The sequence below is a fragment of the Rattus norvegicus genome, chromosome 19 (genome assembly GCF_036323735.1).
Source record: "Rattus norvegicus strain BN/NHsdMcwi chromosome 19, GRCr8, whole genome shotgun sequence".
Classification (NCBI taxonomy): Eukaryota; Metazoa; Chordata; class Mammalia; order Rodentia; family Muridae; genus Rattus; species Rattus norvegicus.
The window spans coordinates 66129309-66201397 of NC_086037.1; the positions used below are offsets into that span (position 1 = coordinate 66129309).

Consider the following 72089-nt stretch of genomic DNA (forward strand, 5'->3'; position numbering starts at 1 on the left):
TGTGTGTGTGTGTGTGTGTCTGTATCTCTGTGTCTGTGTATGTGTCTGTGTATGTTTGTGTGTGTGTATCTGTGTCTGTGTGTTTGTGTATGTGTGTGTCTGTCTCTGTATGTATATCTGTGTGTCTCTGTTGTGTATGTGTATGTGTGTGTGTCTGTATGGGTGTATGTGTGTATGTATCTGTATCTGTGTGAGTGTGTGTGCGTCTGTGTTTCTGCGTGCATGCACCTACATATCAAGGCCAGAGGACAACCTTGGATGTTATTCCTCATGAGTCATCAACCCTTTTTTTATGAGACAGACTCTCTCTGGCCAAGGAGCCACAGATTCAGCTAGGCTGGCTTGCTCATGTGCCTCGGAGCTCTGGCTAGCCGGTCTGGGATTGCAGACCCGTGCCACGTTACCTGGCTTTTTGTGCGACTTTGGAGGATTAACTCTGGTTCCCACAATTGGGTTAGCGTATCCCTGGGCCCCGCTTCTCAGCTTTGATGTCCTCACAATCATGTTTACTCTATAAAAAAGCAGGAAAGGATATACAGCCTTACATCCCCGCGCTCCCTCCCAATCACCACCTGGATAGGATGTGTTCCACTCTGTGAGCCCACAGAGAGGAAGGAGCTGTGTCACCTGGGCAGCCTGTGTCACTCTAGTCTTCTGTCGCAGGCTGGTTTCCTTTGCACACTGCATTAACTCTTTCTTAGGGTTAGGGTTAGGGTTAGGGTTAGGGTTAGCATTGTCTTTTCCTTAATGCTGTGGCTGTGAGCCTCGGTCACAGGGGGATGCAGAAAAGACTCGTTCCCTCTTCAGGACTGAGTGCTACTCCTCTGTAAGGTTACTCTCCCAGCGTACAGTCAATTGATAGACGTCTGGGTTCCTGCTGTGAGCGAGACTGAAGACACCTTCTCGTAGGGCAGAATTAACTTTTTTCTCCTTTTCTTTTTACTTATTTGAAACCTGGTGCTCTGGAGCTCAATATGTAGCCAAGACTGGCCTTAAAATTGGGCAATCACCCTCCCTCAGCATTCGGAGTTCTGGGGTCATGGATGGGAATCCCATCATTCCTGACTTTCTTTCTTTTCCTCCTTCGGTTTTCTTTGTTTAAAACAGAGTCGCAGTCTGAAGCCCAGGCTATCTCAGAGAGCAACTCTCCTCCTCCAGCCTTTGGAGTTCTGGGACACAAATCCCTCTTCCCAGCCTGTAGTCAGCATGACTGACACCAGGAACCTTTTACCGGCATAGATGACAGTGTTTCCTCAAACTCTCCTCAGAGGACCACAAGGCAGGTGTGAGCAAACCCGGTTCACAGATGGAAGCCAAGGTCGGCGCAGACACCCCCTGCCCACAGATTTGTATGTGATAGAGACGGGACACAGGTTTACCTGGGGTCCATCCTGATCTCATCTACTCCTGCGTCCCTAAAGTGCCTCACATTGCCCTTGGCAATCCCTAATGTTCATTCCCCAACTGTTCCTGCCGCTTGTCTGTCCCACAGCAAAGGAGCATTTCTCCTAGACAATCCTGCGTCCCCCAACTCTCCAGGGGCTCCGTGTGTTTATAAAAGGCCCCGGGCCTTCTCCCTCACTGGCCTCTATTGACAAATAAGTCACTGACTCACCCTGGTAAAAATACACTTCTGGATCTGAGCCGGGCAGAGTTATTAAAAGTTTGTTGTGTCTACTCAGACGGGACAGCCCTGCCTGGGCTGAAGCAGTGACGCCACCGTCGGCTGAACGCTGAGAGCCCTGCATCTCCTCTCCTGACTCGGTAGCTTTCCTTTGTTCCAGCCACTGTGACAGGCTCACAGTGCTCCTGGTGACGGCTCCCCTCTGCTCTCCAGGCAGATTGTAGAGGGCATTTGATTTAGAAATTCAGGAATTAGTGTCCTCTGGAGCTGGGAGGACAATGGGTGTCACAGGGCTGTCCCACATCAGCTGTGTGACCCAGGGTGAATCAGTCCCCTGTCGACCAGAAACTCATCTATAAAATGAGAATCATGACTCTACCTCCAGGGGCTGGGATGCAGTATCCCCATAAGGTATAAATATATGAATGCCTTCTGGTTTAGGAGGTGACTGGGGCATGGTGGTGGTGGGGTAGGAAGAGGAATTTATGTCCCAGCACCTAGGAGGTAGAGGCAAGAGGATTTCTGCAACTTTGAAACCCGAGTTGTCTTGAAATGTCATTGGAGGGCTGGGGGCATATGGGTTGGGGATATTCTGCTACCTGCCCTGCTTGTGTCCCTGCAGACATTGCTAGTGGATCACAGAGCTTCTCCTGCTGTGTCTGGAAATAGAGTCAAGACTTCTTAGGCTATGGCCTAAGAAATAATCTCACCTCTCAGTGAGAATTGATGGGGTTGAAGCCTGTTTTCGGTTCTTGGTGAAGATCAGAATCCCCCAAGTTTTGCTGCTCCATCCCATCAATCGATTCCAAGATGGCTGAGGCAGGGGAGTCTCACCTGAGGCCGAGGGCATTTAGAAATTCAGGAATTGGTTTCCTTTTGACTCGACGATGAGGAACTTCTCAGCGATTGCTGCCCAGATGTGCATGGGACAAGGAGCCTGTCTCCACATGAGACAGAGCTTCCCACCATGACAGTCCATTAGATGCTCGTAAGTGGTAGAATCTGTGTTCAAGGGTTCCACTCATTTCCCGGCATCTGAAGGGGTGTGGGGATGTGAGGTAGAAAGGTTGCCAGGATACAAGAGATGCATCCATGATGGGGCCGCAAGAGGCCTATTGAGATGTGACTGCAGAGGGAGCTGGGCGCAGTCTCCTGGGGTCTCCAAACATGAGCAGGTGCCTCAGCTGTCCCAGACAAGGGACAAGGACTCTTTGGCACTGCTGTACTGATGCTGGCTGGACCTAACTGAGAGCTCTCTTTCTGATGTGCGTCAGGGCTGAGCATCTCTGGGAGAGATGCCCACAGGCAGGTGGGAGACCCTTGTCATGGGCAGGCAACAGAGCACGAGGAAAGGGCTCTAGAGTCTGCACACTAAGAGAGGCTCTCAGAGACCTGCTCAGAGGCTCAAGGCTGGTCTGTGCTCAGTTTGCAGCTCCCTGGATGTCAGGACCTATCTGCTCTCTGCCCCTCTGTGTGAATAAGTGGTACACCAGAAGGGGCTTCCCTGACAGTAAAAGGCAGATGAGCCTCTTTTTGCCAGGAAGGGATCAGCCGTAAAGATACCTGCTGACCCTGGCCCTCTATCTTCCATAGCATAGATGGGGGTCTCCCTCGAGGGTCTTAGTATCCCCAAGGTCACAGTCATCTAGGTGAGCAATTCCAGCCTCCCTCACTCTACTTTTGGGTCTGAAGCTGATGTTGGGCGCTTGTCTGCTTCCTTAAGACAAAGCTGCCTGTGGATAGCCCTTGTCTCCCACAAGAGCCTTTTCCAAGGGTTCTGAGATGGCCCTGCTGACCCATTTGGCCTTGAGGCCGCCCTTTGGTTGTTTAGTCCATGCAATCACCTCTTCCAGACCCAAAGCCAGAGTGGAGCCACAGGCCGAGGGTGATTTTGCCACTGCCGTGTGATGGTTTTTAACATTTAAGGTGCAAAACCAGCCACCAAAAAGGCTAAAGTCATGTCTTTGACCTCTGGAGTGGCACCAAGTTTCCGACAGCCTCAGCATGGGGGAGGAGTTCTGATGTTGAAGGAAAGTACACTACTTTGTCTCCATGCTCGGTTTAGTGTGTTTGCATCTGATATCCAGAGACCTCAGGCACACTGTCCACCACGATCTGCCACTTCCTCTAGGACAGAGAAGAGACCTGTATGGGTCCTGCAGGAGGCACATGGAGAACATGTGGGCTTCTCCAGGGGATGATCACTCCTGCCTCAGGGAAAACACCTTCCAAAGAGATGTTCCTGCCGGAAAGGCCCAACACTGGGAAAACTTGTCCAACAGATGCCAGTACCCAGAAGACAGACATGTCCTCTAACTTTGGATTGTCCCTTTCTGGAACCTACAGAACTCTAAAGGACCCACCATAGTAGAAACCTAAGGCTCTTTGCAATCTAGAATCTCAAGCAGGCAGAGTAAAGTGCTTACCAGTATGCCCTGGGTTCTAAAAGATAAAACACATGTCTGTGTCATTGTCAAGATTTCAGGAAGCCACAGGAAGCTGCGGCTCACAGCTCTCCGGCAGCAACGCTAACGCGCGTGACTGGCAACCGATTCTGGAGGCCACCATACCTTGCACAGCAGCTGAAGCTCATGCCTCCTCCATGTTTGCCAAGACATAGGAGACATCTGCCCTCTAAACCTTTCTTAGGCTGTCTCTCCCAGCCTCTCCCACGATGTCTACCTCATGTCCCCACTGACTTGTGCCTAGTAAACAGAGCCAGCCGGTGACATCAGTTTCTCCTGCTGCCTTGGGAACATAAGTTAAGCTGAAGCCCAAGAGTCTGGAAACACACACCCCCCTCCTCCCAGCTCTGAGATTTGAGGCAGCAGATAGGTTCCGACTGTCCCAAACACATTTAGGAACTAATCAGACAGCAGGGTGGTGCTGCCTCCATGGTCTCTGAGGCTAGAGGGTAAGTATGGTTACCCTTGCGGGAGACAGAATAAAGTTTGGATTCAAGGGGACATGCTTGACCAGACCCAGAGCCTCTTGGTGACATACAGGTGCAAAGTCTGGGGCTTGTGAGAAGGGGATGCCTCAGGCTAGATCTAGGGGAAGCTCTCTTTGCCTATGTAAGTACAGTGGGCTCCATGGTGATTGCTCTCTCCACTGGGAAGTGGGTGAGGACAGGGCTTTCTGCATATCAGGGGAGCCAGAGGACACTTCTACCAGGGGCGGGAATGGGGTGGGGCACTGGGAGGAGCATTAGATTGCATTCCTTACACTGAGCCCAACGGGACACTCCCTGACCATGACCTACTCCCTTCCTGCTGCCTGGTGTCTCTGAGCTCTTGTCCTCTGTGGAAGGTTCTAGAACTGAACTTTCACAGCACGCAGTCCCCACAAGCCACACACAGCTGTTAACAGCCACTTGGAAGAGACGTTTATGCCCGTTGAATGTTAACTGTCTGATGCTTGGGCTCAAAGCTGGCAGACAGGGCTGAGGTAGAGGCCCAGCTAGGGCATCAGCCTTGCTCTGAGATGCAAGCTGGGCAGGTGATAAAACCCCCTGAATGTCAGCCTTGTCCTATTCTCTCTTTGGGACTGACTTCATGGGGCCTGAGGACTGCTGAAACTGTCATCTCCCTGGTAGCTGTACAGCTCTTGCCGGGGCTCTGCTTGGCCTGGTTCCACTCCTCCTCACACTCCCACAGCACTGACAAGGACAGCAGCTCAAAACACCGCACAGCACTGACCAGCATGCCCACACCCTGCTCGGTATCTCCCCCTGCATCTGCTTACCTGTTTTATCCAGTCTGCTATCCAAGTGCTTTTGCTTTCATTTAGCCACCCTGCATCCGTCCGTCCTGTCTCTCATCCATCATCTGCCTTGTCCTCTGTCCATTTATCCGTCCGTTCATCCACCGTCTTCCACCCACCCACCAGGTCATCCATTCACACATCCATATATCCACCCACTCAGTTGTTATCCTCCCACCCACACCCCTACCCACCTACAGGTGCGTTTATCAATCCACCTGCCCATCTAGCTACGCACTGCACACACATGTACTAATCTACCTGTTCACCCAGTCACTCATCCATCCATCCATCTATCCACACACCCACAAGTCTCTCTATCCATACATCCACCCATCATCCACCCATCCATTCATCCATCCACCCATCCATCCACACACCCACAAGTCTCTCTATCCATACATCCACCCATCATCCACCCATCCATTCATCCATCCATCCATCCTCTATCCATCCACACACCCACAAGCCTCTCCATCCATCCACCCACCCACCCATCTATCTATACATCCATCCATACACACACACCTCTCCTTCCTTCCTTCTTTCCTCCTTCCTTCCTTCCATCCACCCATCCACCCATCCACCCACCAGACTCTCCACCCATCCATCCTTCCATCCATCCACACACCCGTCTTTCCCCCACCCTCCTCTATCAGACAGGTGCAAACAGGACTGACAGAGCACATGATGTCATTTAATGATGGCTCCACTCTTCCCTGTTTGGCGTTGTTATCTCTCCTCCTCTGGCCAACAACATGAACAGATTGAGCTCTTTTCCCGAGGCCCAGCTCTCCTCCCATCGCCCACACAGGTTCAGTCAGGAAGGGATGGCTCCTCGGTCCAGGGTGTGGCCAGCTAGCCCCGGGCTGTCTGTCTTCTATCTCTTCATCCACGGCTGAGCATGTGCCTTCCACGTTGGGAACCATGAGCTGGCAGCCACACGATCTGATACTATGCTGGGCTAGGGAGGCTTCTGCATTCTGTCATCCCTGCAGCCCTGGCGCCAATCACTCAGCCTTAGCGCAGGGGAATGGGGCTGTGAGGCCCCGCAGCTGCCTTCTGCATGCTTGTACGTGGCTGGACAGTCTAGACAATCAGAGCACCCAGGAAAACACAACTGGTCTGGCTGCCACTGGAGCCCAGGGTCCCAGATCAAGAGCCTGTTCTGATACCAACTGCTGGAGACTGTCTTCAGGGCGCTACTTGCTGGAGAGCAAAGAGCAGGTGACCTGGGGGTCAGGGGAAAGGGAGCCCTAAGGAGTAGAAGGCGACCTCTACTGAAAGATGTGAAATCAAAACTGTTGAAATTGTGTTAGTTAAAATGTTAACGTGGCTTTTCCTTTTAACTTCCCCATTTTCAGTCTCTGCCCCCAGTGAACACCAGTCCTTCACAGCCGTTCACTAAAGTAAAAATAATTCATACTAGTATTTATCACATCCACATAATACCTCCTTCCATCCTCATGAAACCCTTGGAAGGTCCTTTGTACAGTTCAGAAGGGGCCCAGACAGGTTAAGGCACTGGCCTGAGGCCACAAAGCAGGACTGGATATCGTATATCACCCATGCACCCAACCACCCACATATGTATCCCTCTGTGGTGGTTTGAATATGCTTGGCCCAGGGAGTGCCGCTATTAGGAAGTGTGGCCTTGTTGGAGGAAGTGTGTCACTGTGGGGGGTGGGCTTTGAGACCCATCTCCTAGCCCAAAGGAAGCTTCTGGCTTCCTTCAGATGAAGATGTAGAACTCTCAGCTCCTCCTGCACCAGGCCTGCCTGGATGCTGCCCTGCTCCCACCTTGATGATGATGGACTGAACCTCTGAACCTGTAAGCCAGTCCCAATTAAATGTTGTCCTTTATAAGATTTGCCTTGGTCATGGTGTTTCTTCACAGCCATAGAACTCTAACTAAGACACCATCCACCCACCTGTCCATCCTTTTGTCTGTCTATCATTCATCCATCCATCCATCCATTCATCCATTCAGGGCACTCCTCAGAAGCCACTTAAAGATGAGGATATGAAACACAGTTCCCTGTAATAAGGCATAATTACCATGAATTAATTAATATTTGAACTATTTAGTTTTAAACTTTTGTAATGAAGTCTCTCCATGTATCCAAGGTTGACTTCAAGCCTACAACTCTCCTGCCCCAGCATCCCCAAGTCCTCTAACACATTCTACAACTAGCTCTTTGGTCATTTATTTCCTCATAAATATTTAACATGAATTCATTCAACATGAATTTAGGGGGTGTATTTTGTCAAGTTCTGTGGAAAACTCTTAGCTTACCCTTCTTTTTTTCCCTCCTCCCTCTCCACACTCCCCTCAACTCCTCTCCTCTCCCCTCTCCTCTTCTCCCCATCCTTCTAGTCCCCATTCCTTTCTTGCAGTCCGGACTGGCCTAGAACTTACTAAGTAGTCAAGGGTAACCTTGAACTTCTGACTCTCAAGCTCAGTGATGATAGGCATGCACTGCTATGCCTGGTTTATACGATGCTGGGGATTGAACCCAGAGCCTCATATACGTTAGGTAATCACTCTATCCACTGAGCCACATCTCAGTCCTTGGCTCTGTGAACTACTCTTTTGTCTAGGGCTTTTGTCAAAGGCTTGCAGTGCTGGAGCCAAGATCCACAAGGTGGAGCTGATCTGGGGACCCCTGCCTGACTGTCCACACACCCTCACCCCTCATCCCTACTGGTCACTGTGCTATGCACATTGGTCCCGGGATGCACACTCATGAAGCCACTCAGAGGTAAGTGTGTATGAACAAGCGGTTTGCTTGGGAAGGGCTCTTGGGTTCGTCACTGATTCATAGACAGCCCCCAAGGTTAGTGTCAAGATACAACCATGCCCACAACTTTCCCCTGGGACTCGGGCTGGGGCAGAACTGGTGGCCAAAGTCATTTGCTACCTCTGTGTAGTGTGAAGTGTGAACCCTGAAAGGATGTGATGTCCCACCACAACGTCACTGTGGCCTCTAGGATGGCACTAGGCTAGAGGATGTTCAGCCCCATGGACAGCTCCCTGTGGCATCACCACTTCGGTCCAGCAGACAGCATGAGCTTACCTTTAATGTTACAGAAGGCAAAGCACACCATGGTATCTAGGAGGTTTGAGCTGAACTTTGTAAGAAGGTCTAGTTCTGAGGAAGCAAGGGTGGGGTTGGGGGAGGAACCGAAAGGGGCTGCACTGATGACCCTTGTCTCTTCAAGGATGCCTGTGAAGTTTTCTCTCTGTCGTGAAAGACGCCATAACCAAAAGCAACTTGCAGAGGAAAGGATTTATTTCAGCTTCCAAGTTACCTCACCGGGGAAAGCTGGGGCAGAAACTCAGGCTGGAACCTGGTGGCAGAAACTGAAGCAATGTTTGCTGGCTTGCTCTCAGATGTGGGAGATGTGGAGGTCAACCTCGTGAAGAAAAAGGGGGACGGAGAGTGAGTTGCCACGGGCTTCTGGGACTCCTCAAAGAGTCCTGACCTGCTGTAGGGCATTAGATCTAAGATGGCTCCCGGAATACCAGTGAGACACCGAGCCAGGTCAGTGGCTGCTTCCCCACAGGTGACCATGCTCCATGCTCTTAGGAGTTACCTCATCCAGCAGGGTTTTCATAGGAGCCCGGTGACAGTGTGGTGAGAGATGATTGGCCGAGGACTTAGGGGCTTGGGATTGGCTCTAACACAGTAATATAAACTCATGTGCTCGGCGATAAACTCAGACCTGCACCCTGATGCTGGTCTCCAGAGTCCGATTGCTGGGATTCATCATGTGACCCCATCACCTCTCATACCCATCTTCAGTCCTGTTCACTCAGTCAGACTCATCGTCGGCTACTTCTCTCACACAGCTCAGGCCACCTGCCTAGGAGTGGTGCTGCCCACAGTGGTCTGGACCCTCCGTTATTAATAAAAATGCCTCCAGGCCAATCTGATGAGGCAGTCCCTCACTTGAGTTCCCCTCTTCCCAGAAGTGTCAGGTTGACAGCCATGATGACCCACTACAGGAAGTGACTGTCCACACTCTTGCTTTTTGTTAAATCTGAGTGGTCCAGGGCATGGGTATTTGGTTTGTTATTTTCTCATTTGAATGTACATTTTTTTCTCTGAACATTTCTACCAAAGACACCCAGTAGAAACTCAAAGGCATTTTAGAAGCAGAACCCCCCGGGGTCTCCGAGTCTGCTCAAATTCAAGGGTAGGCTATACTGTGCATTGTGACAGATCAGGAATTATCTTGGTGAACCGGGAGTGTGTGTGTGCAGGAAGCTCAGGGGAAAGGGGACTGTCCCCCGTTGTGTTTGCACAGTATCCTTATAGGAGAGAAGCTGCTGAGTCAGTGTTTCCTTCTATATCAAGCACGTGGCCCCGGCAAACCAAAGGCTACATTGTAGCGGTAATGGGCTAAACTGCTTTAAATCGTTTTGGCTCCCAGAGGGTGGCACTGGCTCCCTGAGGGTTGCATGTGCCCACCTGCCCAGGAGCTATCTGGATTCAAGAATGAAACACACACACACACACACACACACACACACACACACACACACACACACACACAGAGTGTGCCTTGACTAGCTCAAAGGCTGGACATTTCTCATCCTCTCACTGCTAGTAAACACGCCCCTCAGGTACTTCTGAGTAAACATCTTTTAAAATCCATATTTCATCTCTGCTACCCAACACGGGCCACTTTCTCTGATTCTCACATATTGGCAAGCTTTTAGGTCTGGTCTTTCTACTTCCCCTTCATGGCAATCTCTCCCCCAGTTCCTGGCCCCAAATCCACAGGCCCCGCCTCAGTCTACCTGCCCAGCCATTGGCTGTACAGCAATTCTTTATAGCCAATCAAATCCAGCTGGGGGTGGAGACTCTCCGTGTCTGGGAACACCGCCTTTGGGAGAGACCACATTAGAAACAATCCCTAACACTCTATCACCAAGACGCAGCTTGGGAAATGGATCAGGGTCGATTGCCCTTCCAAAAATTCAGGATTTGCAGGGTGTGTGGAGGCTAAAGACTGACCTAGGATATTATTCTTCAGGGGCTGTCTATCTTGTTTTTGACACAGGATCTCTCACTAGGACTAGAAGTTTATGGATTCAACTACACTGATTGACCAATAAGACCCAGGGGTCAACTTGTCCCTCACTCCCTCCCACTGGGATTAAAAGCATGTGCTGCCACACCCAGCTTTTTTACATGAGCTCTGGGGATGGAACACGGGTCCTTCCACTTCTGTGTCAAGCATCTTACCTGCTGAGCCATCTCTCCAGCTCCTCAAAGATCTTGAGAAGGCTGGAGGGATGGCTCATTAGTTAAGAGCACAGGTTGCTCTTACGGAAGACCAGGGTTTGATTCCCAGCAAGCATTGGCTCATCACCATCTGCAGTCATTTCTAGGGGATCCTACACCCTCTTCTGGCCTCTGTGGGTACTGCATGCATATGGTTCACAGACATACAGACACATCAAATCAAATCAAATCAAAATAAACACGTTTTCAAAAAGAGTCTTTAGATCTAGTCCTAGTCTTTAGTCCTCTTCCTAAGACAGAATCATAGGAAGGTTTTCTTTTGCCTTGATAAAAACGACATCATCGAAAGTTACTTGGAGAGGATATGGTTCGTTTCATCTCACAGCTTATAGCCCATCACCCAGGGAAATCGGGGCAGAAAGATAATATAGGAACCTGGAGTCAGGAGCCGAAGCAAAGGCCATGGAGGAGTGTTGCTAACTGGCTTGTTCGGTCTGTTTTCTTTCTTTCTTTTTTTTTTTTTTTTTTGGTTCTTTTTTTTCGGAGCTGGGGACCGAACCCAGGGCCTTGCGCTTCCTAGGCAAGCGCTCTACCACTGAGCTAAATCCCCAACCCCTCGGTCTGTTTTCTTATGATGCCCAGGACCACCAGCCCAGGGATGGCTCTACCCACAATGCACTGGGCCCGTCCACTCAATCACTAATTAAGAAAACGTTCACAGGCTTCTTGACAGGCTAATATCACCTAGGTATTTCCTTAATTGTGGTCCCCTTTTCTCTGATAACTGTAACTTGTGTCAGGCCGGAACAGGCAGGTGACAACAGGGAGTCAGGAAAGCTGCAAGGAGCCAACATCTGATTCTCATAAGTTGCATAGAAAGCAGCTCGTGACCCGCAGCTCTGCCTGGGGAGCAGAGGCAGGTGGGAAGTATGCCGATGGAGGTCTTGGGAGGGCCCATCAGTCTGAGAGAGGATGCTTTGCTTCTTAGGCACAGTTCCACAGCTCGCGCACAGAGCATGATGTTGGCCGAGTCGTTTATCTGAACACTACTAACTCCTGCTCACGGTTTGAACCTCATTCAGCCCCTCCTCCTGCACCCACTTTAGGGGAGTCAGGCTTTTCTAATCAGCCACAAGCCAAGTATCATTTCTCTGGAGCTGCAACTGCAAGACTCAAAGGCACAAGGACCCAGAGCTTTAGTGGAGTTCCCCGGTGCCCATTAATCTGAAAAACAGCCATCACAGTTGCAAGTTACTACCCTTCATGTTTCTGGTGTGCATGCATGCATGCGTGCATGCATGCGTGCATACAAGTGTGTATGAGCTGTCAGTCTAGTTTGACCTCCAGCTTCATAGCTTGCTAACTAACCCCACGAGCTTTGGAAAATTGCTCAAAATCTCAGAGCCTCCTCTGAAAGACGGGACGGAGGATATAAGTACAGAGGTTGATCTGCCACGACAGACTAGAGTTCTTTCTCTCCTGTCTGGATGGTGTTTGGGTCTTCAGTGAAGACTATTGGGAACCATGATAACATCATTGGAACCCCACACCTGCTCCTCTGAGCTGGAGAGCTGGTCACCCTGATGGCCGTTCTTCCAATTTGAGTTCCTCTCACAGCCTACCCTGTCACTGGAGCACTTTCTGTGATAGATTGAGCTGGTCCTTTGGTGGTAGGGCTGGGAGTCACGTGGCACAGAGGGTGAGGGCACCCCGGCCTTTGTGTGCCTGCAGAGTACATATTCACACGCACAAACAACTCAGGTCCAGAAGGTGACAATTCTGGGTTTGTTCAAAGGGGAGCGAGTGTCAGGCAGCGTCATTAACCAGGGCTCCATCATTCAATGCCAGGCTCTGTGCCCATCTGATAAGACGTCCAGAGGTTCAACAGCAACAGTAGGAACTGCTGCCAGGCCCCCAGTGGAGTTGGCTGAGCCTGGGGCGGGCGGAGACGATGCAGACAGGAGGGAGGGCGGCAAGCACAGGGATAAACTTTCAGCAACACAGAGTCCATTCACAGCCTGGGCTGGGCTAGGGTGCCCCAGGGGTGCACTTTGTCCTCTGTGAACCACGTTGAAGGTGATGGAGACGTTGTTCTCGGGGAATGGTCTTGGCTTTCTGTCTCCGAGTCGCATGGAGAGAGGCAGGGCTTGTGGCTGATGGGACACAAAGCTGGAGGGAGGCTTCCGGGAGGCTGGGGCTCCTTGGCTGTCTTTCTCTACTGATGTGGCCAGGCTTCCCCACCTGAGTGGAGAGAGAGTGAAACCTGTTTTTTTTCTTTAAATAGATATTTTTAAAATTAATTTATTTTTATATGTACGAGCATTTTGCTTGTATGTATGTCTGTGTGTTACATGTCTGTAGTGCCTGAGTTGGATCCCTTGGGACTGGAGTTACTGGTGGTTGTGAACTGCCATGTGGGTGCTGGGAACCAAACCTAAATTCTCTGGAAGAGCAGTGAGTTCTCTTAACCACTGAGCCATCTCCCCAGGCCCGAAACCCAAGTCTTACTGCTTTCATCCTTGTATTTTATTTTAAACAAACTTTTATAGATTTATAAGGACTGAGGCAGTTGCCTAGAAAGTTCTTATATGTAAGAGTCAGTCCTAGTCCTTCCTCCAAACCCCATGCTTTTCCAGAAATAAGATTCAAACTCAAAATCAAAATATATTCACAAATACCTTGGTCATATAGTGAGGCTCTTCTCTGACTAGCTCTAATATGAAATATCCCATTTATTTTAACCCACATCTGTCACACAGCTGGTTACCTGTGTCAGGTTACCATGTGTCCATCTCCTCACGTCTTCCAGGGACAATCTCCCTATCTGGCTCTATCCCAGAGACCTTTCTGCTTCTTGGATGTCGCACCTTCTATTTCCAGCCTAAGCCATAGGCTTTTTAATCGACAGGTATATACATCCATACAACACACAAGACGTTCTCTCTACACTTACACACTCTACCTCCGGTTTCCTCTGTTAACATTTTATTTATATCAGGAGAGGACAGTCAGAGACAGCTGGTTATCCTGTCTCTCGGGGCTGTTGCTGGGCTGTGAGAACCGCCCAGACTCTCTTCATAGCTGACATCTTTGGCATTTTACGGGAGTCTTTGTAGAGGGCGCGTCCACTGGTTCTATCTGTGGCTTTCCTTAGGGTGAGGCAGGATGGGGGTTCCAGGGAGGATGACCCCAGGGGAAGTGCTGAGACCACACCATCACCTCCTTTGCCCCATTCTCACCCAATGCTGACATTGATGACGATTCCCTGGCCACGCCTGCGTCTGTTAGGTTTGGGTGTCACAAACAGGCCACAGACCATGGAAGGTTTTCCTCCTGAGTCCAGCTCGGCCACCTGACCAGGTTATGGTGTACATTACTTAGGGGAGCACTGGTGACTCCAGGCAGCTGCTCCTTGAAAAGCCACCCCCCCACATCTGTGATAGCTCATACCATCTGCCTCTCGAGTCCTGTAATTTTCTTGGGCTCCCAAGTTTCTGCTCCCAAGTCTGTGAGCCTCTTTCCTTCCTCCAGGATGAAATGCTTCACTTTAGAGGGACACCTACAAGACAGGCCTCTCCCCCATGAAGCTACCACCTTCCGGCCTTCAAACCCTGCTCTGGAGAAGACAGTGCAGCAGGGCAGTGGTTCAGGACTCTGACTTCACACCTCACCCTCTTCCCTCCAGTCCTGTGTCAAGATTCAGTGAGTCATTCCTGCCGAAGACGAAGAGCACAAAGGCAGATGGGTCTGACTTCATGAGCCACCCAGAGCCGGGAACAGTTCCTTACCCTTGCTGTTAGAAATGGCCATAGGTGTTGCGTAAACTCATGGGTGTGGCTGTGTTTGAATAAATAATAATTATTATTTCCAAAGACAATGAGGCCAGGCAGGCAGCCCAGTCAATAAGGTGCTTGCTTATTAACGTGAGAATCTGAGTTCAATCCCAGCACCTGTTTGTAAAAACCAGGCATGGTGTGCCTGCTTGTAATCCCACTGTTAGGGAGGGAAGCAGAGGCAGGAGGATCTCTGTCAATCAGCTGGTAGAGCCAATCAGTGCATCCAGGTCAATGAGAGACCCCGCCTCAAACAAGATGGGAAGAAGATACTGATGTTGATAAACTTGGATTTTACACACACACACACACACACACACACACACACACACACACACTACACACACAAATGCACACCTACACACGTGTGCATACGCACATAAGTAGGCATCTGTGCATGTATAATTACACAAACAATTGTACACACAATTGTATGCACACATACACAATTGCACACACACAATTGAATACACATGTGCACATACAGCTGGAGGCTGGGTTTGCAGGGGTGACGTAGCACTGAATAACTGACAGGTGTGCCTCTCTGTATCTGTAGGTACACCTATGGAACTCCCCGCCAGGCATTCAGCTCAGCCCCAAATTTCTTGCAGCTAAGACTTTCTTGACCACATGATTAGTGGTCCTTTAGGAAAAATTCCCCAGGGACTGTGGCCTCGGAATCTATGCCTGTCAGGGTTTTTCATGCATTCCCTGAGCTTTGAGCATGGACATTTGGATACATGTGGGACAGTCACTCAGAGACGAGCCTGGGGAAACTCATGTGGAAGGAGGTGTCTGGGGAGGAGGTCACAGCCCACTGAGGCTCTGTCCTGCCCCTGAGCTGACACCGAAGAGGTCATGTTTGGCCTCATAGGCTCTGAAAAGCAGTCATGCGCCCACTCTGTCTCAGCTCTCATGATGACTCCATTAAAGTGAGGAGCACACAAACTGAAAACCACAGAGAGACGAGCATAAGGAATGAGGAGGGGACAGACGGCGGGGGGGGGGGGAGCAGGATGCTGGTTGGTCCCTAGGACTTTGTGCTCACTGCCTACAAGTCGGGTGGGAGGGATCACGAGGAAGGGACAGACCAATCTCATCTAAAAGGAAGCCATGATGATGTTGGGGCGTGTAAGGACACCGTGAGCAGTCAGTCTTCCTTTACCCCCAAATGTTTACCAACTGACCCTAAACAATGCTCTGGTTAAGCTTAGGGGAAAAGGAAAAGACCAACACAAGGAACTGGCCGAGAGGGAACAAGACTGTTGGCACTGACGGCTGGCCTTAGGAGGGCGTGAATACCATCTCTAAATTCACAGAGCTGGCGCTGAACCCAGTCAGTGTTTGGTGGTGTCTCCTCTGACTCCTCCTTCCCTCCCTCTCCCTTCTCCTCTCTGCCTCAGAGAAGTCATGCACAGGATAAACACAGATGTCTTTAACCCTGTAAGTCAGTTCACAGTGTACATGACGTCAACTAAACACCTCTTGGTAGTGGGGCAGCCTGGGGTTTTGGTTGTCACTGTGAATGGCTGGGGTACCAGGGATGGAGTTAGGAGAGGTTGGCATCTCCAGGGCTCTGTGCATACAGGAGAGTCTGAAAATGGTCATCGGAGCTCTTTGGTGGAGTCCACCTCCAGTCACACCATATTGGCTTCCTAGTTCTTCCCTGCTTAGTGCTCTGGGGACAGAAGTACAGATGGCCGGGATGGGGTGTGGTTGCTGAGTGCTCAGCTTGTATTTCTAAGATGGCCACAGGTCTCCCGCGCTACCTTTCTCACAGGGACGCTGGCCCCGCGCCCCTCTTGCTTTCGCCACCCGTGCTGTGGCAGCTGAGGTCAGCTGTCGAGAGAGACCGAGTGTCAACCCCGAATCCATGGGATGTTTATATTTGGAAGGTGGCTACCACGCTTCCGGGAAGTGCAGAAGTCACTCAGAGAGGCCACATCTTGGTGTCCTGACCCTAGAACTGTCTGAGGTCTTGGCATCAACCCCATATTCAGGTAAGCCAGAACTTCTGATGCTTCCAGCCTCTGGTGTCAAAGACTCCTATAGTCTGCCATGAGTGACAGTGACCTTGATCACATGGCACTGCGGTGGATGTCAGATACTTTCTCATGGATGTTCGGGGCTCAGGGTTCATAGGGAGGAACCTGGGATGTACCATGCTCTCAACAAACTGGGTCCTGTTGCCAAGGAGCAGAGGGCATGGCCCATAGCCCCACATCCTAAATGGGGAGGCCAACATTTGTCTTATCCACCAGGGGCTTTTAAGGTCAATACTGGGCTGCCCAGGGTTTAGAACAATGATGGGTGCTTTGAAAAGGGTGGTAGTTTTTGACTGGGAGTTCATTCAACTAAGGCGCGAGTAACAGACCCTGGGACAGACAGCAGGACAGTCTTCTTTAGAAACCAAGAAAAAAAAAAAAGCTGGGTGCATGGCTGCAGTTGCCTGTGGATTTTTTTTTTGAGTCAGGGTCTCTCACTGTTGTCTCTGCTCCTAGCTCTAGAACTATGGAAGCCAGATGGTGAACTGGCTTTCTTTATGGGTACATGGGATTAGAACTCAGGTCCTCTTGACTGCACAGGAAGCACATTACCACTGAGCCATCTCCCCAGCCATGGGTGTTGGGCTTTTATTTTCTGCTCAGCTAAACACTCTGGCATGGTGGTCCCTTGGATCAAAGCTGTTATCTGGGTTGCTTTAACGAGTGTCTCCAGAGGTCCATAAATTCTGTGTCTACAAATGTCTCAGATTTTAGTCAGTCTCACCCAAAAAGAACTCTTTCCTGAGCTTACTTCCCGGGGCCGAGGGTCACGTGGAGCCACCAGTTCTATGAACTCACTTGTAAGCACCAACACCAACCTAGAATATTGTGGAAAATCCAAAACTTTCTTCAGGTCCGAGGCAGCTGCGGCCGGCCCTCCTGTGGTCTACAGTTGGCACTCCTGTGGTCTCCGTGAGGGCTGGCTTTTTGCTGCTATCATTGTCTTGACACCACAATGCAGAACATTTTTTTAAAAAGTGGCTGGAGAAAAGGCTCAACCACTAAAAACTATGCTTACAACCAAAAGACAGAGTTTGGGTTCCTAGCACCCATGGCTGTCTCCCCAGCTACCTTTACACAGACACAGATAGACACATAGATACACACATACAGAGACACACACATACACATACACATAGACACACAGAAAGACACAGACTCGCAGACACACACAGACACACACACAGGCACAGGCACACATACATACAGACACACACACAGACACACACATATACGGACACACAGACACACACATAGTTACATAAAAATACACACAGATACATACACATAAACAGACACACAGATACACAGACACACATGCACACAAACAGACACACACACAGGCACACACACACATACATAGACACACAGACACAGAGATACACAGATACACACACAGACACACACACAGACACACATACACATAGACACACACAGACACACAGATACACATATACACACACAGATACACAGACACACATGCACACAAACACAGAAACACAAACAGACACACAGATACACAGACACACATGCACACAAACACAGAAACACAAACAGACACACAGATACACAGACACACATGTACACACACACACCCACACACACACACGCACGCGCACACACACACACACACACACACACTCACACACACCTCACGTTTATAATTACGCCAGAGTTGATGTTTCCTTCCTCCCTGCCTTTTCTTTTCTAATTCTGGGGGAGGGGAAAGGAAAGTGCCCCACAGCTCCAGCCAGTCAGTAGGTCCTGGACATAGGAAGCCATTTTCTAGTTTGGGACATATGAGCCCAGGAATTAGTGAGCATTCCAGCTCAATTAGGGAAACAGCTTGCAGTCCCCCTAACTACTGCTGTCTGAAGCACATCAAATGCAGCGCGCTGCTGTCCTATGTCAATGTCAGAGGTGAGGCCAGGCCCCTTGCTCTTGATTTCAGGCATGGCTGGCCTGCCTCACACATGTCCAGGACCACGAGGCTAGAAACAACAGGCCTGTGTCCAAAGCCCCAGGAGCTCTCCCCCTGGCTCCCAGACCTGCCGCCCAACCCCAGGGGACTTGGAGACTAAAGGCTGGCTAAGTGCAGGTAACAAGACAGACAGTTGAAGTCCTACTTCCTTCTGTCTTACTGTTGGGTGCAGACAGGCCACTGCTCAGAGAAGACAGGACTTTGCTTCAGCAAACCAGAGCTCCTTCCAGTGCAGCAGGGCAGATGGAGAGCCCGCTGTACTCAACACCAGTGTCAAGCATGTGACGTGCTTACAAGTCTCCTTCCATGATGGCGATTCTGTGTCACCACCCCACCCCCACTTCCTGACACACTCGGTTCTGGCCAGATATCCGCCATATAGTCAGACGCTCCAAAGACCTCACTTCCACACCAGCCTTATCCGACCTTCCATGGAGGGAAGTCTTTTGATAAAGTATCACTTCCTCCCCCTGGCCACTCCATCTCCACCCAGAAATCCCTGAAGATTATTAACTTCCACTTTTAAAATGCTGATAAAATCCTGGAGACGTTTGAACCCTGTCCAGAGAGGGGAGGGGCAGTGGCGGATTGGGCTGTGCAGCGGAGTGAGGCGAGCATGTGGTCTGTGCCCAGCACCCATCCCTAGGGTTCCGGGGGCTTGGTGGTCCTCTCTCGGCATGTGTTTAGCCTCTGCGCCATGATCTGAGGTCATGCATGGGATTGTTCTGCAGAGCTCCATATGGTGGCCAGCTCTTTTATTCATCTTTCGGGTAAGGGGCTGAACTTTATCAAAGGACAGGATGACTTAGTAGGAATTAAAATGAATCTTCTGGAAAGCCAGCGCTGGACCGTGCGGGGAGAGAAGCAGATTCAAGCATTCAGGCATTTCCCTTCTCTTCAGGAGAGAGAGGGAAGCTGCTGCCTTTGCCAAGAGTAGGCAGGGGCCTGGCTGGCGCCATGGGCAAGGACAGCTGGTTTTGCTTGCACAGAACAGTGTCCTTCTCCTTGGTTCTCTCCTTCCATAGGAGCTGGGTCACAGCATTTCTGACCAGCAGGGAGCATTGACCAAGACCCCCTCCTGCAGTCTATCTCCACCCCCTCACTCCCTGCTCCCTGGGATTGGCTCTGCTGGCCCTGTCTCTACTGACATCCCATATGGAGACCACAGCAGCTATATCATCCCCTCTGGATCCCCTCTTAGCTCTGCCACTGCTCTGAGTTAGCAGCAGTGTCCCCCTTCCCCGCAATAGTTTTCTCTGCGGAAGCAGCCGTGAAGTCTGGTGGACGGTGGGAAGGCGTCCAATTCTAGAATGGAGTCAACCCATGGAGTATAAGGCCTTCACAGCTTAGGAACACAGAGCTGGGGCAACAGACTGCAGTCCTCAATGCCTTTCTTGACAACAGGATCTCAGTAACTTCCCCTGGTGAAGAAGTTCTGAGATCCTCTGTGGCCCGTGACCCTAGACAGGGAGCCTTCTTTGTCCCTCTCAGAGCATGGAATTTGCTGGGGAGTGTCACCAACTCTCATCCTGTCCTACCTTGGACCAGGCTTTGGGACCTCCCAGCCTGCAGATCTCTGAGCCAGGACCCACGAGGCCTCAGGACAGTTGGACAGCATCTCCATGGGGCTTTGAGCATTTGGGTCACATCTTTGGCTCTGAAGGGACACTTGTAAGAGACAGCAGGCTGCAGACTCTAATCACTGAACCAAATGCACGGAAACGGGGAACCAATCAACTCATATTGTGTCTGGGATTCTGTTCCCTCCCCTCCCTTTAAAGATGGAGTCTCAGTATGTAGCCATTGTTGTTCTGGAACCCTCTGGCCTCCAACTCAGAGATGGGTCAAACAGGCCTCCAGTGCTCCTGTTCAGTGCTCAGAAGTGGGAGAATGGAGCCTCCAGCTCTGTTCCCACAGGCTGGGGATCTGCAGTGGTGGGTGGTGACTCTTTTGGCCTCTTGTGTGAGCTGAGAATGACCCTGTAGGTACAGGACCCAGGGAGACATTAACATATGTGGGCACTTCCTCTTGGATGTTTGGGGGGTTTAGGGGACCAAGACTAGCTTCCTGAATGCTATGAAATCCCCTCATAATGGACCCTGGGTTCTGGGAAGGGTCATAGGCACCCCTACCCACACAAACCTTGTGCTGAGTTCCTGTCTTTTCAGAGGAAGCAAGGCAGGCAGACGCTCTGGTTGGAGGTCCCAGGGGTCACACTGTCTGCTTGGTTCTCAGACTCAGCCCAGACAGGGGAGAAAAGGTCAGACACGCCTGGAGCTGAGTCCCCAGTCATGGAGACTGGCCATCCTGTGAGCACAGAGGCTTCTCAAGATGGTTCCAGCCCCGCTTCCGGGAGCTCCTGAGCCATACACTCCACTTCCAGGGCCTTGTTGTCTGATGACAGGAGTGATGGATGGCAAGTCTGATCATCAAAGCACAGCTCAGGCTCAGGGGAAGAACTACAGGCCTTGGGGACCCAGCCCTGTCATCGGTCAGTGTGGCTTGGGGTAGGTGTTGGGGACGGCCCCTAGCCTCGAAGGTTTCTAAAGGAGCAGAATTTGGAGAAGGCCAAGCCTAAAGGCACACCAAGAGTCTCCGGTACCTGCTGCGATATAGAGGACATCATCTTTGAGTCTGTATGTTCACGTGTGTACATGTGTGTGTATGTGTGTCTAAAGTGTGTGTGTTCATGTGTGGACATGTGTGCATGTGTGTATAGGTGTGCATATTCATGTGTGGACAGATGTGTATATGTGTATTATGTGTGTACAGGTGTATGTTCATTCCTGTGTATACAAGTGTGCATGTGTGTGTTCATGTGTGTCCAGGTACCTGTGTCTGTGTTCATATGTGTACAGTTGCCTGTGTGTGTTCATGTGTGTACAGGTTTGTATGTATGTGTTCTTGTGTGTCCAGTTGGTACAGGTGCCTGTGTGTGTGTTCATGTGTGTCTAGGTGCCTGTGTGTATGTTCATGTGTGTCCAGGTGCCTGTGTGTATGTTCATGTATGTAGGTGTCTGTGTCTGTGTTCATATGTGTACAGTTGCCTGTGTGTGTTTATGTGTGTATAGGTGCCTATCTGTTTGTCTTCATGTGTGTACAGGTGCTTGTGTGTGTTCATGTGTGTGCAGGTGCCTGTGTGTGTTCATATATGTACAGTTGCCTGTGTGTGTTCACATGTGTGCAGGTGCCTGTGTGTGTGTGTGTGTGTGTGTGTGTGCATGTGTGTACATGTGTGCACATGGACCTGTATATATGTGGTGGTGTGGTGGCGGCGGCAGAGGCCAACCTTGGCTGTTGTTCGTTAGGAGCTCTACACCTGGGCTGCTAGGCCAGTGAACCCCAGCGACTCTCCTGTCTCTGACTTCTCAGTGCCAACTTCCAGCCTTTTTTTGTAGGTTCTGAGGGTGGAACCAGGGTCTTCATACTTGTAGAGCAAACACACTTCACCTCCTGAGTTTCCTCCCCAGCCTTCTCAAGAACACCATCCTGATGATGACGTTGATGGGGCACCCTGGGAATTTTACCAGCAGCACCATTCTGTCCTGGTGCCCATTGGATGGGTAAAGAAACTTAGGCATACAGAGTCTGAAGTACTTGTTGACAGTCGCTGTGGAAACCCAGAGGACTTGGTGGGATTCACAATGGCTACTCAACCTCAGCCTTGCGCAAGACACAGGGAAGAGATGACTGCCTCCCAAATGTTTGCCAACAGTGACAATGGCTGTCTGTGAACTGCCCACTCTGTCCCTATAGTCTCTCGAAAGCAGTATTGTTGTCTCCCTCCCCAACAAAGAGGTTAAGTGTCTGGCCCAGAGTCACACAGCTAGGAAGTGGAGACGATGAGGCTTGAGATCAGGCCACAGGCCACCTGCTCTGCAAGTAAGTCTGGTGGTCGGTCTCCTGTGACCCGGGGCAGGAAGAGACTAGTGGGATGGGTCGCAGAGAGCCAGAACCAACTACAGGTTTCACCCATCTGGGATCTCTGTTCTTCCTCTGGCCGATCCTCTATCTTTTCTCTACTGGAGAGCTCAGCTTTCTTCCAGCTTTGACTTTCCAAACTGTGGAGAGTTTGAAAATGAAGGTTTAAACCATCGGACCTGTACTAAGCAAACACCATCCACCAGGTGCTGGGCCTTGGAAACACTGCGCCCCCTACAGACCCTTCGTTCTGGGGCAGGATGGTAATTGAGAATAAGCAGACAGCTTCTGATTGGTCTAGACCTGACGCTCTGTTGTGAGGCCTCATTGGCCACTGGGTAGCCAATGGGCTAGCTGCTCTCTGTCAGAGCTCACACAATAGGAGTGAGGGTGGTGGAGCCTCAGCCTGGAATCCAGCTCAGCAGCTTCCTGTGACCCCAAGGTTCAGCTTCCTCTTCCGGGGTCTTGCTTTTTTTTTTTTTTTTTTTTTTTTTAGCTATTTTACATCATTTACTAAATTAGTTTTTGCCTGAAACCCAGGAATTCCACAGCCGACAGACAGAAGAAGAAAGGCACACCTTGGCCGGTTAGAGACTGTGATGCCTTTAGCTCAGCCTATGGGAGATGGCACTTCCCCCAAATGTTGACTAATGCAGTAAGTTCACTCGTAGCTGAACGTAGACGTCTCTTTACGTCAAACAGCACACACATTTTTGGGGGGCTGCCTGACACAGTTCTTTAAAGACGCAGCCACGGTGTACCCTGGTTTTTAAATCACTTGACATCATTGACTGGCATTTGCAAAATACTTTGAGTTTGTGTCTGTGAAGGGGAGGAATGTTCTCTAAACTGCTCTGGCCAGGGAGCGGGAAGTTCCTTGAGTTCGTGTGTGCCTCTGCTGTGACTCTGTTTTGTCCAAAGGAAATGGTTGGCAGGTATTAATATGAGAGAGAAGAAAGGAAAGAATTGGGGGGGGGTGTGAGGAAGGAGGGGGAGACGGAGAAACCGACAGCATGTTTTAATTGTGAGCTGGAAACTTTATAAACACAATTTACACACACACAGCACGTGTAATCATGGCGGTAATTATGATAAATCCGTTGTCAGCCCAGTTTGGAAGTTCTTATGAGGTAGTCGGAAATTAGTTCTCGTGCTACACAATAGCTCAATAAAAACGCAACCCGACCTCAGCCTGTCCCAGATGGAATTCCACGAGCCCAAACTCAGATGTTCACCGTGTCGCACTTCCACACTGCCAAACGGCTTGTCAGGTCAGCGTAAACACGGCTTGAATCCATTAAGTTGCCTTTTTTTTTTTTTTTTTTTTTTTTTTTGCCTGCTAATTAGCTAAAAGTCCAACACTTCAAGCACAGCATCTCAAGAGCTCTGCTTCGGGGCGAGGTACCTGGTTCTAAAGCACAACTGGTGCCTTTTGCGGACTGTGCTGGCCTTGAGGGCTCTCGGCCTTACTCGGAGAGAGGAGGGATGGATCAGAGGGATTCGCGACCTCAGCACAGAGCTGGTCTTTCATATAGCCTCTGGGACTCAGGCTAGACGGGAGCCCCTTGAAGTCACGTCTCCCGGGGTGATGGTGACCGGCAGGAAGTCATGTGTAAGGACAGGCGGTTCCCTCTCATCCACAGAGCCCACGCAGCAGAAGCAGCATTCCGGCAACGTTCTGGCTTCTTCCTCCGAACTCAAGTAGTTTAGTGGCTTTAGAGGCAGGGGACTCAGAAGATGGAGAGAGTCTAAAGCGCCCAGTCTTAAGGACTAGCACATCTGACTCTCGCCTGTGCTAAAAGGGAAAGCAGACAGCTCTGGGGACGGAGTGCACAGAAGCAAAGGAGACTCAGGAGAACTCTGTCTCCTCCTTTGGGTGGTCGTTCTCCCCCTTTCTGCAACCATGTTCCCAATCTCATTCTGAACCTAGAGGGGTCCATAGATCAGGGTACCATGCTCCTGTTCTATTGCTGAAGAACCTGAGGCAAGGGAGACCTTGCCTAATCATGGGTAGCAGTAAGTAGGGTTAGTCCGCTTCTTGGATGCTCAGATCTAGGATGTTCAGACCTGTCCTCTTCCCTTGTGGGTATGTTCTTAAAGAAGCGAAACTGGCAGACCCGGAAGAGTCACTGCCCAGTATTTTTGCCATGACCTCCTAAGCAGTCATTTTATTTGGTTCTGCAGGTGGCAAAGGAAGCAAGGTGACCTCTAGCTTCCCTTTATGACTCTGACCAACAGAAACTCCAGTCTCAGCAGAAAACTACATTTCCCAGCATGCAGAAAACTACATTTCCCAGCATGCAGAAAACTACATTTCCCAGAATCCTCTCTGAGCTAAGAGGTGTGAAAATGGGAAGGAAGTCTGGCAGATATATAGGATGCTGCGTGGCTGGTCTGGAGTGTGCATTAAACGGGAAGGAGCTCATTTCCTCTTCCCATCTCGCTCCAGAAGCTGTGAGCCAGATGAAGGTCACCGAATCCCCACCTTGGAAGCAGAGAAGATGGGGCAGCTGGGAGCCTGGACGATCCCTGACCACCTCTGGGCAGTCACTGGAGGGAGAATGAAGTCCTGTTTTCCGGGGACACTGTTACCTCCTGTCTCTTGGTTACAGTATGTACCACGCCAGCTATGCCCAGGTCCTCAGGTGTGCACAAGTGTGCATGCATGCGATCACAGGATCGGACGACACAGCACATGTACTCTCCACATGAATCTTATGCACATTCTTGTGTGTGGCTACACATGCCGTCCGTGGGCAGACCCAGATCAGCTCAGATGTCTCAGGAGCAAAACCTCTGAGGCTGCGATCCACAGCGATGCTTCCTCCTTCGAGCTGCTCTCTCCGGCGTTTGGGGCAGAGGTACCCAGAAGAACTGACACTGTGCTCAATTGGCGTGGTTGTCTAGGGTGGCTGGGCTCTCCTCCAGCTCAGGTGCTGGAGCCTGTAGGTGGTTTTAAGATGCAGGAAGGTGAAGGGTTAACCCTCTCAGCTGTAAGTCTAACAGTTCTGGAAAGCCACCTCTGCACAGTCTGCTTAATGGACCTAGGACAAGTCCCCAATTGAAAGGGGGACATGTCAGCCCCATATCTTCTGTCCACTACCCCAGGCCAGTCATTCCTTAACATGCACTTGCGAGTACACACACACACACACACACACACACACACACACACACAAACACACACGCTTTGGTCCTTTGTTAAAGGGATGACCTCCTGATAACCTGTTGACCCAGGGGACCCAGCACAGGGCTGGATGGGTCTTCAGGGTTGGCTGTGGTTCAGGGGACCCAGGACAGGGCTGAATGGGTCTCTAGGATTGGCGGTGGGTCCAGTGGTGTGCTAGGAGTGGGCTCTGACCTGTTAGGTGGTTAGAGGCTCTGACTGCTAACAAAGTAGAACCTTTCATTCACAGCTCTGGAATGGGCTGTGCCAGGAATGTGCCTTTGTGAGTGGAATGTCTCTTACCAGTAATTCTGGGTACCCAGAAGGTCCCTGAGACCCTGAGAAGGTCCCTCCTCTACAGCACACGAGAAGAGGCTCTTCATTGTCATTCACGCCTCCAGTTGTGTGGCAGCCACCTCGGGATCTTTAAACTTACGTGAACAAAGACAATACATCGTGACATTTAAACTTAAATTACAGTCCTCTTTCTGGATATTGGCTCCCGGACCTAACTCTCATGTCAAGAGCTGTGGATGTTTGAGCCCTTTACAAGGGCTTCAGCTTCAGTAACAGGGAAAGGCTGTCAGGTCTTCCTAGGGCATGGTTGGGGCTGGCCCCTTCTTTGAGGGCAGTAGTGTAGAGAAAGCAAGCAGTGGCGGTACACACCCTTTAAGCTCAGCACTCAGGAGGCAGAGGCAGGCAGAACTCTGTTGAGTTCTAGACCAGCCTGGTCTACAAAGTGACTTCCACTACAGCCAGGGCTACACAGGGAAACTTTGTCTTGAAAAAAAGAAAAAAGAACAGAAAAGAAGACAGGGCGCGACAGTTGTCAATGGAGCACGTGGCCTGGAAGCCTCTCGCTCCACTGCCTCTCTTTTGCAGGAGTAGCCTTGAACGCCCCCGTGGGTTTTAGCTGCAACAAGGAGTGTGTCAATTTTTCTCCCTCTCACTTGAGATGTCCCCCTTCTCTACCTTCTCAACAGGCAAGCACTGAGACAGATGCATCCTCCAAGAAGTAAGTTACTGCATAGCACCAAGGCAGGGGCAAGCAGGGAGCTGTGAGCAGAAGGCAGCTCTCTCCAAGGCCACAGTGGGCTCTGAGGGAACTTTCTAATTTCAACTAGAAAATACATGTGTTGCTAAGCAGTTGACCTGATGGCTCTGTCTACTGGAACCCATTTAAGATATACATACATACCTACACACACATACATACATGCACACATACATATTCTTACATACGTATTTATGCATATATATAATACATAGTACATGTTCATACATACATATACACACATACTCATGCATACTAATATATACATATTTATACATATATCTACATTCACACATGTATGCATACATATACATACATATTTATGCATGCATACACATGTATACATATTTACACACACATATACATGCACGCATACACACATGCATATACATATTTATGCATATATATAACACATGCCTGTTCATACACACATACATACTCATGCATACATATACATACATGTTTATATGTATATATATTCTCACATACATGCATACATATACATACACATATGCATAACATAAATACATATTAATACATACATATATATTTATACATACACTCATACATACATATTCACACATACATATACATATTTATACACACATGTGCATTTATATACATATATATGTACATATTTGAATATGAGACACTGGGTTTATTTAGAGTTGAAACAAAACTCAGTAAATATTATTATACTCTCTTTTTACCGGGCCACAAATAAAACCTAACGAGCTGGATGTTGAGATAGCCCTCTGATTTCCCCCCTCAGTAGACAAGTAAGATAAAAGACAAAGAGTTTCTTATTTGGGGTTCATAAAACATTCCGCGTTTATGGGTTCATTTTTCTGAAATGCAGATCAAAGCCAGGCTGTGAAACTTTACTGTCCCACTGCTGGTGGGACTGTTGACTCAGTGAATACTTCAAAAAATCCTTCCCACAAGCCCCTCTGACCACCTCACTGGAAAAGAGGGGGGGACAGACATTCGAATCTGAAATACCCAGGAGCAAGATTGACAGCTCAGAGCGGGGGGAGTTAAAACAACATTTTTCTGGGCCGCAATTAAAAGAATTAACCTTATGCATGGTGAGCCTCCCTCCCCCAGAAACCCCCTTCCTATGCTGATTTTTTGTGTCCTGCCTGCGACTTGGGTCCTTAATGGTCCCTTGCTCTCTGTTCCCTACCCACCCACACTCCCTCGATGGCTTCATGGTCTTTGTTTATATTAATTCCCCAAGAACTAAGTTTCATTTCATTTTATTTGGGAGGGAAACCCAGCAGAGAGGGGTTCAGGAGACCCGCATGCTTCCATAATTGCCTGGGGTTATGCGTGTATTTCAGGCTGACAGCTAAGATAAAAAGCCCCTTGTGGGCCCATGTGGGGAGTCATTTTTCAATGCTGTGTGTGGGAAATTGAGCGTGGATGGTAACGGGGAGGCTGGGGAGAGCGGGGCGGTGGGGGCTGCAGGGAGAGGCCCCCACAGTCGTGTTCAGTCATCCTGGGTTTCCTCCTCGGGCTGCGCCAGGCTGGAAACGCAGGGATGGAGGAGGCCTGGCCGCTGTTTATTTCCAATTTTGTGTTTTGAAAATTGCTCTAATTTTCTTTTTCCACCCACTTGGATAATTCTCGTGTTCAGTGGTGGTGGGAACCAACCCAGGCCGGGCTACTACAAGCTGTTCCCACAACAACCCTGGCCATCGCCAAAGCCACACCAGGGATGCGTCATGAGGAAAGCCAGCGGCTCCAGGGACATGCTGGGTTCTTCCTTGCTCTGTGGATGGGGAGTCTGCTCTGCATAAACATCTCAACGTCTTGCCTCTATTTTCCCCATCTGTGTAATAGGCTCATTCTTTCCGGCCCCTTCTTACAGCTCTAAGATTCTCTGCAAGAAATCGCAGTATGGGATGGCTCTCTTGCGACCTCCATCGACTTCCTCCCAGAGGACAAAGGCCGTGTGATCTGGCATCTAAACTCCTCCCGCTCTGCAGAGCTGGTCCCAGATGGCTTTTAGTTTGGGGAAAATTACAGGAAGTGCTCAGAGCAGTGGTTCTCAAACATTGTGGTCCCAGGCAGTGTCCCTTTAATAGTTTTTAAGATTATCAAGGACTGAAGAGGAGACAGCTCAGGCAGTAAAGTGCTCGCCTGGAGACCAGGGAGTCCCGAGTTTGATCCCAGAGCCCATATAAAAAGCTGGGTGTGGTGACATAGGCTCTCCCGGCACTGCAAAAATGGACACCCGAACTTTTCCTGGGGTTTCAAGGCCAGACGGCCTAGGCTGACAGCAGGTTCCCAGATCAGTGAGAGACCTTGTCTCATGGAGCAAAGTGGACAGTGGCTGAGGAATGACAATGGAAGTTGACCTCTGACCTCCACATAGAGGCACACACAGGAACATGTTCATACAGAGACATGTGTACGCAGACACATGTGAACACCAGGACATGTGCACTGAGGAGCGTGTGTACATACAGGGGCATGTGTACACAGTGACCCATACACATAGGAACATGTATGCACAGGGACTCGTATACTCAGAGACATGTGTATACACAGGGATATATGTGCACACAGGGAATGTGCACACAGGCACATGTGTGCACACAGGGACATATGTGCACAGTGGCACATGAACATAGGGATATGTATACACATAGTGACATGTATATACACAAGGACATGTGTACACACAAGGGATATGTGTTCACACAGGAACATGTATACACACAGGGACATGTGCATACAGGAGCATGTGTACACAGGGACATATGTGAACACAGTGACACATGAACACAGGGACATGTGTACACACAGGGATATACAGAGAGATTGTTAAGAACCCCTAAAGATCTTTAGCCTAAGAGGGTTACACACACTGAACCTTCTAGAACAAGTATTATTTAATTTAAAACAACGCCAAATGCTTGGCACAAATAACACCTCTTAAAGCATAAACATGATGGGTTTTGATGGAACCAAGCAGGGAAGCTCAAGGGTCAGCGTTGGCCATTGGGGAAGTCCTGCACAGGTGGCAGGGGAGATGGCTCACTGCTTAAGAACTGGAGTTTGAATAATGTTCTGAAACAAGCAAAAAAAAATGGAGAAAAGTATTTCTTCACCTTACAGCTCACTTCTGTGTTTGGTGACACAAATGACAGCTTGGGTTTTATGCTATGACGTCAAGCTATGACTGCAGAATTTGACTGAGAGCCACCACTCTGAAACCCAACATGTGGTACCTCTCTCCCTCCCTCCCTCCATCCCCCTCCCTCTCCCCTCCCCTCCCCCTGTCCCCCTCTCCCCCATGTATGTGTGACATGTGCCTGTGTGAGTTTGCCCATCTCTGTGTGTCTCTGTCTGTGCCCAAAGGTAACACTGAGAGTCTTCCTCTGTGGATCCCACTTCTGCCTCCAGCGCAGTCACATGACAGGAGGGAAGCCACACCCACCCTGCCTTTACTGAGTTCTGGCATCCAAACTTAGGTCTTACCATCATCCCAGCCCATGGGGCAATTTCCTAGCGGCCAGGACTGAAGCCTGAAATCGCTGCCCTGAGTTTCTCTACTTGGTCACCTAAGTAGAGTGGGGGTCCCAGCAGCAAATGGTTTGCTAAGTCAGTGCTAGTCGTCAGGCAAATATCAGGTCCTGGGCTCTTGGCCCCAGAGGACTCTCACATGTCTGATGGCACGGTATGTTAAGAATTATGTTAACTAAATTAAGCTCTTCCCAGCAAAAACTCCAGCAACTGGTTTTTGTCATTTTTTAACTCTTATTTTTATTTTAAAGTGTGTGTGTACGTGTGCATGTATATGCAGATCTCTGTACAGTGCACAAAGAAGCCAGAGGAGGGCATTGGATGCCTTGGCGCTCGAGGCAGCTGTGAGCATGTGGGACCCCGGTGAAGGAGAGCCTTATCCAGGAGACAGGACTGCAAGTTCCAGCCCTTCCCTTGAGTGAAGAAAGTGGGTTCTGGAGAACAGGGTGGAACATCCTGAGCTCATGCGTGTCGAGTGACTTCACATCCTGCATTCACGTGTGCTGGGTGATTTCATGTCCTGAGCTCATGTGTGTCTAGTGAATTCATGGTATGAGTTCATGTGTGTTGGGTGGACTTCATTCATGTCCTGAGCTCATGTGTGTCCAGTGAGTTCATGACATGAGTTGATGTGTGCTGTATGATTTCACATCACGAGTTCATGTTGGTGCATATTTTCATGCCCTGAGCTCATGTGTGCTGTATGATTTCATGTCCTGGGATCATGTGTGCTGTGTGATTTCACGTCCTAAGCTCATGTGTGCTGTGTGAGTTCATGTCCTGAGGTCTTGTGTGTGGGTGGACTTCATGTCCTGAGCTCGTGTGTGCTGGGTGACATCACGTCCTAAGCTCATGTGTGGCAGGCGATTTCATTCAGCTACTTCTATTCCTTTCTGCTCTTCTTTCTTTTGCAGGGCTGGGGATCAAACCCAGGGCCTTGGGTGTGCACAGCAAGCACAGTGTCATTGGCCCCAGTACAGGGCATTTCTCTCTAGCCCCCACCTCCAATCTCTCCCTCTCCACCCACAGGATTTCTCTGTGTAGCCCTGGCTGTCCTGAAGCTTGCCCTGCAGACCAGGCTGGCCTCAGACTCAGAGATCCACCAGCCTCTGCCTCCCGAGTGCTGGGAATAATGGCGTGTGCCACCACCACCCAGCTTGTATTTTATACCACATGTCTTTCTGTTTGCTTCCGGAAGAAGTTCTGTGGGATTTGACTGTTGGGTGAGAGAGTTCCCATCGGTAGAGACACAGTCCTTAGGGCCTGCTGTCTGAGTTACTTTTCTATTGCTGTGACCAAAGTAACTCAGAGAAGAATGGATTCACTGGGGCTTGCCGTTTTTCCTGAGTGTGTGTCCGTGACTAGGATGGTGGCGGCTGAGAGCTCACATGTGATCCACAGGCAGGAGGAAGAGACAGCTCACTGGGAATGGTGTGGGCTTTTGAAGGCTCCAAGCCTATCGCCAGTGACAAATCTCCTTCAACAAAGCCATATTTCCCAATCCTTCCCAAATTGTTCCACCAACTGGGTATCAATATTCAAATATATGAGCCTGTGGGGCCATTCTCATTCAAATGCCACGGGGCCCCCCTCCAGGTCCAGACACTGCCAGTGCATTTTCTCCTGCTCCTTTAGTGGATTGCCAGGTCCCTGTTGATGGTCAGAAGTTGCACATGAGATCTATAGATAGACACATAGCTAGTGTCCTGGCTGGTTTTGTGTGTCAACTTGACACAAGCTGGAGTTATCACAGAGAAAGGAGTCTCCCTTGAGGAAATGCCTCCATGAGGCAGCTGTAAGGCATTTTCTTAACTAGTGATCAGGCAGGGAGGACCCAACCCATTATGGTGGTGCTATCTCTGGGCTGGTGGTCCTGGGTTCTATAAGAGAGCAAGCTGAGCAAGCCAGGGGAAGCAAGCCAGTAAGTAACAACCCTCCATGGCCTCTGCCTCAGCTCCTGCTTCCTGACCTGCTTGAGTTCCAGTCCTGACTTCCTTTGGTGATGAACAGCAATGTGGAAGTGTAAGCTGAATGAACCCTTTCCTCCCCAACTTGCTTCTTGGTTGTGATGTTTGTGCAGGAATAGAAACCCTGACTGAGACACATTGGTACCAGCATAGTGGGATATTCCTGTGACAACCTGACCATGTTTTGGGGAGGGGACTGCGGAAGGACTTTGGAACTTTGAGCTAGAAGAGCCATTGGTTGTTAAGAGTTCTGTGGGATGTTCTGTAGGAGCTTGCGAGATAATGTTGAGAACAGTGCAGAAGATGGAGGCCTGGCTTGTGAAATTTCAGAGGGAAGATTAAAGACTTTTATCAGGGCCGTTGCTGTTTGATTGTGAAGATTCTGTGGTGCTGGCTAGCTGGGGCTGAAGAATCAGCTGTGATTAACAAGATCCCAGAACTGCCAAAGCAAAACCTTTGCGTTACTGGGACGATTGATGCTGGTCAGCTGGAGCTAAGAAATTAGCGGTGATTAAGAAGAGACCAGCATCACTGAGGTGAAATCTGGGAAGTGTTTTCTGAGAGCACAAAGAGCCTGTGTTCCAGAGATAGCCAAGGTTGTACCCTGTGCTGTGGCTGGACTTGGTCATGTGTGAGAGTCACCCAGGTGGTACTGGTTTTGAAGGCATGAAGGGGTCATGAAGAGCAGCTGAGGCTGTGCACTGCGAGAGGCCATGGAAGGCCACTGGTGAAGGTGCAGCCTCAGTTGTAGTTGATGGCCCAGGTCTGAAGGGGTCATGCAAAGGAGTTGAGAAGAGAGCCTGTGAGAGGCTAGTGGTGAAGCCTAGCTGCAGGGGAAGGCAGCAGCGTTTTGGAGACGCCAGTCCCATGAGATGACCACCAAGAGCAGCAGCAGCAGTGGAGAACAGGCATCTGGAGCCTAGAAGACAAGGTGTGTGCTCCAAAGGGCAGAGCTGGAGAAGTGACCTGAGCCCTTGGAGGAGCCTAAAAGACCATGAGTGGATCCCAGACATCAGATGATTAGAGTTTAATTTTGTTTTTGATTGTGACTGTGCCCTGATATTTTTCCCTCTTGGAAGGAAATATTTTAGTGGAGTCCACAGTTAAGAGACTTTGAACTTCAAAAAGATTTTGAATTTTAAAAGATATTGGGTATTTTTAAAGGGATTGAACTTTTAGTATGTAAATACTGCAGGACTCTTAAAGTTATTTAGATCTTGGGGATGAATTAGAAAGTAAGGCTTAATAGTGATGTGTTTGTGTGTCAAGTTGACAAGGGGTCAGTTGTGCTGGCTGGTTTTGTGTGTTAACTTGCCACAAGCCAGAGTTATCACAGAGAAAGGAGCCTCCCTTGAGCAAATGCCTCCATGAGACCCAGCTGTAAGGTATTTTCTCAACTAGTGATCAAGAGGGGAGGGTCCAGCCCCCCTGTGGATGGTATGGTCCCTGGGCTGGTGGTCCTGGGTTCGATAAGAAAGCAAGCTGAGCAAGCCAGGGGGAGCAAGCCAGTAAGTAACATCCCTCCATGGCTTCTGCCTCAGCTCCTGCCTCCTGACCTGCTTGAGTTCCAGTCCTGACTTCCTTTGGTGATGAACAGCAATGTGGAAGTGTAAGCTGAATAAACCCTTTCCTCCCCAACTTGCTTCTTGGTTGTGATGTTTGTGCAAGAATAGAAACCCTGACTAAGACAGACAGACAGACAGACAGACAGACAGACACATAGATACCTAGACAAACAGACAGATAGACAGACAGTGATCCAGTGGGTTCACTCTTTTGCCTTTCATTCAGTCCAGTTCCCAGCCTCTATGACAGCAGCACCCACATTTAGGGCGATGCCCTGTGAAAATACCCTCACAGCTACACCCACGCTTGTGCCTCACTAATCTCAGCCTTCCTGATGCTTCAATCCTCTCGTACAGCTCACATCACGGCGACCCCCACTCATAAAATTATTTCCACTGCTACTTCATAGCTGCCATTTTGCTACTGTTACAAAACATAATGTAAATATCTGATACACGGGATATCTGATATGAAACTCTGTGTAGGGGCTGGTCATCCCCAGAGGGGTCGTGCCCTGCAGGTTGAGAATCACTGTTCTGTTATTCTCAGTCTAATCAAGGTGACAGCCAGGATTAACCATGGCAAACAGAGTCCCTGGGAGGGCAGGCAGGGTCCCTCATGACTCTTGACCTTTGTGTGGGGGCTGCACATGCCTCTCCCTTGCAGGAGACTTCTCAGCAACATTCGCTGACCCCCATAATGGAGTCTGTTCTGTCCCTATCTTCCTGACAAATGCTCAACCCTAGCTTTTAGCATATCTGCACAGGTGGCTTTAGAACCAGACTGTATGTCACATGTTGTCCCCACCTCCAACCCCTGTCCTTGTCTCTCTTAAGAAGGGCGTCGAGCTGCAGGTCCAGCCTGTCCACACACTGGCCTGTGTCTCCTCATCATAATCTGCACAGGAGACAACCCGATAGAACAGCTGTCATCCAGATCATTAGCAAGGGGTGATGTTTTCCACTGTGAAATTGTGGCGAGGTAGAGACAGGTGGGCATGACAGTTGTGACCACAGCAAGAGTGACCTCTTTTTTCCTGGAAGCTTCACGGGGCTTGGGGGGACAGAACTTTACTGACTCCACTCTTCATGTATGGGGAGCCACTTCAGCTTGCTTGCACAGCACTGTGAGCCCCTCTGGGACATGGAGGAGCCTGACCTGGAGCTCCGAGAATCTACTGTGAATTCACTGAACCACAGTCTCTTCTGCTGCAGCCAGGAGAGGACCTGTTGTCCCCGAGGACTTTGTGCTTCTCTACTTCCTGGCTTTTACCTCAGAGAAGCCCAGCAGGACAAGGAGCAACGCCAGGAATCTCTGGGGTGAACGAGGCTCTGACTCTCGCTTGCACACTTGCACACATCTGTCATCAAACGCAATCACTCGGCAGAGCGGAGGAAGCCAGCGTCTCACACCTGATGTGCACGTGACACGGACTTCATGTTGTGGTGTGGGGCTGAGTGAAGGAGTGTGAATGTGCTCTGGTGTGAGTGTGGGCGTGCGAGAGCGTGAGTGTGGCTGTCTGTGAGTTTGTGAGTGTGGGTGTTGGGCTGCACTGTCCTTGGAAAGGCACAGACAGGAGGATCCAGGGCTCACTGGGCAGCCGGTCTAGCAGAATTGATGTGCTTCCGGTTAAATGAGATCATCTCATAAAGGGTAGAGAAAGAATAAAGGAGTCAGATAGACGGACAGACACAAACACACACCACAGTATGTCAGTCACGCCCCCCCCACATAGACACACACACAAATCACAGTCAGTCAGACACACATATGCACACACACAGTCCATAGTCAGTCACACATACACACACACCCCAACACACCATAGTCAGACACACATACACATATACACACACCACAGTCAGTCAGACACACATACACACTACCCCACAGTCAGTCAGTCAGACACACACATACACACACACTTACACACCCCAACATACCATAGTCAGTCATACACAAACCACAGTCAGACACATAAACACACACACACTCCCACAGTCAGCCAGCCAGTCACATACACACCACAGTCAGTCAGACACATAAACACACACACATACCCCACAATCAGTCACACACACACACACCCCACAGTCAGCCAGACACACAAACACACACACACACACACACACACACACCACAAGTTATTGTTACTTTGCACTGACTCCTGTCTCCACAGCATAGGAAGCTCTCACCAGTGCCTCACCCTTACAACCTCCTGAGAGACCTTAGAACGTCCACTGGGGCTTAATGCATACAGGACACACCTTGGAGCAGATGGAGGGTTCAGGCCAAGCTGTGCTCTAAGCAACCCACCGCAGATTCACGGATCTCAAAAATTCTTTGAAAGAAACACTAAGTACAGTGAGTGAACAATTTTATCTCCCCCACCCTCCACCCCGTGCCACTGCATCAGAGCATCATGGGAAGAGCTGTGGAACGAGATTTCAACACCAGAGGCCAGTGAAGCCCATATTCACAAATAACTTATCCCAAAGGAGACGAAGGCTGTGGCTCAGACCTCGGTCTGCGGTGGCCTGGCCTGTGTGGTTGGGGGGGTCTGGCTACAAACTCAGTTTGGTGAAGAGCAGGGCAGCAGCTGGCATGGGACAGAGAGGCTGGGCCCACTCTATGACCCCCAGAAGCTGACCAGCCACTTCTATAGCTAATGACTTGGTCCGAATGAAACAACCAGAACTTAGCCAGAGTGCCATAGCCTGAGAGCCAGGCAGGGACAATTTAGTGGGGCTGGCAATGTTCCTCACTGGGATGGCTGTGTTTGGTTAACACAAGCTAGAGTCACCTGGGAAGAAAGAAACTCAATAAGAAAACTTGTCCATCTGGTCTGCATGTAGGCAAAACCGTGCGGCATTTTCTTGATTAACGATTGATGTGGGAGGGCCCGGCGCAGTGTGGTGGCATGAGAGAAAGCTAGCAAGCAGTGATCCTCCACGGCTTCTGCATCAGCTTCCCTCCACGATAGACTATAAACTGTATGGTGAAGTAAGTCCTCTCCTCCCAGCGTTGCTTTTGGTCACTGAGGTGGTTTGAATGAGAACGGTCCCCATAGTCTCATGTATTTAAATGCTTGGTCCCAGGTTGGTGGAACTGCTTGGGAAGGACTAAGAGGTGTGGCCTCACTGGAGGAGGTGTGTCACTGGGAGAGGGCCTTGAGGTTTCAAAGGCCCACACCAGGCCCAGCGTGCTCTCTCTCTGCCCCGGGCTTGCGGATAAGGGTGTAAGACCTCAGCTACTGCTCCAGAGATATACCTGCCTGCTGCCGTGCTCCCCACCATGATGGTCATACACTCACCCTCTGAAACTGTAAAGCCCCCAGTAAACTTTCTTTTGTAAGCTGCCCTGGTCACGGTGTCTTTTCTCAGTGATAGACAGGTAACTAAGACAGTCATGGTGTTAGTCTCAGTAAAACAACCCAGGAGACCCTGGGACTCTGTCCCTCCTCAGCTGACTGACTTGTCCTCGCTGGAATTGGGAGACATTCTGTCTTGGCAGCCTCGGGCAGGCTACCTCAAATCCTATGTGTCTCCTCCTTGCCGATCGGGATCCGAGAGACTTTCCAAGCTAAGTCCCATCTCCGTTCACAGCCCCAAGCTGGGATGTACGTAGAGGCCCCGCTTTTGAGGTGACTTTTCTACCTTGTTTACTTGGGAAAAACACAGAACTCACGAAAATCCTGAACCAAGGCCAGGCAGTCACTCTCTGGCGGGCACTCCAGCCCATTTCCTGTCGCACACTGGTTTCCCGGCCAGGACCATGTGGGAAAACCAGGAGGGGGACTCACACCCACGCCCCCACCCCATGCTGTGACCTCAGTTCCATGGCAAGAAGAAGCACCGAAGCCACTCTGACCTCTGTTTTGGACACTGCCAGCTGCTCCCTGGCTGGCCTGGTCTCTGAATTTTGGCAGAGTGGCCTGGCAGGCGCCAGGTTTGGGCAGAACACAAAAGTCCTGGGGAAAGTGCAGGAAGGGACAGAAGCCAGGCCGGCCTGTGTTGTGTCTCAGAGCAGGGGCCCTTGAAGGCCCAGGGCCGGAAGTGCAGGGCTGACTCAGCAGGCAGGACCCGGCTCCTGAGTCACCACCACACAGACCCACCTTGGCTGGAGTAGAGGAAGCCACAGAGGGCGAGGGCAGGGTTAATGAGAGAACAGGAAGTGGTTAAGGATTGCTGGGGAGGAAACACTCCCAAACCCAGTGCACTTTGGGGGGAAGATGCCCTGGAGGGCGGTGGAGTACACCCAGCACTGTCCAATCACATCCAATAGTCAGGAGGCCCTCGCAGTGTCTGTCCCAGGCCCTCCATCCTTTCAGCAAGCAAACTCTGATGCAGCCTCTAGTGCTGCGGCATTCAGGTGTTCTGGCTATGAGGTTTTCCAAAATGCTCATACCAGCAGGCACATGGCTGTTATGCTAGACCAGCTGGCACAGGAGGCCCAGGAGCAAACAGCATTGCCTCTCCTTGTACCAATACTGTGGAGGGAATGCTTCCTGCAGCTCTACTCAGGAGATTACCAGAATGTCCACGCCTATATGTGGTTGAATGCATTGAACCCATACAATGGAGTACTAGATAGCTGTCAACAAGGAATGAGGAAGCTTTGTATGAACGTCCGCACAGTGATTCCCAGGGTTCAATGAGTGAACTGTCAAGGAAGAAAAAAATGTAAGTTCAGAATGGAATGTGTACTGTGCCTTATCTCATGTGTTCTCATGTGTGTGTGTGTGTGTGTGTGTGTGTGTGTGTGTGTGTGTGTGTGTGTGTGTGCTTATGTATGTAATTTTATTAAATTTATTTAATAGTATTTTCCTAAAAGGAAATACAGGAAGTATAAACAAGAAACCATTAGGGAAGCTGCATTTATACCAGGAGGCTCATAACATCCTACAACTCCAGCTTCGGGAGATCTAATGCTTCCTTCTGATCTCCATGAACAACATAGTCAGGAGGTGCACATACACAGAGACACATGTAATTAAACATACTAATAGTAATAAATCATTAAAAAACTTAGGCCCACCAGGGTTGGGGAGACGTTGTTGGGATGAACCCATTCTGCCATACGGCTCTCAGGGGGACTAGTTGCCACACTAGGTTTTGGCTCAGGGATTTTTGGGTCCCACTGTGTGCATATCTGGGGTATTTCCACTGTGTGTGTCTTGCTTGGGAGGGAAACCTCATCAGAGAGCGATTTGTGAGAGTCTGGTCTGGTGGCTGAGATGCTGGGGTAGAGGTGAGAACCAGTCTTCTGGGGTAACCCATGCTGTGCCAAGTTCCCAGCATTCAAACTTCAGGGTGTTGGAAAGAACAATAAACTGTCGGGGTGACCCCTAGATCCTCGTAGCAGTGTGTACCCCACTTTTCAGGAAGCCCTGGTAGCTGGCCATGATCTTCATCACTTACCATGACCCCTCCCCCCCAAACAATCCAGCTCTCTGCCTTGTGTTCTCATACACGCAGACCCTCCCTTGGGGCAGGCGCTGGCTGGGGACAGGAAGAAAGCTAGCAGCAGATAAGCCATGGGAGATGGCTGGCGTGTCCCAGGCAGCCCGGCTTTCATGAGAACACACTCCATGGAAGTCTGCTCGAGTCTCCCCGTGGGGCAGGACTCCCACCCAGCATCTGCTCTGGTGTTCATCCAGCCCCAATGGCCTCTGGAACTCGGGCCTGCAGCCACGTTCAGCCAGGGCTCCGAGCCTCAGGTACCATGTACAGCCAGGGCTCTGTACCTCTGGTTCTGTGTACAGCCAGGGCTCCGAGCCTCCGGTTCCGTGCTCATTCTCGAGGCTGGTTCTGATCTCTCAGCCCTGGGCACATGGGCTATGACTTCCCTCTCTGAGTCACTTCTCAATTGTTGTGATACATCACAGTGACTAAGGCAGCTTAGAGAAGAAAGGGCTTCTTTCTTCCAGAAGGAAGAGAGTGCATCACCATCTTGGCCAGCTGCACAGCAAGTGACCGGCAGGCAACGTGCTGGGGCAGCAGATGAGAGCTCTCATCTGGATCCACAGACAAGAAGTGGAAGGAGCACCCTGGGAATGGCCTGAGTGCTTTGATAACCCAAAGATTATCCTCTGTCACATGCCTCCTCTAACAGGCCACACCTCTTAATCCTTCCCGAACAGTTCCACCAACCAGGAACCAAGTATTCAAACATAGGAGCCTGTGAGAGTGACTTTCACTCAAAACACCACACCCCTCCCCATAGAAATTTGAGGGGAGGAACCTTGTGTCTGTTCTCCTGGTTCCATGGCTTTCAAGCTGTGTTTCCTCGGGCAAATTACTTTCCCTCTCTGGGCTCCTGATAGTAAAATGGAAGTGTTAATTAGCACCCAGAGCTGTACTGGAATCTGTTGAGTGCTCTCAGCCACTGACTTACCCCCCTGAGAAGTCACAGCACTGGGACCTAGCCTAGGTTTGTCTAGTTAGAACCAGTGTCCTGTCCCGGACCTCTCAGGATGCCGGGGTACATGTGCATGGCTGCTATGTCTCTGCTCCTCAATGCCTCGGGTTCCAGTTCATGCACAGTCACACGGAGGTCTTCTCTCCTAGAGCCCCAGACCTAAAAGCAGGTGTTCACCTCACACACCTCACTGCTGTCCATGGCAGCCATGTCTGTTAATCATTCACTTCCCACTCTGAGGAAGGCTGGGAACCCTCCAGAGAGATGCCGCCAGTGGGTGCTGTTGCAGGAGATGCAGCATCTCCCCACCCCCACCACACCCCCATGCCTCCTGAGGGCACAGGTGCTGACTTCTGCAAGGTGTGCTCTCCTCCCAGCAAATGACTGCTGCTGATCCCTTGAGACCACCCTCCTGAGCAGTGACAGCTTGTCACCCGGGGAAGGGGATGATACTCAGCCAGCACACAGTGGAGATGTTCTGAGTTTGTGGGTGTGTGTGTTTCGTTTTGTTTTCCTTTTGCTCGTTTTTGTTGTATGTATTATGTATGTGCATGTGTGTATGTATGTATATGTAAGTATGTATGTGCATGTGTGTATATGTGTATATGTGTGTATGTATGCATGTATGTATGTATGTGTATGTATGTGTGTATGTATGCATGTATGTATGTGTGTATATATGTGTAAGTATGCATGTATTATGTATGCATGCATGTATCTGTGTATGTGTATGTATGTGTATATATCTGTGTGTATGTATATATATGTATGTGTGTATATATGTGTATGTATGTGTGTATGTGTATAAGTGTATGTATGCATGCATGTGTGTGTATGTGTGTGTATGTATATATGTATTGTGTATGCATGTATGCATGTATGTGTGTATGCATGTATGCATGTATGTGTGTATGCATGCATGTATGTATGTGTGTATGCATGTATGTATGCATCTATGTGTGTATGCATGTATGTATGCATGTATGTGTGTATGCATGCATGTATGTATGTATGTATGTATGTATTTGATACAGGGTCTCATCCAGTCTAGGCTGACCCGGAGCTATCTTCATAATCACAGATGACGTAAACTCCCTATCCCCATGCTCCATCCTCCCCAGTGCAGCAGATTAAGGCTTCTTCTACTACACTTGGTTTGTATGGTGTCAGATCTTCCATACATACATAAACACATGGCTTCTTACATGCTAGGCAAGCACTCTCCCAAACTGCACTACTCCCACCCAACCCTCTTCTGTCCTGTGGTCAGGATGGGCCCTCAAGGGAGAGTGTGGGAGGCAGGGTGCAGCTAGTAATGACATAGGACAGCCAGCCCCACTTTAATTTCATCTCCCTTAGTCACTGGGAGTGGGGTGGTGTGGGGGAGAAGACAGGGTGACTGGGACATCCAGCTCTGCCGTGGGTCAGCGTGTCCCCAGAGAGGCCTTCAAACCTGCCGGAGCTGAATTCAGCCTTCTCAGCTCTCCTCCATCTGAAGTGAGTCAGGGGTCACCTGAGAGGGAGAGCCTGACTGGGCAGCACCTCACACCCTTGCTGCTGGGGACTTCTGTTTCAGGTGTGGGACCTCACAGGCGTATGTGTTTGTTACTGTTCTCATTTCTGAGGCTGAACACCAACAGGAGTGGCCTGAGGAACGGAGGGAGATGAGGACGGAGAGATGGCTCAGTGGTTACAGCACTGGCTGTCCTTCCAGAGGACCTGGGTTTGATTCCCAGAGCCCACATGGGGGATCCCAACAGTCTCTAACTCCAGTTCCAGGGAATCTGATGGCCTTTCTGGCCTCAGCAGTGTGGCGTAGAGAGATAAACGCAGACAAGACACCCGAACATGTAAAAGTAAAGTTTTTTTTTTTTAAAGGATGAAGGGTTATTTTGGCTCATGACGGGGAAGGCATGGAGGCAGGAACATGAGGCGGCTGATCACGTGGCGTCCACAGTGAGGAATCAGAGAGCGATGGATGTTGGACTCGCTTTCTCCTTTTTATCCAGTCAGGAGCCCAGCCCCAGGGACGATGCTACCCGCACTTAGTGAGTTTCCTCCCCAGTGGACCTACTCTAGATGATTCCACACGGACAACGCCCTCATCTCCAAGCTGCTGCTTGATGGTCCCATCACCCTCCCAGGAGCCAATGCTACTCTCTGCCCCAGGGCCTTTGCACGAACATTCGTCTGCCAACTTTGTTACCTCTCTCTCCCCACCCCCAGGTGCCCAAAGTCAGCCACATCTCCTCAATCCCGGATCTAGAAAACTGGCAATACTGCCGTTCGCTACAGAGGCTGTTGTACTTCACAGCGGTGGCTCACACCTCTCTCTGTGCCTAGAAAGCGGGTACCGGAGCAGAGCTGACAGGAAGAACTGTTTACCGCTTTGCTACCACCAGGCAGGTTAGCCCTAAGGTTAGCGCTGATCCCTGTACACACCTTGTCTTGTTAAGGGGTTCCAGCTGCTGTGGTCACACCAGCAGGACTCCCTGTGTGTACCTTAGCCGTTCTTGCTATCACAGAACCCCCCCCCCCCCACGAAATCGGGCCTCTTCCTGTCTCCCCTTACAGTTGTTTGGAGTCCCTAAAGCCAGCTCATCTCCGGCATGCATCATCCTGAACCTCAGTGGTCCTGCCTGTAGCTCAAGTCCAGGGCCTGGTGGCTGCTGACAGCTCTTTATGGCTTGGGTGACAGGAAAAGACTCAGGATGTGTCTTAAGATAGAAGGTTGGGACTGTCCCAACCGGCCTCCCTAGAAAATCTCATGCAAGAGCTGGGGCCGCTTGTCCTGTTAGCGCCTGGGACAGTATTCTGTCCCTGTCCACCTGGGGCTGTTACCAGAGTTAAGCAGGGCCGGGAGGAGCTGCTGGCAGGGCCAATGGCTTGTTTCTTGGACTTGAACCTGTGCAGAAGGGTAAAGCGAACTCTCCACTGGGGACGCCATCATCCTGGAAGGTGCTAGAAACCTGACAAGCTTCAAAGTCTTGTCTTAGTTTTAAGTCACCTGGAAGCTCAAATTACTTCCTAGGCAGTAGGCAGCTGGGATGTAGCTTGTCGCCTGCTCAACAAACCTCCGTTTCTCCACCTGGGAAATGTTTTTTCCCCTGCCCGAGTCACTCAGCCGTCCTGATCAGGACTGTCTAGGTTCTTCAGACACCTGTCACATGACCAGAAAGGATAGAGGGTTAAGAATAGGATGGAGGGGGGCTGGGGATTTAGCTCAGTGGTAGAGCGCTTGCCTAGCAAGCGCAAGGCCCTGGGTTCGGTCCCCAGCTCCGAAAAATAGAAAAAAGAAAAAAAAAAGAATAGAATGGAGTGCAAGATAGGAGTTAGCACAGACAGACCAATCTTCAAAAGCTCTGACTTGCTGGACACCTGCCTGAGACATTTCTGTCGCAAGTGGCATCCAGTGGACCTAGGATGTTGGAGCTCCTTGCCTCTGGGGTGAGGATGCTCCTCCGTTGCTGCCTGATGGCGTGGGGACCCCCTGCATCAGGTCCTTAGATATTCCTACCACGATCTTATACCCATTTGTTCTAGTCAGAAACTGTCCCCATGGGAAACAAAGTATCTTGGAAAGAAGGCCAGGCGAGGGATGCAGTCACTAGGGTGGATGGTCCCCCATCTAGCCATTGCCTGAAGCCCGGGGGAAGCCCCTCCCAGGCTGACGTTTTCTTCTTAAGTCGTAACATTGTACTTAAGTCCGTTTGTTTTGCTCTCTGTCTCCACAACAATTAGTAAGATTTATTTCGTACTGCTCCAGTGAGCTCTGTCAGGACCACACTTCCTTTCTTTTTAAAGGAACAGGCGTCCTGGCAGCAGGAACCAAGTAGGAAGCCCTTCCTTGTCTTTCTTTAAAATTGTTTGTCTTTTAGATTTCTTTGTTTTCTGTGTATGGATGCTTTGCCTGAATGTATGTCTGTGCAGCATGTGAGTGCCCGTGGGGATCCGAAAAAGACATCGAATTCTTTAGACCTGGAGTTAGGGATGGTTGTGAACCACCATGGGGATGCTGAGAACAGAACCCAGGGCTCTTAACCACTGAGCTATCTCCCCAGCCCCCAGGGAACCTTATCAATCCCAGGAATGAAATAATGAAACAAACAAAACCCAGGTAAATGCTATTCTTTCTGCAGGACCCCGGTGTGACTTCTGGGTTCTTCATGGTTCACAGCGGGGGTTCAGGCAGCACTTCCCAGCTTAGTCTGCAAACGGGCATTGTCTGGGAGTAAAGGAATTGAGGCAGCATCCTGCCAGGTACCTGGACCACCAAAGAGCTCAGGAAAGCCTCCATTTCTGACATCTCAGGGGTGCAGGCTCACACTCACCATGGCACATCTTTCTGAAGTGGCGTTTCAGAGCAAAGGCTTCTGTGTGGTTGTCCTGTCTGATCTGGGAAGCGCCTGGCCATGCCTCTTTCAGGCTGCACATATACATGGTCTGCCCAACAACAGGACAGGAGCGTCACTGTGCTCTGTCCCGCCCCCCACCCCCACCCCGAACTGCTGTGTGACTATGGCAAACCTCTCTCCCTCTCTGGAAATTAGGGTGATGTCAGCACCTCTGCCTTGATTCTAGAGACCATAGTGATGGACTTGCAGGGCCTGGCTATGGTACCTGAGGTCAGCTGGGTAAAGGACACATGAGCTGTCCGCACCTGCATCCCAAGAGCCTGTGTTTATGCTGCCCTGTAGCATTCAAGCCATTGCCAGGGTGAATGAGCGAAGAATCAACCAGGACTTGTCACCTGATAAAAGAGGCTCGATTGGATTCGAGGATGAAGGGCACGGTCCTCCCAAGGACACAGGCACAGTCCTCCTGAGGACATGGCAGTCGTGATGGTGGACTCTCTCCTGGAGCTATCAGTAGGATCCTCCTTGTCCATGCCTGACTTTGGCCTGGGGCCCTGGAGCAGATGTCCTTCTCAGAGCACCAGTGCTTCAAGCACTCAGCCTGGCACTGTGCCTCAGTGCCTTGAAGCTGCCTGTCCGTCCACTCATCCCTCTCTTCACCCATCCATCCATGTAATCATCCATCCATACATCTACCCAGCCAGCCGTGTAATCATCCATCGCTCCATTTGTATGCAAATCCACCCATGTATATATGTCATTTATGCATCTTCCTATTTCGGTGTCCATCTATCTATCCAACTATCCAGCCACTACCCGGGCACTAAACCATCCATTTATCCCTCCCTCCCTCTTTCCTACCCTCCCCCTCTCCTTCCCCCTCTCCCTCCCCGCTCCCCCTCCCCTTTCTCCCTCCCACCCACACTCCCTTTCTTCCTCTCTTTCCCTCCTTCCCTCCCCCTCTCTCTCCCTCCCTCCCTCCATCTTCCCCCTCCCTCCCTCTCTCCCTTCTTTCTCCACTTGTCTGTCTAGCCACTCCTCCCGCTTCCTTTCTGAGCACCTGAAGTCTGCTAGCAGCATTTCTTAGGGGACAATGTTTCAAGAGACTACAGGTCTCTTCTCAATGCTGCAGCCAGCCTTTTCTAGGCACAGGGACCTCGTCTTCCAGACTTAGGGGGGTTCAGAACGGAGCATGATCTCCTGTATGTGGGAGCTGCTCTGGGAATCTCCTGTCTGTCTGTTTGGCTCTCCTGCGGTGTTCTCTTGTACTCAGCATAGCTCCTGAAGGGTTCAGCATCTGTAATATATGACTGCACGGTTGGCTCCTCCTTCCACCAGCCACCCTCAGAGGCCTAGGACTGTGATGGCTCTGGAAGGCTGGGGCTCTGGTGCTGTCCTGGAGCAGATACTGCCTGGGCACACACATGCCTGTGTGATCAGAACATATTAAGGTCGTGTTCAAGGTATGGACCATCATACCGGTCCCCTTTTGTTCTCTGGATCAGGTGACTTGCAGCATCCTGGCACCAGCCGTGTGTAGGTTTCTGAGGAGTCCTGGGCAACACCACAGCTTCAGAGCCATTGCTGTCCCTCCCACCATGCATCAAGGTCCAGCTGACTTCTTCAAATGTCTCTCTGTCTCGGGGCATGAGAGATGGCTCAGTGAGGAAGAGCACTGGCTGCTCTTTCAGAGGATCTGGGTTCGAGTCCTAGAACCCACAGGACAGCTCACAACTGTCTGTAACTCCAGTTTGCAGGTGATCCGATGCAAGCATACGGTGTCCAGATATACATGCAGACAAAGCACTTATACACAGTCTCCTCAGAAACCTACACGTGACTGGTGCCGGGATGCTGCAAGTCACCTGATGCAGAGAAGAAAAGGGGATCAGTAAGATAACCCATACCTTGAACACGACCTTAGTATGTTCTGATCACATACAGTGCCCAGATATACATGCAGACAAAGCACTTTCTGCCCTTGTGGTGGCATGGGCCAACTAACTGTGCAGGGCTCCCACCTCAGGCTGAGTGGGACAGAGGGATGTCTATCTCTTCCTTGATACCCTCTGTTTTGTTTTCTGGACTGCCGTAACCCACAGCCACAGGTAGGGATGGAGTGAGGAATTTCTCCATGATTTTAACTTTAGAGGAGAACCTGGCTGTCCCGTGGGCTGCGGGTTGGGATCTGCGGCAGGCTCCCCTGAACTGCTCTCTCCATCTGCCTGTCTTTGTTTGCTTGCCTGTAGCTACACTTCTAGCCTCTTCCTACCCTCCCTGTGTGCTTGTCTCCATGTAAACATTTCTGGGGATTTAGTCTTACTTGGCTGGAGCCTGACTAAGTCAATGGTGATCCTTTCTCCAGGTACATTCTGAGGCTGCCATGGGCTAGGGTGGCAATGCCACCTCAGGACTTGACCCTGGGATTTGCAGGTTGTAGTTTCCTATCTCCTGCTTTCATCTTCCCTCACGGAACCCTTGAGGTTCCTCCTCTTGGGCTTTCTGAGCTTGCTCTCTGGGACTCATGAACAGGGAGGGGAGAGTGGGAGGGATATTGTGACTTTTCTGCATGCCGATGTACCCTCTGCAAACCCAGCATGCGCCTGACACACAGTAGGTGCTCAACAGGTGCTTGCTGAATGAATGCATGAACTGACTCCATGTTTCCCACTCAGTAGAGCAGCTCCCGCAGCCAGAACATGGTGGCTTTGCCAGGCTGGGACCAGGCCGGGAGACTGGTCCTTAAATGCCTGGGAACTAGAGTCACGGTTCAGTCCAGTAGTGAAATTTCCTGTGACTCAGTGAGTCGCTTTAACTAATGGAGACTTTCCAATCCCAGCGGAGTGGACGGCTCAGCTATGCCGATTATTTCTGAGTTTTTAAAAAGTGACTCTTCAAAGAACTCAGTCCCCCCGGGGAGGCCTTCTGGCTCTCTGTGAAGGCTGACGCCACTCTCTCAAGTAGCTCGTGGTGGCCTCCAGACAAGAGTCAACGGTGGTTTTCAGAAATAATGCTTTTGTGTTATGAAAGTGGAACTTAGAAAATTTACAGAAGTGGGGGGAGTGAGGGGGGGAGGAAAAACCCATCAGCCACAGGCAGCAGATCCCATAATGTGCTCTTGTGTCTCCTTCTGGTCATTTTTATATGTCTGTCTTCATTTGCTAATAAACAGACTTGAACGGGATTGGACTGGTTTCCTCTGAACCACGAACCATCTCTCAAGGATCCCATTTCTGTGTAGCACGCACACTGTCTGGGGATGCGTGCGGGTGGGGGAGGGGCTGGCAGAGAGCTGGAGGTTCAAGCCTGGAAGCAGGCACTGGCCTAGATAGGGTGGGGGGACAGACTACCTTGTCGGTGTGTGGGAACTGCTGGTCCAGGGTAAGGCCCTCTGACACCTTGGCCTGAGTACTGCTGTGCCCTGCATGGAACTTCTCAGCCCACAGAGCTCACAGTGGCAGAGCCAGGCCCTGGCCCCAATTTCCAGCTCATCCACAACTTGCACTTTTCTAATTATGAGGCCTCCTGGGTGGGAAAAGTCAAGCTTTCTAACCAAGGGAACAGCTCCCGGTCCGCTGGACCAAGCCATGGTATTCTGGAGGGGAACTCATCCCTCCTGATGGCTGGGACCTGTGGGGACTACTGGTGTCATTTCAGAGACAAAGCTGGAGAGGTTTTGCTTCTCAGGCTGTGTCTCTGAAATTGTCGGGTGTGCGCGTGCATGTGGGTATGCATTTGTGTTTGTGTGTGTGTGTGTGTGTGTGTGTGTGTGTGTGTTGTGTGTGCATTTTATCCGATATTTGTATTTTATCCAAAAGCAAACGTTCCAAACCCCAAACCGCTAATGCAGACTCACTGAAGGCCTCTTCCCTGGTAGGGCTGGCGCCAACTGAGAAAGACGGGTCGCCTGGTTCAGTGCACCACAGGGTTGGGGTGATGGGTGAATGGCTGGAGGGGGCACCCGGCATTTATAGGGGCCAGGATCTGGGTGGAGGATGAGAAGCCAGTGAGGGTGAGCAGGAGGCATCTGGGAAGGACGTTTATCTCTTAGGAGCTGTGGCCAGCCAAGAATACCACAGCGGGCTTTCCAAGCTGCGTCTTCCAACTGTGCAGGGGAGGCTCACCCTTGGCTGACATGCTGGGAACACAGAGGGTGTCGCTGGCATAGACACTCTTGGGCTGATCCACAGCAGGCTGGAGGGCAGCCACCAAGGAGGCTTGCCTGGTGGTTGGTGGCCTGGAGGGTGAACTGCAGCTTGCAACAGGGAAGCCCTCTCCTCAGACCCACTGGAGGGTAAGATGAGCACTACCTTTCTGTGTCCCTTCAAGTCCCCTCCGGGGGCTGTACTTCCTGGTGGATGGTATGCCACGCCGGCTGCAGATCAGTATGGAAGAGTTATCTTTGGTTGCAAGCTATCGAGGTCCCACTGTATAGCCCAGGTCTAGGCTAACTGCATCCTGCATTCCACTGTGGGGCCAGTGATGTCTAGGGTGCAGGAACCCACTTTGCAGATGAAGAAACTGATACTCACAGGGACTAAGAGACATGCCGGAACAGAAGAGCTGGACTCTCCCGGACATCAGGCTATCCTCCGGTAGGCTGAGTGAACCCTACTCAAAAGACGTGTCCCCTACTCAAAAGACACGCCTATGTTTGAACTGGAGACCAGTTGTTACAGTTTGTGTATGCTAGGCCCAGGGAGTGGCACTATTAGAAGGTGTGGCCCTATTGGAGAAGGTATGGCCTTGTTGTAGCCTTGATGAAGTGGGTGTGGCTTTTTGGAGTGGGTGTGGCCTTGTGGAGTGGGTGTGGCCTTGTTGGATTGGGTGTGTCACTGCGGGTGTGGGCTTTCAGACCCTTACCCTAGCTGCCTGGAAGCCAGTATTCTGCTAGCAGCCTTTGGATGAAAATGTAGAACTCTCAGCTCCTCCTGCACCATGCCTGCCTGGACGCTGCCTTGGTCCCGCCTTGATGATAATGGACCAAACCTCTGAACCTGTAAGCCAGCCCCAATTAAATGTTGTCTTTATAAGAGTTGCCTTGGTCAGGGTTCGGGGCCCTGGGTTTGGTCCCCAGCTCCGGGGGGGAAAAAAAAAAAAGAACAAGAGTTGCCTTGGTCATGGTGTCTGTTCACAGCAGTAAAACCCTAACTGAGACACCCATGATTGGGAGCTTGAGTGAAAATCATGTCTCTGATGTTACAGTTGGTGTTTAATTTTAAACGGGGGTTTTCCACACTGCCTTTGGTCATCCAGCTCCCAGATAAGAGACCCACGACTTTTATATTTCTAATAAGCCCTTAATGCATTAGAGCTGGGCAGATATCTACCCTCTGAGTTATGATGTTTTTACTACCTCCCTGCCAAAAACCGCACACTATGACTTGCCATATTCTGTCTGGACTGCTCTTAACTCTAATTGGCCAGCCCTTGTGGTCATCGTGTTTTTAAGATTCTTACCCCAGGGCGCTTTCTCCTCTCTCCACTTCCTTCTTCCGCTTCACTCCTTGTGGTGTCTCCTCTGACCCCAGGGCTGGGCACTAAAACTCATGCCTATCTCCTGCCCAGCTATTGGCTGTCAGCATCTTTATTTAACCAATTGATTTAAATTAAGGAGCAAGGTGACATTATATGTGGGGATTGTCTCGTCTCTGTGGGCAAAGCTCAACACTCAGCAGGCTTCATCAAGATGAGAAGTCCGTTGGTTTCAGTCAGAGTGGGCCCTAAAGCCAAACTATCTAAGTGACAGAGGAGAGAGAGGGAGAGAGAGGGAGAGAGAGGGAGAGAGAGAGAGAGAGAGAGAGAGAGAGAGAGAGAGAGAGAGAGAGAGAGAGAGATATGAGAGGACATGTTCAGGACAGAGACAAGTTGGGGTGGTGTAGCCTTGGAGCTCAGGGAAGGGCATGTTCACGCCATGTGTCCAGGACACTCAGGTCTCCAGCCTCGCTTCTGTATCAGTCAAGATCCTGCTCTGTGCCTCCTGCTGGGGTCCCATGCTCCATGCTCCATCATGGCACGCATTATTCCTGGAGGAATACACCTCTGCTCCCAGACTCCCTAGCAGGCTCTGAGCACATGCATTTTAGTGTCTGCAGCCCCCAGGAGTGATGCTTCAGCCCCTAGTGACAAGATGCTGCTCCTTCACTAGAAAGTATTTACTCAGACCACAAAGGGTGGTCCTGGTCCCAGGAGTCTGACGGGGGCCAGCCCTAACTCCATCCATTCCTCTGTGCGGTCGTCTGAGGACAGGAAAGAATGAAAGGAAGAAAGGGGGAAAGAAGGGGAGGGAAGGAAGAGAGAGAGAGGCAGGGAGGGAAGGGAGAGAAAGGACAGAGGAAAGAAGAGAGATGGAGGAGGGCAAGGAAAGAAATGAAAGAGGAAGGGGGACAGGAAGGGACAGAGCGGAAGAGGGAAGGGATTTCCAGGTGGTGAAGGGAGAGGGGTGGAACAGGTCTGGGAAGGTTGTATGTGGTGTGAGCTGGTAGGGATACTTGTCAGGGTATCACTGTGGTGGCAAGGTGGTGGCAATCGCTCGCTTTGTGACAAATGGTTCCCCGTTACCCAACAGGGGTACAACAGTTCAAGGTCTATCATCTTGTTCCAAAGTCTAAGAGTCGATCTGCTCCAAACGGTATTTCTCATTGAGTTCTTCTTTCACTGCATGGAAGGGCTCGTGTTGAAGATTCTTTGCTCTGGAGTGAGGGTCCGGGCTGGGAGGCTCATAACCACCCTGTGGAAGCTGGGGCTGAAGGGGCTTCTCTCTGCCCACCAGTCTCCCCCTCTCTCGTTCCATCCCTCTTGCCTGTGGCTCTCTGTCCCCGTCTCTTCAAGGTGGCCACAGGAGGAAGGGCGTCTAACATATCACTCAAAGGCCACCATAGCAAGGGTCTGCTGTACCAGGCTTTGTTTAGGATACAGCTTCGGACCTGCCAGACACAAGTGGTATGGGCTCCAGGGGAGGGTGGCTCTCTAAAGCCTGAGGGCCAGGGCCTCCTGCCCTGGGCCTGCCTTCTTCTTCCCTCACCTCCCTGGTTGCCAGCCCCTGCAGAGGCTCCCATAGGCAGTGCCCAGCTTCGAAGACTCCCCCATCCTCCGTCTGTCCTCCCTGGCCACATGAACACCTGCTTACCTAGGAACGATGGTGTGGGTGGAGACCCAAAGTTCCTGTTCCCCCTGAGATGTGGTGACAGCGTCACTTCCTGAAGCGACCGTGACCCCAATGACATCTACTTTGGGTGCCAATGCTGGTACCTGCCCAGGTATGACGGTCGGCTTCCCCGACATGTAGGGGGAGCTGCCGCAGGTTTACATTTTTAACATTTATAACCAATAGACTTTGGCTCCAACATCAACATGAGAAAAGGCAGGTGATAAATCCTCTCAGCAGTGAGGGATGGAGGCCAGCCCGCAGGCTCGCTGTCCCGTTTGCAAATGGACGCTGGGCTTCCCAGCTTCTGAGCTGAGTGTCTCACCGTTGTCATGGATCCTCAGCCCGGCTGTGCTTATTCCCAGCACAGAGCCCAGGGAACCAGGCTCAGTGATGGCTACCAGTTTGTTCGGACCATGCGAGCTCTCTGGAGGACTGCTCCCCTGTCAGTAAAGCCCTTTTGTAGAAAGGCAGATGGAACATCTCAAAATCTACTGCAGCCTTCACTGTGATGGCTGAACAAGGCTGCCACAATGGCACCGAATGGGCTGGGCTGAGGGTTTGCAGGAAGCTGAGAACCAGTTGGTAAATTGAATGTTCAGTTCAGCCATACACACACACACACACACACACACACACACACACACACACACACAGCATACACATAGACACACAGACACACACATAGAGGCACACATATAACACACACAGACACACACATATAACACACACACACCACACACACACACACACACAGCATACACATAGACACACAGACACACACATAGAGGCACACATATAACACACACACACCACACACACACACACCGCATACACATAGACACACAGACACACACATAGAGGCACACATATAACACACACACACATAACACACACACACACACACACACACACACACACACACACTGTCTCAGGGAATTCCTCAGACCTGGGGAAGAGAGGAAGAGGAAGCCATTTGCTTGTAGGCAGGCATGCAGAAAACAATAGCGAAAGCCAGGGAACCCCAGAGGTGACGCTGATGAGATTAATAAAACTGATGGACATCTAGCCAGACAGAGCAGGAAGAGGGAGGCCAGGCTGCTGTCACATCTGTGAGGTCAGTGCTGACATCGCTGCTCAACTTACAGAGGCGTGAGAAAGTGGACAGACTGCTTGGAAGGTGTGCTGTGCTAAAGTGACAGGGGAGGGGTGGGGAAAGGGGAGGAGTGGGGGAGGGTGGGGAAGGAGGGGGAAGGAGAGGCAGGGGAGGGAGCTTGAGAAGAGGGCGCTCAGACAGGCAGGACCCTCCCCGCACAGGACACTCCAGGCCCATTGCTTCACTGCACAGCCTGGTGGCACAGTCCTGACATCCCAGGATGAGGCAGTAAGATCACAAGTTCAAGGCCAGCCTCTGAAACTTACTGAGATTCTCTCTCAGAACTTAGTAAAAGGCTGCGAATGTGGCTCACATCCAGGGCAGGGTTCTATTCCCAGCACTGGGAAGGAAAAGTGAAAGCCACAAACCTTTTTAGTAAATCGAGAGATGAGAACACGCTAACTTCACAGCTGGGTCACTGTCACCCAGGCGCTAAAGCCAGTCGGAAATGAGGAGAAACCACACACAGCGGTCCCCAGAAATACAGAATCAAACACTCCAGGCAGAGCTTGAGACAGCAAGCCCCAGTCATGACCAAGAGCTCTACCCAAGGAACTTGGGGATTAGAAATCTCAGCCAATGGCGGCACACACCTGCCGTCCTGGTGTTTGGGGGTGGAGGCTACAGAGAGGCCTCTTCTCCAATGAACCAAGGTCTGCGTATGTGGCTCAGTGGTTAGATGCTTATCCAGTGTGTTCAAGACCCCGATGAAGAAGGGAGCAAGGAAGGGCTGAGGACGTAAAGCCATGGCAGGAAGGAAAGAGAGAGGGGAGATCTGTGTCCGTAACCATTCATGTATGTTAATGACAAGGCACCCAACTTCTGGGAGAGCTAAATGAATAATTTTGAGACTTCCTCTGCTGGAGAATTCTATCAGATCTTTAACCAATTGTGCACAATGTTTTGTAAGAGATGCTCGAGGTGGGTATGCTTCACGGAACTAGAATGTCTGTCAGATAAGCATAGTAAAAAACCAAAACCAAACAAACAACCCCCCCCCCCCAGAAAACTGTATTTTAATATGAATGGGTCCAAGAACTCGAAATTCCGTCATCCCTCAAGGGTGTGTCCTGCTTCCACCCCTTGGCCTGCTGCCCTATGATAACAGATGAAGCACAGTGGAGTCAGTGCCCTCAGCCGGAGTCAGTCACCTTAGACTGTGCTGGAGAGGCCACACGTGGGCCTGCTTCTGCTGACAGGCCTTCATTAGCCGTGGCCATGTGAGAGAGGTCTTAGAACTCTGGCCTCTGATTCAGTCCACAGCTCACACTGTCCACACGTCAGAGCACCAGGCTCAAGCTTGTTCTTTGCGGGAACCTGTCCCGCGCTCGGTGGTACCAACCCACCACGTCATACACGGTCCCAAAGCCAGTTAGCATCTAGTGTCCAGCTCCACGTGCTCCCTTTCTACCTTAGACACCATCCCCCATGGGCAAGCTCTGTGCGTTGTTCACCTGGCTCTGAGAACATTATCCGGAGAAGTGCTCCTTTCAAACAGGCCAGAGAGAACGCACCACTCCGTCCTGCGCTCATTTCCTTCCAGCGCGAACCCACCCAGCCTGCAGCTCCAACGAGCCGGGGCTATGTTGCTTTTTCCCTTTCCCCCTTTGATGCTGGGGACCTCAGTAGACCAGCAAGCCGCAATCAGGACCAGGAATGTGCTCAGAGACCATTAGGGGAGACAACCCAGAGAAGTCTCAGGGAACTGAAAGCTTATGAGCTGGGAACACGCTATGAAAGGCTCTTTCAGGCTGTTCCTCTGGGAGTTTGCTTTTGGATTAAAAGGGTTTATTCAGGTCTTCACAAGTAGCTGAGTCGGGCAACCCTTCCGTCATGATGGATTGCAGAGTGGAGACTGGCACGCTTTGACTGGGGATGCCAGGACGAAGGGCACAAAACCAGGTGACACACCTTCAAAGGACGGAGAGACTCAAAACATCCTAAAAACAGTCGTCAGGTCTGGGCGTTGAAGGTGCGGGTGGAACACGCAGCCTCGGGTTTCCCTCGCCACTTCCTTACCGAGGAGGAGAAAAATGGCAGAAATGGTGTTCTTATATTTCCTTCACAGCTAGCAAAATGGGTGTGGCTCTCACCCCTCCTTCTCCCCCCCAGGTTCTACAGAGCTGACACTCTGGCCATCAGTGTTCCTGGGGAAAGGACTCAGTTGCCCCCTCCGAGAGTCAGGGGCCAAGGGCAGGCTCAGGCCACGCCCCTGCTCCGGGGCCTTTCAGTTATGGACAACCTCTTTCCTGCATTGTTCTAGACACAGAGCCCCTGGCCCTCCGGCTAGAGCTCTTCCCTCAGGTTATTTCTGGTGGGCACGCTAAGAAGAGGCCCGGGGTCTTGGTCAGTGAAGCCCAGCTCCTCTCCTGCTGGCTTCAGATGAGACGACCAGAGCCCCATGGCCTGGGCAATGTGCTGGACCAGGTCCCAGCGCCAGCAGAACCTCTGAGGTGTTTGACCCCAGATGCACCTTGGCTGTGGCCGGCTGGCCAGGCTGCCCTTTCCTTATCCCTCCATTTTTAATCCTTTAATGGGTATGCGCCCACCCGGTCCTAGTACTCATTAACACATATTTAAATAATTATGGAAAAATCCGCACTTTATGCGGCCCCAAGCACTCTGACCCCTGGCTTTCTGCAGCTGGTCTTAGGGTGTTCCAAATATTTGGCACCTTTTAATCCCTCTCTGAAAGTGCCTCTCTCTGTGCTGTGGTCTCAGTGGCCTGCGCTGCACACCTGCCTCAGTCCAGGCTCCCAGGCGCTCCAAACGCTCTCTTGTTCTTTCTCTCTGCCTCCCACCCGCTTCCTGGCTGAGCTTGAGAGCTGGGATGAATGCGCTATTGAGAAGCCCCTGGCTGGCTGCCCTGTGTGGTCAGGGCTCCTCTGGGTTGGTAGAGTTTTTCCAGCTTAGACCAAGGGTGGGTGGAGGGATCAGGGCACATCGTCTGACACAGACACAATTGAGCTGGCTGGCTGGAAAGTGGAGTGAGAGCATACACACACATACATGCATACAAACAGGTGAGCACACACATGCACAGACAGACCTGTACGAGTGAATGCTTACATGAGTCTATAACACATATAGAAATTCACTTACATGTGTACTGAACATGCATGTTGATACAGATACATATGCCTACTATATATACATATATGTACATACATGTACACACATGAATGCATAAATGCAAAAGTTCCTGTAGGATACATACATATACATCCATGTACTTGTATGAATACATAAATGCAAAAGTACCTGTAGTATACACATATACATACATGTTCACACATGTACCTGTAGTGTACACACATATACATGCATGTACACACATGAATACATAAATGCAAAAGTACCTGTAGTGCAATACATACATATACATACATAAATACACAAACACAAAAGTACCTGTAGTGTATATACTTGTATATACATATCCACACACACATGCACATATCTGTGCACATACATGTATAATGTGCATATATCTAAATATGGTGGAAGCTGCATACTGCTCACTGACTCTGTTCACAGCTGAAACAGCTGCCTCAGTTGCTCATCCTGGAATTAATGGGGGGCTTCTTCTGTTGATAGCGTACCTGCCATGGGTTGGAAGGCTCAGTGGATAAGAGGGTTTGTTGTGCAAGCATGATGACCTAAGTTCAAATCCTCAGCACCCACATCAAAAGCCAGATGTGGCTTCCAGTGTTGTAACATTACCTCAGGGTCGGGGGAGTAGAGACAGGAGGATTGCTGGCTGCCAGCCAAACTCCAGGTTCAGGAAGAGACAGGGTCTCAGGGGAGTCAGGAGAGTATGACAGACAACCCTACATCCTCTCACAGCTTCTGCACCTACACGTATGCACACACACATGAACAAATGCTACATACCACATGCAATTCACCCACATGCACATGCATGCACAAGTGAACTCATTTTTAAAAGAGAATCTACCTGCTGATACTGGAGACATACAATACTAAAAAATTTGTGGCTTCAGCGGATGAGCCCAAATCCGTGGAGACATGAGTGTTAAAGAGGGTGAAGAAAATGCAGCCTGCTGAGTTTTCTGGAAAGGTGCCTTACCTGTTGTGATTATTTAATTCAAATTATTATTTACAAGAATGCAATTAGCCCTTAGCCAGAAATATTACTGTAGTTGAGTTTGATGCCTTCCATACGACCTTTGAACAAGTATGAGCTGTACAGCTATGTCAGAGGTTAGTCTATGACAATTTATTCAGTGCAGTGGATGCCTTTCATGAACCATGAAAACTCTGGCTGGACTCCAGTCTGCTCGAGGCACCTTTCCTCTTGTTTGTGACCTCAGTCATAGACTCAAGTCTTCTGACACTCATTTGCAAAATGGCAGCCATAGTGTCTATTCTTCAGGTTTGTCATCACAGCTTTTATTAACTCATTTAGAGTCTCCACACATCGTTCCTGCATTTCATTCACCAACCCACCTACCCATCCAGTCATCCATCTACCTACCCATCCACTCATCCATCCATCCACCTATCCATCCATTATCCATTCATCCATCCACCCACTTATTCATCATCCATCCATCCACCCACTCATCCATCCATCCATCCACTCATCCATCCATCCATTATCCATTCATCCATCTATCCACCCACTTATTCATCATCCATCCATCCATCCGCTCATCCATCCATCCATCCGCTCATCCATCCATCCACTCATCTATCCATCCATCCATCCGTCCATCCTCTCATCCATCCACTCATCCATCCACTCATCCATCCACTCATCCATCCACTCATCCATCCATCCACCCATCCATCATCCATTATCCATCCACCCACCCACCTATCCATTATCCATCCACCCACCCACCTATCCATTATCCATCCATCCATCCATCCACTCATCCATCATCCATCCATCCATTCACCCACCCATCCATCATCCATCCATCCATCCACCCACCCATCCATCATCCATCCATCCACCCACTCATCCATCCATCCACCCACCCACACATCATCCATCCTTCCATCCACTCATCCATCTGTCCACTCACCCATCCATCCATCCAGCCAGCCAGCCAGCCATCTATCCATCCACTTAAGACTACTCACACACCATCTGCACATGTCTCATCCAGTGACCACTCAACCAGTTTCATGGGTCTGAGTCTGAGTCTTTTGTGGTTGCCTGGCATCCAGACACGGGCCCAGGACAGCTGTGCATGGAGGGTGACTGAGGAGACAGTAGCCAACGCTCCTGCTGAGCCAGTCCACTGTGGACTGTCAGCCCCCTCAATGCATTCTCTCTCCCTCTCTCTCACTCTCCGTCCCCTCCCCTCTCCCCTTTGCCAGCTCCCTGGAGTCCCTCCTATCTCCTTACTGACAGTCCACATCCAATCAGTGGAACAAAATGGAGAAGGAGATCCTATAGTCCCTTGTGTGCACAGACACAGCAGAGAGAGGGACCAAGGGCAGCAAACAGCATCGTCTGGCTCTCCTCACTGTGAGGACTGAAGACATCACTTACAGTAGCAATCATGCTTCTGATACATTAACCTTTCCTTTTAGAATTGTCTGGCCTGACAGTGACTCCCATGTGACGGGATTCAGTGTCTCTGTCCTTGGTGTCCTACGCCCAAGTGCTCCATATGCCATGACCCACCCAGCAGATCCACTGCCACACACTGAGTCCCGACTTCACCTTCCCTTGGCTTTACCTAATGTCCCTTTTCTGTCCCCAGATCACTAGCACCTGGGACTGTGACACTTCCAGGCTTTTGGCCCCTGCCTTCCTATTGTACAAAGGCTTCAACACAGAAGGGCCCTGGGGATGCCATCTAGGCACCAAAAGGACAACTTTTCTCAGACCTCAATGCAGGAGGTGCCTGGAACTGGCAGTGTCACAGAGACGGAAAGTGGGATGGTGGGACCTCAGGGCTTCAGCGGGAAGAGGGTGCATTAGTGGCTTTGGGTTTTGCTTTCGTTTTCTGATTTTCCCAAGACAGGGTTTCTCTGTGTAGCCCTGGCAGTCCTGGAACTCACTTTGTAGACTGGTCTAGCTTCAAACTCCAAGATCCTCCTGCCTCTGCCTCCTGAGTGCTGGGACCAAAGATGTGTGCTACCACCGCCACCCAGCTGAGCGTGTCAGTATTTAATGGGGACAGAACTTTTGTTTGGGAAGATAGGTACAGACGAAGATGCCGTGGGTGACTCCACCGTGAGATGCTCTGAACGCCACTATATTAGTCACCGCAAATGGCTAAGACGGTAAATACATAGCGTGTGTTTTCCTGTCATTAAAAATACTCTGGGCCAGTGGGATGGCTCAGCAGGTGAAGGCAGGCGCCATCAAGCCTGACAACCTGAGTTTGAAACCCAGGGTGGATGGAGACACTGGACTCCCACGCGTGATGCATGCCGTGGTACATGGGCACACATGTACACAGACTTAAACTGATAGACAACCAGCCAACCAATCAATGGGGCTTTAAAATAAAGTTAGAAGCCTGCTAGCACACGGGGTCCCCCTTTCAGAGCACTAAGCATGCAAGGGTACCATAGAGGGAGGAACCGTTTCTAGGCTGGGCGCCATCTTCTAAGATCCAAGAGCTCACCCTGGGTACAGCTTCCCACGAAAGAGCTACCTGTGTTGCTAAGATGTTGCTACTGAGGACACAGGAATGCTGGGACCACAGTGCCCTCACCTGAAGCTGCCCCAGCCCCAGCCACCCCTGATGTTGACCGACGGACATCCACTGATGCACCAGGGCCTGGATGGGTCACTGTCCCCACAGGTCTCCCAAAGAGAGGACTTGCAGAGTTCAGGGGGAGCTGAGTGAGAAGGTTCCTTGCAACCCAACAGACAACAGCGGAGTCAGGGACAGCCATGCAGCCGATGGGAAGAGCGCTTACCTTGGGATGTGGGGTTCCACTCCCGTTTTAGGAAGAGAGAATGAAGACCACAAAAAAAAAAAATCACAGTTTCTCAGGTGTAAATAAAAACCCAGAAAGTTCCCCAGGCAAAGAGAGCTGGCTTCCTCCACACCCCTCCCGCGTAGCAGAGGAGAGTCTGGCTTCCATAAACCAGAGCAGCATTTGAAAAGCTGCAAGTTTGGCAGCCCTGCCCCTGAGGAGTGGTAGCTCTTCAGTCAGGCTGCTGTGATCCCCCGTGAGTATTCTCAGCTCCTGTGCTTTCTCCCTTAGCTCCTGGGGCCTGCAGTCATATTGGAGCCGGCTGTGTGCAGGAACTTGGCAAGTATCAGACCAACCCACTGCTACCCTCACAGAGCCTGAGGCCTCCAGGCTGTCATGTGACAGAAAATCATAGTATATAGCTCTGAGATGCACTGGGACGGCAAACAGATCTGGGATGTATTTTGTGGCCGATGACCCCAGACTCTGGTCTGTGTGGCCAAGCTGCAGGTGAGAGTATCTGGCTGTCACTGGCCATGAAGACAGGAGTCCTGCCCAGGATGACGAGCTGGAGGGCCAGGCTAATCTGCACCCTCCCTTTCTTGAGGGAAGGACCTAGTAACTGGACCCACGGTAGGATACAGGCTGTACTTTCTGATGGAGATCCCTATGTTGAAAATGTATTAGCTAGCTTTTCTGCTGCCGTGACCAAGGCACCTAACAGAAGGAGGGTCTATTGGGGCTGACAGGTGGCAGGTGGAGCAGCGAGCAGAGAACTTACATCTTGAACCAAAAGCAAGCGAGCAAACTGGGAGTGACATTTGTCTTTGAAGCCTCAATGCCTACCCCAGTGACCTACTTCCTCCAATAAGACCACACCTGCCCAAACAATGTCGCCAAATGACAACCAAGTCTTAAATGTCTGAGAATGCGTGAGACAACGGGGAACATTCTCATTCAAACCACCCTAGATCATACCCATGTAGCAAGTGTAGGTGGTAAGCCTCGGGTGTGTTTGGGGGATGCAGCAAGGTAGGATTGCAGAAGGTGGCCGAGGTTGGAGTCAGGAGCTCTGGCCAGGTAGCTAGGTGGAGTACTTGGTCTCCCTGATCCCCTGGTCCCTGTGAAGGCTGAGGCCTGAAGGTTGATGTCCCATGGAGCCTACAGAGCCTGAGCAATGGAGGACGCTGACAGGAGCATCTGTCCTGGAGATATCACACACACACACACACACACACACACACACACACACACACACACCCACCCCTACACACACACACTCACCTCCACACACAAACACATACACCTCCCCCCCAACCCCTACACACACACACAAACACACACAACTCCCTCCACACCCCTACACACACACACTCACCTCCACACACACACACCTCTACACACACACACGTCCTCCCCCCTACACACAAACATACACACACAAACACACACACACACACCACACACATCTCCACATACACACACTCAGCTCCACACACACATACACACACATATACACACATAGCTACACACACCTCCACTTACACACCTCCACACACATATATACACATAGCTACACACACACACATACACACACATACCTCCACACACACATACCTCCCCACACACTTCCATACACACCTACACACACACATACACACACACCTCCACACACACACATCTACATACATACACACACCTACACACACACCTATACACACACACCTACACACACACCTATACACACACACTACACGCATACCACACACACTCCTATAGACACATACACCTACACACATACACACACCCACACACACACCTATACACACCTACACACACACCACACATGCATGCGCGCGCGCGCACACACACACACACACACACACACGTGTATGCATGCAGGCTCACATGCACATATACACCTCTCCACACGGTGAGAAATGTAGCTTATGGTCCCCACGGCATTGGCTGACAACACGGCCTGAAGACAGCCTGGATGCCTGTCATGCCGTGTGTCCTTAAGTCCTGCCCTGCCTTGTTCAGGAACCCTGGCATGCCCTAGTGGTGGTCGAGTCCCACTTGTCTCAATGTGACCCGCACAGGAAGGAAGGATCACCACTCTGTGGCTGCGTGTGAAGAGCTGTAGCCCAGCATCTGCCCCCTCGGCTGGGCTCCCTGTGTGTCCTCACTCCACACAGTGTCAGAACATAGGGTCCGCTGTGTGACCCTGCATGCCCAGGTCAGCTTGGGCCTGAATAACAGATGTGGTCACCCCTACTAAGTGCTATCGATGAGTGTGCCTCCCATTCCCCTCTGTGGAGTGCTCACAAGTGCAGAACAGCCCAGGACCCACCACCCCATGACCAGGGCTCCTCAGAGCCCATCACCACCCCTGACACACTGTCCTCTCATAGGATTGGGACATGGGTTCCAAGCCAGTGTCTGCCAAGAGTGACAGACAGGTTGGTAGAGCCCACCGGCAGCTTCCTTGTCTCAATTGATTTGCTGCTCTGGCTGACTCCAGTTCTGTAATTTTCTCTCTTGGCTGAAGCCAGCCGCATCAGACCGATCTCCACGGTATCAGAGGACAGCAGCTCCCAGCCAAGAAGTGCATGGTGTCCCTAGGGAGCTTGAATGCAGGTAACAGCAGGTCTTAGATCAATTCTGGTGGTTGAAAAGCCAGGGATCCCACCATTATGCCTTTGTTTTAAAAGGCAGGGTTTGACTCAGTCCAAGCTGGTTTCTGATCTGGTATAAAGCCAAGGATAACCTTGAAACTCTCCTCTGTCTCTCTCCCTCATGCTCTCATCTTGTGGCTAGAGAGGTGACACGGGACTCTGTCCAGCTTTTGGAGGCTGGGCACAGACACAGCACAGCCACTAATGTTTCTCAGACTTGATCCAATCACACCCACTGCCCTTCAGCTGTCTCTCCTTCCAGAACCCTCTGAGGACTGGGCCATCCCTCCCCATCCCCATCTGACTGAGAAATCCCCTATCTACAGCACACCTGTTCCTGCCACAGACCACAAGGTTAAGGGCTAAGGAAAGGACATTTCATCTGGAAGTCTCTGGAAGACTTCCTGAGAGTCCCTAAGGGTCTTGAACAAGTTTCTCTGACCTGGCTTGGTCTCTCCTGAACTCTCATGACCTGTGTGGGCTGTGGCTCTCATGGCCCATGCTACCAACAGCCACGAACCTCACACAAGGCCTCCCTCCCTGAGGCCCTATCCCACGGGGTGTCAGCATCACAGAGGCTACAGAGCCTCCATGCAGCACAGGCCTTTTGACATCTGCTCTCTTCTCCTTTCTCCTGCACTGTGTTCACAGTTTGGGTGAATACAGGAGCACCCCAAAGCTGACTGGCCACCCCTACCTCTCAGGTTGGACCATGCAAGGCCTAGAAAGAGAGCAGCAGAGCCGACAGAACAGTCACAGTGTACAGAAGCTGTTTATGATCGGGCCAGCCCTGCATGTCACCTCCCCAAGCCCATCTCCTGGTCCCCCCCACCCCAACACACTGTCAGCCATTAGGGAAGCATGACCAAGAGCAAGGAAGAGGATGCAGGGGAGCAGACTTCCCAGCTACTCTTGGGAGCTAAGGTGGGCAAGGGAGGCTGCTGGGAAATAGAAGCCAAAGGAACGAAGGCATCGGGGATGCTTGTCGGAGCCCCTTCCCCCTGACAAACATCCCTTTCCTTCACACCAACTGGAGGACAGAAGCTCGTGGAGCAGCAGGCATACAGAGCTGGTGTTTTTCCTAATTTTGAAAATCGTGGGAGACCGGCTGTTTTATCAAGATGCTAAAAACAAACAAAAAAAAATATTTTTGAAGGGCAGCGAGGTGGACCATTCATGAGCAGCAGGAAGCGGCTTTTGGGGTGCAGTTGTGCCCATTAATCTCCCAAAAGGAGATGATGAGGTGGAGAGTCTGGGTCACCTGTGAGGCCCAGGCCTTGCTGTGCTGCGGGGACAGGGGGACAGTCGGGCTTTGAAGGTTTGTTTTGATTTCTTTGCTCTCACCCAGCCCCTGCCAATTAACGCCAGGGAGAAATTACACCCAGGTGTGGCCCAGTCCTGACCCTGCCAATCAGGGCCCTTTCATCCCTTGGGAGGTGGGGGCTAGGACCATGACTTCAGAGGCCAGGGCCTGGCTTCCAGAGAGCCAAGGCGAATGGAGAGGCCTATTGTGCCCTGGGCCACCTCTGGGACCGACTGGTGACCACAGAACTGACGCACCCAAAGGAGAGCCTTCATAGCTGTGGGCCCAGTGGTGTGGAGTGCTCTCCCTCCAGAACTTCTCAAGGTTGTCTTCCCATCAGGGTTGGGGTTCCGATGCTGTCTGTTCCGGAGGAAGTATCGCCAGGGTTGTTGCCGTCCCCGTGGACTTGGGGTTTGAGATGTCTTTACCCCATTTAGAGTACTTGTTATAACGCACAGCCGTTCTTGGAAGGAAGAGAGATTTTTCTTTTTAATAACTTGTCTCTGCGTGAGCGTGTGTGTGAGCGGAATGCCCAAGGAGGGCAGAGAGAGCAGCAAGGGCAGCTGGGAGCCCCTCAGCAAGGGTGCCAGGAACTGAACCCACTCCTGCAACAGTATATACCCTTAACTGCTGAGCCATCTCTCCAGGCTCCAAGACGTGTTCGTCTTCCCTTTACCTGGTCCTGGTCTTGTCTCTCGAACCTAGCTGTGACTGCAGGGCATGGAGACTGGCCGCCATCACCTCTGAACCTTAGCTTGGCAACCAAAACCAGGTAGTCTCTAGTACCTGCTGTGGGAGAGGCCACTGAGGCACTGACAACACTGGCCACACTACAGCCATGGTTGGTACTAGGTGATCTCATACATGTGTACACACGCACACGTGTGTCTGCCCAAGCGTCCACTCCTCCTCGCACTCACCCATCTCAACAGTTCTTCAAATGAAGTGTCATAGACCCCTTTCACGGATGAGGAGATTGGCTCAGAGAGGTTGTGGAAGTCGCTAGTGTCACACAGCTAGGGAGTAGGTTTGGGGTCCAGGTGTCATAGGGTTTCCACTGCTGTGGAGAGACACCATGACCATGGCAACTCTTATAAAGGAAAACATTTAATTGGGGCTGGCTTACAGTTCAAAGGTTTAGTCCATTGTCATCGTGGTAGGAAGCATGGCAGCCTACAGGCCAACATGATGTTGGGGATGGAACCGAGGGTTCTACATTTTGAGCCACAGGCAGCAGGGAAGACAGTGAGACACTGGGCCTGGCTTGAGCATCTGAAACCTCAAAGCCCACCCCCAGGGACACACTTCCTCTAACAAGGCCACACCTACTGACAGTGCCACTCCTATGGGTCTACAGTGGCCATTTTTATTCAAACCACCACAGCAGAGTCCCCCTTGAGTAGAAATGCCCTTCCCTAGTGCCGTGCAATGGTGGCTCTCTGCCACCTGTCCAGTAAGGGTGTCTGGCTCAGGAAAGTGCAGGAATCCTCCACCCAAGTTGGCAAGCTGGGAGCTGTTCCCCTTAGTTCTACAGGCACGCGCTGTTGATGGGACTTGCGGTCCTTGGAGGGCCTGGATCTTACCTGGTTGGCTTTCTCAGTATCTCACACAGCCCTGGGCATTTGCCAGAGGGAAGTGCCTGACAAGACCTATTGTGTCACAAGGGTGGGTACCCAGCAGGTCAGTGTTTAGAACTGGCTTTACGCTCACGGGCAAGCCCACACACAGAGAATACACGTAGCCTATCCGTGTATGTGCATATTCACACCTGTGTGCCACACTGACTGCCTACATGCAATACATTTCCACACTCTTCTGAGCAGAGGAACTGGGGACCAGCTCTGACCCTGACACCTGTGGCTTAGGAGAGACTCTTGTGTCCTCCCTGGTCATGTGTTCTTGTGTTAGCGGTCAGACCTGAAGTTGGGACTTGAGGGAGGAACAGAAGGTGAGGACTTTGGTGGGACCAAGATGCTGAGTGCCCCAACAAGCTTTCTGCATTTGAAGATGGGTCTTGACCTCAGCGTCCCGGGGTGAGGAGGAAGGAGAGAGTTTTGCTTTCTTCTGTCTGTCCCACAAGCCTTGGAAGAGGACACAATGCTCATCTCTGCCCCCAGCTTTGTGGCCATTCCTGGGGTGCTGGGAGGACTCAGCTAGTTGGCCTAGGTTTCACATGTGGTGTGCACCCAAGGCAAGGGGGTCATTCTTCCTGTTAGAAGACATGGCTGTCAGCCAGACAAGTCTTGACGTGGCAGAGCCTGGAGCTTCTCGCTTTCTGCCAGGTCACAGCTGGGACTTGGGGGACTCAGTGTGCCCTACTTGTCATGTAGGGTGGCAAGATCAGAGGAGCCCGAGGTCACATGGGGCTTGGACACTCAGGCTCGAAGGGCTAAGAGCCAGGTGCTTCAGCCCTGCAGCTCAGCTGCAGGCCTACACAGGGATTAGAGTGGGTCTGAGGCAATAGAGTCACAAACCCAGTAGTCCCTACCTGAGGTCCCTACCTGCCTCCTAGACAACCCAGAGTCTGCTCTGAAGTTCCTTTCCTTGTAGTCCAGACATTCAAGTGGCCAAGGGTAGCACCAACCTCTGGAGAATTAACTAAGCAAAGCCACTCTTGGTCGCTTCATGTCTCAGACTCTCTGTCTTGGGGCTTTGGAACTGGAAAGGAATCATCAGAATTCAAGTCACAGGAGTCTTTGTCCCTCATTAATATTCATCTAGCTCATTTGCATAGCCCTGCCTGACACTGCCCAGGGCTCGCAGTGTGGCTGAAGCACAGTGGGTACCCTCCTCTCCCGTCTTGGTGGGGAGGGACAGATGGCTGGACAGTTGCAGGTCCTGAAACAGAGAAAGTGCCTTGTGTCCTGAGTCCCAGTGGGGAAGCATGGTGTGGGTGGATGTCTGTCCGGGTGGAAGGGATCAGGGGAGTCTGAGGGCACCCAGGGTGGTGCAGACCAGGATGCTAGCAGTAACGCCTTTGAAATTAATTGTGTGATTCAATAGTGCGTTGGTCTGAGCAATGTGCTCAGGGATTGTCTCTGTATGGAAATTTAAAAAGGTAGACAGCACCTTCTCAAAGCACACTCACATACACGTGCAACACACGCACATACCCACACGTAGATCACACATAAACATGCATACACACATACACACATACACCACACATACACAGTGCACATACATGCACACCACATACACATGTACACACTCACACTCATACATGCAAACACACACATATACCATACATAGGCACACACACACACACACACCACACAGGCACACACATTCATACTTGCACACACACTCACACAACCACATGCACACACATACACCACAGATACACATGTGCACGAACACACCACATACACATGCACACACTCGCACACACACACTCAGACATGCAAACACACAATACACCATACATAGGCACACACACTCAAACATGCACACAACACACACACACACACACACACACACACACACACAAGCCATTCTCTTCTGAGTCCCACACAGTAAGACAAAGGACCTTGTAGAGCCCTAAAGCACCAAAGACCTTGAAGTCCAAGCAGGGCAGACTGGTCTCTATGCAAACAGATCTCAAATGGTTGCCACAGTGGCTCAGGTCTGTAATCCCAGCACATAGCGGGCAGAGACAGGAGGATTACCAAAATGTCCAAACCAGCCAGGGCTACACATGGTGACTCCATTTAGAAAAACAAGGAAAAGTTCATGTTGCCAGCTGAGCCCAGGACCTGTGGCGCAAGCCGCCAACACTTTGGCCAAGCTCACGAGTGAAACTGAGCAGAATAATAAGAACCCTCAGAAGGTCACCGTGGGGAGCGAATAGGATACGCGTGTAACATTCTTAGCGCGGCGAGAGCACCCGTCAACATCCAGGAAATGGCAGCATGGCGGGCCTCACCCTCATCATTACCAAGCACAGTTGCTTCTTTGTCTCCACGCCTTGCCGCCACACACTCCAATCTCGGTTGGCTCCTGAATCAAAGCTCCTTTGCCCGCTGAATTTCGACACAGGAGGCTCAGCTTCTGGGCTCCTTCAGGCCTGGCTGGAACCAGATCATCCATGGCTGAGGCCTCAGGCACCAAGGTGCTAGCGGGCCAGGGAGGTACCACGCCCTCTAGTGGACGGAAATGGCCGCTGAGCTCAGGTGTAGATAAAAATGTCCTGCGTTCTAATCCGTTCTCCCTAAACAGACATCACACACACACACACACACACACACACACACACACACACACACACACACACACAGGTCGGGGAATTATAAAGAGAAAAACCAGAGCCAGGTGCCTCCACACCCTTAATCCACCCTGTGTTAACCAGATTGGATGTTAAAGGAAGCAAAGATGGACCTACCCTGGTCTACACGGGGTTTCTTTCCCAGTCGAGGTGGGTGTTTAACATCATGGGGTATGTGACGAGCAAGGGCTCTCTGTCCGTTCCTGTGGTTGCAGCTCCCCTCCACTAACCACTTCCTTAGAAGGTTTTTAATCTCAGGAGGTCCCGTCTGTCAACTGTTGGCCTGACTTCCCGAGTGACTGGGATTCCATTGAAATAGTCTTTGCCTACACCCACGCCCTGAAGTTTGACTTCAGCCTCTGACAATTTTAAGACTTACATTAAGGTCTTTGGTCCATCTTGGAGCTACTATGAGCTAGGAATCCAGGTTCATTCTTCTACACGTGGCAACCAGTTTTCCCATCACCTTTTATTTTATGCATATGAATGTTTTGCCTACATGTATATAGATACACCCCATGCATGCCTCTTGCCTGCAGGAGTCAGAAAATGTCATTGCATCCCCCCACGACTGGAATTACTGATGATTTGGAAACACCGTGTAGGTGCTGGGAACAGAAACTGAGTCCGCTACAGGAGTAGCAAATGCGCTTACCTGCTGAGCCATCTCTCCATCCGATTTTATAGCTTTAAAATTGTGTGTCTGGTGTCTCTGTGGGTAGGCACACGGATGAGTGCAGTACCCGCAGAGGCCAGAAGGGGGCCCTAGAACCGCTGGAGCTGGAGCTACAGGTGATCATGAGCTGGTAGAGCAGATGCTGGGGACCAAACTTTGGTCCTGGACAAGAGCATCAAGTGCTCTTAGACATCTTCCCAGCCCATAGTCTTCTTTTTCTTCTTTTTAAACAAACGTTTGGAAATAGCCCCATTGAGCTATAGGCAGTAGAGCACAGTTCACCAATTAAAAGCCTACAGCTGATGTAATCATTTAGCGTCTTCAGAGTTTGTGCATTCTTTCAGAGTAGGGCACAGCAGTTGTATTCGTTTTCTGTTGCTGTGCACAGCGCCACGACCAAGGCAATTATAAAATAAAGCATTTCATTGGCCTGTGGTCATCCCCACGGCTGCAGTCATGGCATTTACATTTGCGTATATAATATATTCCGACCCCAGTTGTCTCCATTCCCTCTTTTGCTCCAACTGTCAGTCACCTGTTTCTGCTTCTACTTTCTCGCTGCCTGGTATAAACATAATTAACCCCACACAGTGTGGACATCTGATTCTTAATCAGGTGCCCAAAATGTCCATATTTTATTTTATTTTATTTTATGAATTGCTGTCTGCGTGTTTAATTGGTGAATTTTATACTATGCCGTGGTATAAAGCTATGGAGCTATTTCAAACGTTGGCTTAAAAATGTTTGTGGGCTGGAAAGATGGCTCCGTGTGGCCTCCTAGAACTCCAGCTCCAGCGGTTCCAGTGCCCTCTTCTGGCCTCTGTGGGTACTGCACTCATCGGTGTGCCAACCCACAGACCGATACACCAGACACACAATTTTAAAGTTATAAAATCGGGATGGAGAGATGGCTCAGCAGGCAAGAGCAATTGCTACTCTTGCAGCGAATTCAGTGTCTGTTCCCAGCGCTCACATGGTGTTTCAGAATGATCTGTAACTTCAGTCGCGGGAGGTCCGATGCTTTCTTCTGACTCTTACAGGCACTGGGCATGTTTGCGATGGTATCAACACAAATGCAGGCAAAATGCTCATACATGTAAAATAAAAAATAAGTCTTAAAAAATAAAATGATATTAAAAAATACTTTGTTATGTTGACACTTTCTCAACAATCTGCTTTTTACTGAAATTAGATATATAGAAACAGGTCAGGTTTGTTGTTTGTTTGTTTTTAAGAGCAAACGAACATGCTGGAGATGTTTTTTCTGTTTCCCCATCAGAAAAGTTTATCTAGAAAAGGAATTAGGGTTTGTGTCAAGTTGAGGAATGAACTGGGTGTTCAAACAATCCGAAGGTTGACAGCACAGGGTTAAGAACCAGGAGGGCTGCTGAAGAGGTGGCTGGGGAGTACCTCCAGAATTGGGGTACGCCATGTGAATTTGTGTCTCTGTCCTTCCTTGTCTACTTAAGGCACTCTCTGATTGGCTTTAATAAAAACCTGAGGCAGGAAGTGGAAGGCGGGACTTCCTGGGAGGGAGAAAGGAAATCCGGGAGGATGGGGTTGAGGGCAGAGCTCATAAGAGAAGACAGATGGGGCTTCAAACCTGGAAGGTATAGCTAGCCCTGCGGCTGGATGGACTAGGTAGTCAGGTTAACTTAGGTATGCTAGTTGAACATCTAAGCCTTGAAGTATTTAAAAGGTCTCTGTGTGGCTATTTGGAGAACTAGCTGGTTAAGGAATAACTGCTACCATATTAATTTCCAGCATTAATTCATATATACATAGTATTAATTTCGATCATTTTACACCCCAGCCTTCATAAAAATAGCCAGTGTCTCTCCTGAGAACAGCAGCCTCTCTTCAGACCCTACCCCTATGCCTAGCCCTCTGTTTCCTTATGCCATTGTCCTGAAGAAGACCAGGGCATCATCCAGGGGGAGCAATCCTCCTTCCCTCCCCAAGTCAACCACAGTGAAGCAAACCCACATAGCCATCCCCTGATGGAGGAAGGAGGACAGGGGTGGGAGTTGGAGGGTGCTGGGGTCCCCGTCCAAGAAAGCCAGAACCACAGGGGGATACTGTTGCCATTTGAGCGTGATCTGTCCAAAAACAAAACAAAGCAAATCAAAAAACAAAACCAAACCAACCAACCAACCAACCAAAAAAACCCCACAGATGAGGAAGGCTGGCTTGCTGACTTGTGAGCTTTCATGTGACTGAATCAGGAGGGGTCTGGACTTATCAGTGTGCACGGTTTGATCTCATCCTTGGGGGTAGAAGCAAGATGTGGGGCCTGCCTAGAAGTAGGTCCCTAGTGAAAACCTTTAAGTGGTATTTCCTGTCCCCGCTGCTTCCTGCTGGCCTTTCTGCTTCCTGGCAGCTGTGAGGCGAGCAGCTTCCTTCCCTCTGCACCTTCCAGCCTCATGACATGGTGACAGGAATGGACTCAGCTTACCAGAGACTGAATCTCTGAAACCGTGAGCTGAAATAAATGTCACCCCATTGGGAGTTGTTTTTCCGGACTAATTTGTACCAGCAAAAGAAAGTCTAACTAACAGGGACTTCAGGCACAATGGCAAATAACCTACTCAGAACTGTGCCTGGGGGTTGGCCTCAGATGGAGCTGAGAGGACGGGGTTGGGTCCCCAAGCTAGTTCAAACTTTTGGATTTAATAGGCTAAATTCTATTTTTAATGGACAGAACATTAGTGACAAATTGCAGCCTAACAATGCATATACTGGGTAAGGATTGGTCCACGCCATCTCCTAAAATATTAATTTTAAAACGGCTACTTGAGCTGGGCTTAGTGGAATATCCCTTTAATCCCAGCCCTTGGGAGGCAGAGGCAGGAAGACCTCTGTGAGTTTGAGGCCAGCCTGTTTTACAGAGTGAGTTTTAGGAAGTCAGGGCTACACAGAAAAACCTGTGTTTTTCTCACAAACAAACAAACAAACAAACCAAGTTACCACAGGTGGGGATGACAGGGCAGGTCCACGGAATGGGCAGGCACTGGTGAGGGATAAATGTCACCGTTTGGAAGGGCAGCTACAGATTGACCTGGGATTGGCCCTGAGTCGTGAGGCAGGCAGACCTCTTATTTTTCCACCTTCAGAGTAACTGTCGGGTCTAATAATAAACATGTGTTTCAAGACACTGATGGAATTTACCCTAAATAGTTTAATGCTCTTTTGGCTCTTACTGGAAAAAAGGTGAATCACACCCCTTTCCAGTTAGATATGGTGGTGGGGGCTGGAGAGATGGTTCAGCCTGAGCTCCTCTGGCAGAAGACCGGAGTTTAGTTCCCAGCATGCTGTTAGGCAACTACCTCTAACTCCAGCTCCCTCTGGTGCCCTCTTCTGGCCTCTACGGGCAATTGCACGCATGCACGCACACACACACAGACACAGACACAGACACAGACACAGACACAGACACACACACACACACACACACACCAAAATTCTGATAG

The 72089-nt window shown here is 50.6% G+C and overlaps 1 long non-coding RNA gene across 1 annotated transcript; it reads left to right on the forward strand.

Moving 5' to 3' along the window:
• The first annotated feature begins 22884 nt into the window (after positions 1-22884).
• LOC134483655 (uncharacterized) lies at positions 22885-24720 on the forward strand. The gene is made up of 2 exons (XR_010060500.1): positions 22885-23076; positions 24606-24720. It is a non-coding gene; the product is annotated as an uncharacterized LOC134483655 (long non-coding RNA).
• Positions 24721-72089: the final 47369 nt, after the last annotated feature.